This window comes from Acanthochromis polyacanthus, chromosome 14, assembly GCF_021347895.1.
Source record: "Acanthochromis polyacanthus isolate Apoly-LR-REF ecotype Palm Island chromosome 14, KAUST_Apoly_ChrSc, whole genome shotgun sequence".
Taxonomy (NCBI): Eukaryota; Metazoa; Chordata; class Actinopteri; family Pomacentridae; genus Acanthochromis; species Acanthochromis polyacanthus.
In genome coordinates this window covers 15,907,475-15,979,563 of record NC_067126.1, presented here as the reverse complement: position 1 = coordinate 15,979,563, position 72,089 = coordinate 15,907,475, and the positions used below count along the sequence as shown (strand labels likewise).

At 40.5% G+C, this 72,089-nt stretch overlaps 1 protein-coding gene across 2 annotated transcripts; it reads right to left on the bottom strand.

Annotated features, from left to right (window-relative positions):
- Nucleotides 1-34,778: 34,778 nt before the first annotated feature.
- Nucleotides 34,779-42,670, bottom strand: LOC127537118 (uncharacterized). 2 transcript variants are annotated; one of them, XR_007946602.1, is made up of 3 exons: nucleotides 42,325-42,670; nucleotides 35,029-42,169; nucleotides 34,779-34,873 (listed from the first exon to the last, which is right to left on the bottom strand). XR_007946602.1 is itself a non-coding variant. In XM_051958884.1 (2 exons), the coding sequence occupies exon 2, from the start codon at nucleotides 41,475-41,477 to the stop codon at nucleotides 35,472-35,474; it is 6,006 nt and encodes a 2,001-aa protein (XP_051814844.1). In that variant the 5' UTR covers nucleotides 41,478-42,169; nucleotides 42,325-42,670; the 3' UTR covers nucleotides 34,884-35,471. The 2 variants fall into 2 exon arrangements, 1 of the variants encoding a protein (XP_051814844.1); XM_051958884.1 differs by lacking the exon at nucleotides 34,779-34,873 and having other exon boundaries at nucleotides 34,884-42,169.
- Between the last annotated feature and the right edge of the window lie 29,419 nt (nucleotides 42,671-72,089).

Here is a 72,089-nt window from a genome sequence, read left to right as displayed (position 1 = left end):
AAATGTTAAAGCAAAGAAGCAGAGAGCCTAATCAATTATGTCACAGTGCTGCTCCAGTGACAATGAGTAACAGATTGGCTGTCAAGTAGCGTTCTGTCCATTTTACAGCATGCAACAAATACAAGTGGTTGAACTAATGTCTCAGGGGCCTGCAGGCTTCGTCTCCAGGCTGTCATAAAAACATTTGCAAATTTATTGGTTGGCGGATTTAATAAGGGACAGGACTAAAGGCAAGTTGTAGACAATTTCATTCCACTTACACTATTTTTATGGCAGCTCATTTGTATGTACAAAAAATGTGCCTGGACAAAAATGGATGTAATGACTTATTTTTCTGTCATTTTGTATGGTGCATTCAGACACATGTTAGCTTAAACATACAGTATATTGTTAGTATTACTAGGAGTGACAGTTTGTGGCATTGTGCCAAAAATCTTTCTTGTTCTTAATTTTTACAACTGTCATCATATTAAATTATACGGTCACATTGTATTTCTGTCTGTTTAAAGTATTAAAATAAATACATACAAAACCAAAGAAAAACAAAAGAAATGAATTCATGTACCCTGCAATTGTCAAGCCCTTATCACAAACCAAAAACCCAAGCTGAAGTACAAATACTTACCTGACTTAACTATATAGCTATGCAGTACAACAAAAACAATCATACATTTCAAATCTTTAATTTTCTTTTTCTTTTTTTATTCTGTCAGAAATATGACAAAATCTGCTTGGTCAACAATATACATGCATCAATGCTAACATTTGATTAAATATTTCTTTTTTTTCATTTTCACCTCAATTATTCACTTTATGGAAGCCATCCACCGTTTATGGTTGTATCTTTGGCCACTCCTGTTGAACCCAATTGCTATAATTCAACTACATTTTTTGTCTTCCCGACACAGAATTGTTTCTGCAGCACTGTCCTGTTCTTGATGTGGTTTAGGTCAGGACTTTGGTAATGCTTAGCCTTTATTATAACTGGTTTAAATATTTCTCAACCATTTTTGATCCTAGTTTAGGGTCATTGCCTTGTTGGTACACCAAATGTATTGGCTGTTGATTTCAGGTTGTCCTGAAGAATGTTGAGGTAATCCTCTGTCCATTATTCCTTCTATTGTGTTTTTAAAAAACAGTTGCATTGGCAGGAAAACAGCTCCAGAGCATAATACTACCACCACCATGCTTGCGGGTAGGTTTAGTGTTCATGGTGTCATCTTTATTCCTCCAAACATATTTCTGGTCATTGTGGCAAAATAGTTTAATTTTTACTTCATCGACCACAGAACTTTTCTCCAGAAGACTTTTTCTTGTGCTCAACAGCTAACTTCAGTCGAGCCTTACGATGTCATTTCTGGAGAAATTACTTCCTTTTTACGCGCCTTGGTGGAGTAAAATTAAGAATCCTAGGAATGATTGGAAACTCTCTACTGCCATGTTAAATATGGTCTTCGCATGTGTATGTAAACTTGCATTCACAGTTGTATTTACTATGCTGTATATAGTGTTTTAAATGAAATGAACACAAAACAACATGATACTTGGCCTCATCTGACAGGATGAGTCACAGCACATAAGAAAGTTTTGAAATTGCTGGTGTTCTGCATTCCTAGTACCTGTTCCAATATAACATGTACCTTAAAAAACAACCTTCAAATCACTGTGCAAATACAAAGTAGAGATGTAAGAAAAAATGTGTTTCATTAGATATTTTTCACCAAGTGAGATATGGAAGCCATGCGCAGTACATTGGCTACCCGATGGGTTTCTGCACCAAGAAGCCAATATTTGATCTAACAGAGCTGAAGAATTGTTGCTGGATGGTCAACAGCCTCAGCAGCAATCGATCAGACCTCCGTGGTATGGAAGCTAGAAGGAAACCTCACGCTACTAAAGACATATGAGAGCTTGCTTGGAGTTAATCAATAGCATTTAAAGGATTCCTAGAGCATAATAACTGATCGTCTGGCTAATACCATTCCTAACGACAATCATGGCGCTGGCTGGTAAGCATGAATCTAGTCAAAGAGGTCAATGAAGAAGTCCTCTTCAAAAGTGGAGACAACTTGAGACGGAGTGCTTAGTTTACCGGTCAGCACAATAGTGACCCAAGGCACAGCCAAGACAACACTGGAGTGCCTCCAGGATAAATCTGTGACTGTCCTTAGGTGGTTCAGCCAAAGCCCAGTTTAAACCTGACGGAACATCTGTGGAGAAATGATGATGATGATGATGATTGATGTCCACAGATGTTTCCCACCCAATCTTGTATAAACTGCCCAAATCCAGATGTGCAAAGCCTGTAGAGACTTGCTCAAGAAGACTCTAAGCCGTAACTGCTGTCAATGGGGCCTTCTACGAAGCACCAAATTAAGAGTCTGATGAATTAATATTGAATAAAGCTAAACACAAACACATTATGGGTTATTGGGTATGGAGTAATAGACAAACATTCAGATTTAATCCATTTAAAATCAAACAACACAATAAAGTATCTGCAAAGAAGTCTGAATACTTACTGACTCTACTGTTTGTCTATTAACTGAGCATCTTTCTTCATGCTTTTAATTTGTATCAATAAAAATTCCTTTTGTTCTGGATATAAAAATATAATTTTGCCAACTCAATTTAAAGACAGTTTTCCTTCTGAGCAGCAGTGAAGGCATAGAAACTAATGACATGTTTCTGTGTGAAATATTTTAGTGTTTATAAACATACAAGAAACAATCAACTCAATAGAACCACATAGTGAGGAATAATTTGCTTCTGAAACTGGCAATTCGCTGTCAGATACAGATTCCCATCTCAATAAAGTAAGGCAAAAGCAGAGCCTTAATTGACTCTGAACTTTATACTTGCCAGCATTGTGTAGAGCTACTGTTGAATGAACCACCATGCATAACAGCAGATTGTTGTTGTTGTTGTTGTACTGTAGTGCAAGAAATGTTCTGGCTGACAATGTGTTGTGTTTCCTTTTATTTTTAAAAAGAAAACAAGCAGCTGGGGGAAAAAATGGATGCTTAACAGTTTCAGACAGAACTACTGCACCACAACATGAAGTCCCGTAACTCATGATTATGAGTTACAGCATGTTCAAATTATTATTTAGTTAATATAGAACAAAAATACAACACTGTCTACAAACACAAGAGGTGTTTGATTCCTTACTATGAGCCCTTGGACTGGTATGAGTTTGGTATGTCTCTGCCCAGCTCTGCCTCTGTGGTTACTGTTTGAAAGATGGCTACTAGAACTTCGACACATTAAAGCCTTAAATGCTACTTTCCAGGAGATTTAGTCATATGAACTGAGAAAGAAGCATTAAAAGGAGTGAAGGACATGTGGAGCAAGACTACAATCACACGGGCATCTCAGAAGCTCTGTACTAACTGAGCTAAATACTGTCAACAAGCAAACATGCTGATGTTACTATGTTCAAAAGAATTTTGCAAAGTATAGCTGAGCCTGATGGTAATGTCATTCCCAAAATTTGGGGCAAATCAGATTTCTGAACTGGTGAAATGTGAAAGTCAGTTAGGATATATGACCATGGAATTATCAATGGTGGAACCAAATTTAGGGCTTATCCAAATTAAAGTTGTTTTCTTTCATTATTAAGGAAAAATGTCAACCTCACAGTGACACAATAGGTCAAGTGTGGTTTCACCAGACTCTATTTACTGTAAATTGCATCTCCATAATGTCGAGCTGAGCAAGCTATTTGGTTTCAGTCATAGTTTGCAATTGAGTAGTAGTTTGACGTATTAAATATTGTTTATGGCTTTAAGTGGCAATGGATCATTTATGAGGAACACTGAAGTGGCATCATCCTCATAGCCCCACCCATGATGACTGTGATTGGTTTAAATAAGAAAAACATATTACAGCATGTTTCTCCTATAGTTTGGTGCAGCCAGACCATAGTTTACTATAGAATGGGCTAGCAAAGCTTGACTAAACATACACTACTAGTCAAAAGTTTGGACACACCTTCTCAGTCAATGCGTTTTATTTATTTTGTATTCTTTTCTACATTGTAAATTAATAATAATATAGTTTTGATAGCTTGAGTATTAATCTACAATGTAAACAGTCATGAGAAAGTCCGTCCAAACTTTTGACTGGTCATGTACACACACACACACACACACACACACACACACACACACACACACACACGTATATACACTCAACAAAAATATAAATACAGCACTTTTGGTATTGCTCCCATTTTTTATGAGGTGAACTCAAAGATCTAAAACTTTTTCCACATACACAATATCGCCATTTCTCTCAAATATTGTTCACAAATCTGTCTAAATCTGTGATAGTGAGCACTTCTCCCTTGCTGAGATAATCCATCCCACCTCACAGGTGTGCTATATCAGGATGCTGATTAGACACCATCATTAGTGCACAGGTGTGTCTTAGACTGTCCACAATAAAAGACCGCTCTTAAAATTGAGTAGGCACCGTCAAGAAACATGACTTGTTTGGCAGGAAAATTGGAAACTGACTTCTTGAACCTGGTCTGAAGTCACACAGGGCACGGAAGAAGCCCTTCATCAGCGAAAGGCAGAGAAAAGCCTGTCTACTGTTTGGTGGTGATCACAAGAATTGGACTGTTGATGAATGGGCTGAGGTTCTTTTCAGTGAATCCAATTTTCAGTTGATGCCCACTCCAGCCAACTTACTGGTTAGGAGGAAGCCTGGAGAAGCCTACAAAGCAGACTGTCTTGCCCCTACAGTAAAACATGGGTGTGCATCAAACCCGGTCTCACGGGGATTCGTGAAACTGTCACGTAAATTTTTGTTTCGGTTTCGTGCGCACCAACACGATTTCGTCATGTTTTTCGTGCCGCTCACCACGAAATGTTTTTCGTGTTGCTCACAACGAAACCCGCTGTGGTAATCACATCTGAAAGTGGTTTATACCGGCGGATTCATGACGATCTAAGCTGTCCATCGGCGTATACTGCTTGTGTAATCGCGTTTGTGGCCGTCGGACATTCTTTAAATTCCTATGCAAATTGGTAAGTGTACCACCGGGTTATGGTTAGGGTTATGGTTAGGTTATGGTTAGGGTTATGGTTAGGGATGATGCAATGCAAAATATAGCGTTGGATTCGCAACGCTTTTACATTAAAAATATAATACACCCATTCGTTTGAAATACGTTCTGAGTGGCACGAAAAGTCCGCCGTTTAAAATACACTGGTGTGCATTTCGTGGTGAGCGGCACGAAAAACACGACGAAATCGTGTTGGTGCGCTCGAAACCGAAACAAAAATTTACGTGACAGTTTCACGAATCCTCGTGAGATCAGGCTGGATGATCTGGGGTTGGTTTGGTATGGGTGGAACAGGGTCAATGAACCAGGTCATGTACAGGGCTACTCTTAAAAACAGTCTTCTTCTATCAGCTGGAAAACTATTTCCTGCCTTGAATGACTGGATTTTCCAACAAGACAATGCCTGTTGCCACATGGCAAGGTCAGTTAAAGCCTGGATGGAGAGTCAGAATGTTTAAGCCATGCCTTGACCTGCTCAATCAGCAGATCTAAATCCAATTGAAAACTTATGGAAAATCATCAAATGCAAAATGGAGAACCACAAGCCCAAAAACAAAGCAAGTTTGTTTGAATTTGTGCACCAGCAATGAGCTGTTGTGACAGCAGAACAATGTCAGAAACTGGTGGAGAGCATGCCAAGATGCATGACTGCCGTCATCAAAAACAATGGTTATGCAATCAAGTTCTAACTCCTGTGTGTATCATGTGACTAAAACAGACAGAAAGGAAACATGGGAAGCATAAAAGCACTGTTTTTGGCAGTACAATGCCATAGCTCAGTGGTTCCCAAACTTTTTCTCTCTAAATATTTTCTGCAGGGCCCCACTTTGGAAGAAAAAAAATATTTTCTGGCTCCCCCTACCTGCATACAGCTATGTCAACACACTCTCAGACACATATTTTGCTTGCAAACTCCTGTAGAATTTCTAAGAAGTTTAGTTTGCGACATCTTCCTGAAAACTCTTAAAAGGAACACATCATTTTTCAGAGTGGAAGCATTAAAAGTGACTTAGCAGCAAACATCTCTCAATTTTGCATTTTATCTAAACGCAAGTGTGTAATCTTCCCCCCAAAAAATAAATGAATAAATCACTGGAGTGGAAGCAGTGACTCTGTAACATGAATTTTATATTTTTACTATCAGTATTAATTCCTTTCTACAGACTCAAAATTTACCCTCTGCACAAAAATGGTATGTTAACAATTCTTGGGTAATAAACAAAAACTTGCCCCCCAGTTTGGAACCACTGTCAAAGATATCGATGTAAGAACATAAGTGATTTTGGTTATTATCAAGAAAACCATGGAAAATGACTAGATATCAGCTCTTCAATTAAACTATTTTGAGCTATTTTTGTTGTTACCATTATATTTGTCCAAACAATTGTACCTTTAGTTGTACTAGGTATTATACTGAAGAAGGCCTTGAAGAAAATAAGGGTGGTCAAATCATTTTTTCCATGACTCTATATCATTAACAGCTCTCGCACAATGTCTTGATTTAGTGTTAGTTGCTTGTCTGATTCTCTGCCAGAGGAAACCTATTCTTCAAATAAAAATTCACTTTAAATTAAAATTTAACATGAGTTTGAATAAATGTGGGCTTAAATGTAGTAGTGGATGAAAATGGGCATTTATCTGCATTTTGTGTTGCAATTTTTTTAGACAGCTGGTTAAAATTCTTGCGGCATTTGGATTGAAACCTAGCTATTAATACATGTGAAGGTGTCAACGAAGCTTTTATGTCTGTGTGTATTTATTAAATGCCGTACTTTGGCATTTAAAGATGTAAATGTCTTGCTTGTTAACACTTCTAGGTGCTACATGCCTAATGTGCTTGAAAACTGCATAGTGACAAGGGTCAAATGATGTCAGCTCTGTCACCTTCTCATATTTGTGACATTGTAGAGTTCCAGGTCGCCTAAACTGCATGACTGTACACACCTGCCACGTGTCAAACACAGTCACATATTCACCCAGTGAATACAGAGCTGCTGTTGGTGGACAGTCAGATATACGTTGCTACAATGGCAAAAAAAAAAAAAAATGTTCCAAATATTGGAGAAAAAAGAAAAACAAAAAAACAACAACATTAAGACAGTGACGTACATGAAAGGAGGCTTGCTGTTGTATTATTCACAGTTTAGTGGCAGGATGACTGTGTCAAATCACTGCTTTCAGTGACAAACTGAAGAACCCATCTCCAGCACTCTTGCAAATTCTAGTTTAGAGCTGAGTCACGCAACTGTAGTGTGATCTCACAGGACAGGGTAGAAAGCAAATTTAGACTTCTGACCTTCTGGAAACAAACATTTTCACTAGAGGAAGCTACACTTTTCTAAAGCACAGTAATTGCGTAGTAAAAAGCCCCAATTCTGCAATGCTCTTGTCTGATGGAGATTTAGTCAACAGATAGAAAAGCTCTTGCTGACAGAGCTCGCTGTGTTGAATATAAAGTGAAAACAAACATCTGATTTCTGCCCTGACTGAAGTACGGTAGTATAGTTGTAGTTTAAAGACATCAGATATCATTCTCACCGATTGAAAATAGGAGAAGAAAACCCTTATCTGTACCTCTGTAATTCTTCAAGACGGGAGTGATCCAGCAGAGATAACAAGGATGGAGTCATTATGAGTTTGACACATGAATAAAAAATAAAAGCTTTTTAATTCAGAGGTGGAAGGAAACAGTATGGCTTCTCATTAGTGAGTGTCAAAAAGTCCTTGTACTAGTCTGTCTGTAATGCTACTGCTGCATAAATTCAAATGGCATTGAAGGTCAAATTGTCTTGACAGTGTTTCTTGTGAGCTTTCATGAGTTTCTAGAAAATGGAAAGTGGTCCAAAAACACATGCTAGATACTGTATCATGCATTTTAGCAGACATTAAATGGTAGTATTGACTTGTTTAAGACGATCTATGCATGTTTCAGTATGAATGATTTAAAAACAAACTATTATTGAAACTATTCAACACATTTGTATTATGAAATATGACAGAAAACATTCATATTAATGTAGGTTATATGACAAGAGCACTACTAAGAAGAAACGTTTTCTTTTTTATAGATCCCTCCAGACAGTGCTATGTACACTTCTGTTAATAAAATAAACAGTTAATGCTATGGATCAGCATTGTCATCTTGAAATTGTAATGTACCACTGACTTATCGATGTACAAGGTCTTGAAAACATGGAATCAGTCTTCCAAGATTTGCTGGTTTGCTATCTATAGTTTGCACACACAAGACTAATGCTTCAATCACATGAGAACCTACACAGACATCATATCAAAGTTACTGTTCCCTACAAAATTACAGAGAGTGAAACTCAATTTATTGTTTGAGGTGAGCAGCCCATTACTGTGGTAGAAAAAAAAATATTTTCTGTCTTTCTGTGCATTTGTAGCCATTTTTAGCCACAGTACATCCTGTCCTTATCGTACTATGTTTCAGATAGTGTCCTACCGGAACTTAACAAAGTTTGCGACCACCTGTATAACAGTTTGAATGCAGAAATGATCATTTTCTCAATGCATTGCAGAGCTATTTTGTTGTCACACATATAGATTGGATGGATTTTTATAGTGTTAATATCCATATGTATTACCAAGAAAACTGTCTCAGATTGGGATTTGGTATTGGCAGAAAAATAAATAAATAAATAAACAAACCACTAAAAAAAAAAAAAAAAAAAAAAAAACTTGATTGTGAAATCCCGACTGATGACTGATTAAACTCACTGCTGATGACTCAATAGAATAATCACACAGCTACATGTTTGTTTTTTTAAGTTTGGTATCTTTAAAAAAATGTGGTGGGCTGCACAGTGTCTTGTTGGATAGCACTTCCCCCTTGCACCTAGAAGATCCCCGTTTTGCATCCCGGCCTTCCTGAGATCTTTCTGCATGGAGTTTATATGTTCTCCCTGTGCATGCATGGGTTTTCTCCAGGTTCTTGGCTTCCTCCCACAGTCAAAAAATATGCTGTGGTTAATCGATGATTCGAAATTGTCCTTAGGTGTGAGTGTGACTGTTTGTCTCTGTCTGTAGCCCTGTGATAGACTGGTGACCTGTCCAGGGTGTCCACTGCCTTCACTCTAAGTCAGCTGGGATAGACTCCGGCCCCCTTGTAACCCTAATGAGGATTAAGCGGTGTACAGATAATGGATGGATGGATCTTGGTCACTTTTATATTTTAACTGAAAAGAAGGATGCCACCTTACTTGAGCAAGTATGAAGTTCTCTTGCAGTTTGCTAGATTGTAAATTAACAAATATGACATCAAACCACCACAAAATTCTTAATGAGCTCCACTGTCATGAATGCCGTTTTGTGTTTATGACAATCAGCATTATTAGCCAAACAGGTAAATAGGTATAAGGAATTGGCTCTTTTTTTGGTCTGTTTGTAAACTTACACAAAGTAAAGCTTTCACCAAGTATATTGTATGAGTGTGGACAGACATTAATGAGAACTGTGACTTGACTGGCTGATGGAAGCACACATCTGCCAAGCAGTAATTCTAGTTTAAGACATTTCATTATGTTGACCAAAGGAATATGTGATCTAATTCTGGAAATAGCAAATTATTGAGATGACGTCTAGAGGGAACAGTTTGTAATGTCAGGGGAAACTATGTGAATGTACAGGAACAATAGCATAATTCACCTCAGAAATGAGCGTCTTCAAAGATAGCAGATAGCAATTTGCTCAAGGCTTTCATGAAGACAGTCCATGGAATCTCCTTCTGTTCTCTCTGTCTCTATTTACAGATATGACCAAGTGAGGCCAAGAAAACACACAACCTAACAAGAGGAAAAATAATCATAACTTTCTTGAGCTGTGCGTTTTAGTTTTTCCACGAAATGAAATACATTTATTGTTGGCCAGCCAATGTAAACATCTAGCGTATGTTTCATTTTCGTTGCTCTGTCATTGTGGCCTGTCAACAGACTGCACAAAGGAAAAACAAACAAACAAAAAAAAAACTGTTTTCGAAGGTTTTATGAAGTCTGGTTTCTGTCTAGAACTTGGCCCTAAGGACGCTTGTCTCACTTCCTGGGTTTGATCTCACTCACAAACATTTGGGATTGACTGCTATTGAACACTGATGTAGAAAAAAAAAACAGCAGCAGTTTCATGGTACAATCATCTTTCTTGTCAAACATCTCCAAACAAGAGTTTCATGTCTAAAAAAGGCAGGATCTTTAAACGACCCCAGTCAGCCCATACAGGTGATATTTGGTGGTTTGACAAAATACAAATTGATTGGGAACATGCACTAGCATGCAGAAATTATAAGGCCTCACCTTGTAGATCGACATTAAATCACAATCTGGTGTAAGCATCTTAATTCATAATTCATTCATCTTAAATGTGTTCTTTCTGTTGCTTTTCTTAAGATGTTTGAGCTTCATGGGACAAAATTATGTACCATGAAGTTTGACACTAGAAGGCTGCTTCCACATTACTCTCCTGAAAGGGGAACGTTTCACTGAGCTCAAACAAAATATGACTTAAACACATGAACATATACAGTTTGTGTTATGGCAAGTATTTGGGAAATTATTTGTTGTCCAATTTACAACTTATTTAGAACTGTCAAGCCTCTCGCTCATGAAATATCTAAGTATGGCCTTGTTTAATAGGTGAAAGGGTTGGTTTACTGGATAGATAGAGAGGATAGAGAAGAGACAATGCCTGATATAAATACTATTTTATTTTGATATTTATGGCACCAGACATTAGTTCACACTTCCAAGCAAAAACTGATGAAGTGATTAAAATGTTACACAACGTAGATTTGCTTCAGTGCCAACACAAAAGTTGTTTGGAGCTGAGAAACTAGCTTGTTATTAAAGAAAAGAAAAATAAAATCATGGAAAAGATTTACCACACAGTCTGAATGCTGTACATGTTGCCTGCTGCAGCCATGGTGGATGGCAAGTTATGTTTTTTAAAAGAAGTGGGGGACAAAGAAAAATGTTTCATTTTGTGCTTTCTGCATTTAAAGACCAAACAAACAAAAACGTGTGAATATAGCTTCTGTTCAGTTATTTTCCATCAAGTGAAAGTAACACTATATTGAGGAGTGGTCCCAATGTTTGCATTAATAGAAGCTTATATGAGGATTCAGCCGCATATAGTTGCCAAAATCTAGTGAGAAAGTTACATAGCTTGAACAATGCTGAGTTGCTCAGGAAGGATACAACCTCCAGATTCATTAAATTTGCTTTGGGGAGTAGAGCAGACTATGTGGATGAGTAGCTTACCATCACAGGTTATTGAGGTAGTAGTAATTTTTGAGTCATTTGGGTGATGTGACCTTTCAAATAATCCAGAAGAAGAGGTGCTGTGGTGTTTTTGAAGGGAAAGGTTCATCTTTGACATCTTAGTGTGTCCTGTTCATAAGTGTTCTTGTAATCCTATCTGTGCTGGATTTCTGACCATCACTATGTGCTCCTGCAAAATGCATGTTCACTCCCGCCTACACTCAAAAACATTCATGTCAATAGCCAATATAAAATTCAATTGGATTTAAGTCTTCTCCCATCACACAGGAAAACACACTATTTGACTGTGTTGTAATAAAAACGAGATGCATACATTTTACCAAGAGCTCATAAACATTACAATTAAATTCATTTGAATGTGTTCTTGTACGTGCACTTTAAGTATACTTTTTCATGCATTTCTTGATGGTATATATTATTTAATATATGCAGTGAGAAGAGTTCTGTCTTTGAAGGAGAGCTTACTTTGACCAGAGAGAACAAAGCAGATGTCACCTCAACTCAGAGGTGGCAGCTTTGTGCCTGTTGTGCATCAACACTTTTGTCATGTTGCAACAAAGCCAAGTTCTTCTTCCATTCTACAGCTGAGAAGACGAGACTTGATTTTTTTAACCTGTCTTTTAATGAAAATGCAATACTAAATAATAGTACCCTTTAAACAATCTTAACCATATATTGCCTAAAACACATAGTAAAAATGAACGGCAGGGATAATGATGGCAATTACAGCAATGTTTATACAGCAGCTCTTGTTTCTATAAAATTGAATGGTTCCACTTCATTGAACAGTGTCTTGGATGAAAATAAATCCGCTATTTAGACATACCGAGTTGAAAAATATTTGAAGAATGTGCATTTTAGAGATTTTAAATTGCACTATAAAAAAGCTCAGTTTCATTTTATCTAAACATTTTCGTCTTCTACGTACGCATTCATGATGGCTGTTCTGCAAATAGAGATGCCACTGTGAAAAACCAGGCAGCATGTTTGCTTGTCACTGCTCTTGGAGCAGTTGCACACAAACCCAGCAAGCTCACTGACTACATGCCTACATTGTAACTATAGCAACAGTTGGAAACCAGTGATTACACTGTCTAAACAGAAGATAATTCTGAGATGGTGACGAATCTGGTCACTTGTGAATTACAAGGTAGTAATTCATGCAGATAAAATTAGTTAGAAAACAGACTGGTCCGATCTACATGTGCTTTATATTGTGTAATATTTGACATAAAATAAAATGAATTATCTCATTTCTTTGCTTTTCCTCAGGACAATTTTTCCCACATGCAGTAACACAAAAATGCATGTTTCCACTTTAGCCCTAAGATCCCTTTAAGCAATTTATTGCAGCATCCTGTGTTTCATTACTGGTGAAAGATTTATAACCCATGTCTGTAACTTCTCCCAAATTTCAAGATATTCTTAGTTAGCCACATAAAAGAAAGCATACCATCAGCTTTATTTCCAATGGAGGTCCTTTCTTCAGAGGCTTGCCCCGCTGTCCGACAGACTCTCTAAACTTTTACAGCACTGTGAATTACAGAAGCAGCTCATTGTAGATGTCCATCACACTTTTGCAGCCCTGAAAGTGCCGCTTTGAGGCATTCGTGGTTTGTGTTCTTAAAAAGAGTGGATTACAATTATAGGTCCTGGCACTGAGACAGTGTTTATTTCTATATCACTTTTACACATTTAAATGAAGTCAGATTTATTCCTTATGAGTCTAAATGTAGCACTTCATTAGGGGGTTGCCATCAAAATAGGTCTTTGAACTTGACAGTATTGGCTATTCAAATTAAACTTCAAATAAAGAGATCACATTTTCCCTGGCTCCCAAAATAATGCTCCCGTAAAACAAGACTGCATCTATGTTGACCTTCTGAGGGCTGCAACCTTTAAAAAAAAAAAAAAAAAGCGTGGTTCCAGACTATAAGGCGCATCACTGGCAAAATCTAATCAACTGGTTGTTGTGTCGCTTCTTCCCTTCCTTGAAAATTTCATTCAAATCGGTGAATCCATTTTTGAGTAATGTTGCTAACATACAAACAGACAGACATATAGACAGACAGACCAACACCGATCGTCACATAACTCCACCAAGGATCTGCCTTCTTGGCAGAGTAAAAATATATACACTACCGTTCATGTCCTTATTTTCCAAAAAGCATTTTTTTTCAAAATGAAGATAACATTAAATGAATTAGAATTACAGTCTTGATATTGTTATTGTGGTAAATGACTACAGGATGTCCTAGATTTAAGTTGGAGTTCCGTTCCTAGAGTGCGATGTAAGTCGATTTTCACCATAAGTCACAACTCTGGCAAAAATACAAATGAAGCCACAACGTTATGATCAGTTCTTCGGAAAACTCCTGAATACCAATGACTTTCAGGCATGTCTGAATCATTTCACAAGAAGATAACAGAATATTGTAATGGACTGATATTGTTGTTGATGCTGAGGTTTTAATGTTAATTGTTCAGTTTGAAATTTATCTAATTCCATGTTTAGTTAGCTGACTGCTGATTGGCTGAGAGTCAGCAGTAGTGCGTTTGTTGCTCCATGCCATGCCAGCCAGTGTGTGCGTGTGTGTTGCTCTGCGCCGGCGTGTGTGTGTTGGTCTGCGCAGTGCCAGTGTGTGTTGAGCAAGAGAGAGCTGGGAACGGCAGATAATGCTGGAGCTAAGTTCTAGGGTTTTTGTATTTATTGTGACGTTCGCCACGGCCCACATTAGCCTATGTGAAGGTTCAATAAACGACCAGAGAACGAGATAAAGTCTCACTTATTCATCACAAAGGTCGCCACAATATGTTGCGCTGTTTCTATAGCTTGACCAATGCTAGTGTTTCGCCCTGTTTTGAGCGTCTTATATCTTTTCTTTCACTTCCGTGGAGATGCCATCAGAAGAGTCTGATTTATGCTTGGGAGCCATAATGAAAGGCAAAAAGTTAGCAAATGCAGTACAATCCAAGGTGGCGTACAACCGGTGAATGTTAACAAATCTGTCTAACAGCGCCACGTATTCGTGTGCTCTGCTCGTCAACCAGTTCCCCATAACCAGTTTCGAAGTAACGACAAAGCGCCTTAGGTCGATGAGGTCGTAAACCGAGGACCTTCTGTACTCTAAAAATTGCTGATTTTTATTGGAATATCCACATAGAGGTACAGAGGACCATCACTCCTGTGTTCAAATATTAGAAAACCTGTCTGCAATTATGTTAGCTTATGAATAAAAATAAGAATTTTCATGGAAAACATGTTTTTAAGCCTACTATCTTGTTTATTTTTCAACAAACCCCCCATCAACAAGGATTACATTAACCTGCTGAAAGAAATTTACACCAACTCAACAGCATATATCAAAACAGATCTTAGAACTACACATTGTATTGACATCTTGAAGGGAGTTAAACAAAGAGATGTATTATCAGCACGTATTTTCTGTATTGTCATAGCAGCTCTGTTATATCAAACTGACAATGAATGCTCCTCTACTTCTACCAAATAAGTCATATTCTTTCAAACCTTAGCTATGCAGATGAGCTTGCCATCATCAGTAACTCTAGAACTGATCAACAAAACTTTTTGAATGTACCTGTCAAACATGCACTAGAGATTGGCTTAAAAATCAGCATCTCAAAAACAAAATGCATGACAACTGATAAAAATAATGCCAATCTCCAACTCAGAATATACAACCAGCAAATCACTCAAGGAACTGAATTTGTATATTTCAGTCACAAACTAGCATCAAACAACAATAGTATGGTCACTGTACAGCATCACATTGCTCTAGGTTGGGTAGCTTTCAACAAAAACAAACAAGTCCCAACATCAAAACGAGTTCCTTATCATCTGAAATCCAACATCTTTGACACATCATGCCAACTTTGTTTTATGGTCTTGATTATGTTAACTGAACAACAAAATCACTACAAAAAATTTCACTGTATCTCAGAACCACATCATGAAACTTATGACTAAGAAACACCTCAATGACCATATTGCTATCAATGAACTACTCAGCACTACCAAACTGAAGCCAGTCACATCAATTATTAAATTAAGACTACTTAAACCATATGGTCATATCAAAAGATTAACCCATGTTGTGAATAAGATATGTCTCCAAGGAAAGTTAGCCTGTAAGAGGAACAAAGGTCCACAACCCAAACGCTGGCTCGACAATGTCCACTCATGGACTGCACTCGACCTTTCTTCTCTCACTCATCTGCTGATGATCGCACTTTGTGGAGACAAATACAGTGGGTACGGAAAGTATTCAGAACCCTTGGAATTTTTCACTCTGTGTCATTGCAGCCATTTGCCAAAATCAAAAAATTCATTTTATTATTCATTATTCATTATCCCCATCTTGACAGAAAAAAACAGAAATGTAGAAATTTTTGCAAATTTATTAATAAAGAAAAACTGAAATATTACATGGTCATAAGTATTCAGACCTTGTGCTCAGTATTGAGTAGAAGCACCCTTTTCAGCTAGTACAGCCATGAGTCTTCTTGGGAATGACGCAACAAGTTTTTCACACCTGGATTTGGGGATCTGCCATTCTTCCTTGCAGATCCTCTCCAGTTCTGTCAGGTTGGATGGTGAACGTTGGTGGACAGCCATTTTGAGGTCTCCAGAGATGCTCAATTGGGTTAAGGTAAGGGCTCTAGGTTAAGGTAAGGGCTTTAGTTTTGGCGCGAGCTATCGCGTGATTTCGGAATGAGATTTGCTTTCTAGCATCCTGAGCTTTGGATACAGACCACAACAAAGAGCGATCGCCATAATGTGGAGGTTTTCGTTCACTTCTCATCTCGAGTATGTTGTGGGACACTCGTTGAGACTATCTGAGACGGTCAGTGTGGGGGAAAAAAAGCACGTTAGGGCGGAGTTTGACGCAGGGGGCCCACTTAAAGCCTAAAGTTTAAAATTATTACTTTTTTATGTTTGAGTACACTCAAAAGTTATTTATTAATAATTTACTGCTTAGGGAAATTGCACAAGCAAAGGAACATGTGTGTCTTGCTTTCAAGTCCAACATGTAATCAGTTAAATGACTGTTGACACCACACTGACATTATTAAAATCTGAAATGTGACATTTCAAGTGCTCACCTCCCTGTTTTCTGTTGCACTTTTAAAAAAATCCTGACTTACACAAATGTATGTTTTTCCTGGTTTTGAACAGGGTGAAGGACATTGTGTTTGTTATTTCAGTGGACAGTTGCATGCCGGACAGCAGTCGATGAATTGGGGCGGCATCTGGAGAAGAGGCTGTGAGCAGTCCATTAACACGGAGGTTGGGGCTGCCAGAAACACTCGCTTAGAACCCACAGATGAAAGCCAAGCCAGTAATGACAAACAAATTAAGCCGGGCTGCACAGAGATGGAACCTGCAGATGTGGTCCCTGTCTGCTTCCAAAACATAAAAGCTGGCGTGGCGTCTAGATTGAATTACATTACTCATTTACACGGCAGCGCCAGAGCTCTCTTTTCATTGGGGCAAACCACAGCCGTTGGACAAAAGATCCACTTTATAAGCTCTGTGCTGTACATGGAGAACAGATGCTAGGCAAGGTGAGTTTTACATGCCTCCTTAATTCCTTAAGTCCTCTATCAGAGAGCAAACTGCTCAGATTTCCACGTCTACTGTAGCCTGCACTGCACCTTTCCATGATGAATTTTATGGTGTTAAAATGGTGCTTGAATTACCCTGCAACTGTCCAAAACCATACAATAAGCCTAAGTGACCTTAGTGCTAGTGTCAGTCTCATCTGCTACCTAAAGTTCCCAAAAGAAACTATGCATGTACAGCTCTGAACAAAAATTTACATACAGACCATGTGAAACAGGGCGGAGAGTTTTAGAATATGACTGAAGCTCATTTGTCTTTGCCACTAAAAACAATCATGCATTTTGGTTTGTTGATAAATTTATTATAGGGCTTTTGGAAATAGCATCTGCTGGGTCAAATACAGGGTGACACAAAAAATGGGAACTTTTTAACAATCCAATAAAACCAAGAGTGCTGGAAGAAAAATATTTTATTCATAGTAATTGAAACCTTAAAACATGCCATTTAAGAAACAATGATGGAATTTTCATTTTTAAAAAATTACTTCCTGTAGATGGCGTCCTCCTGTATGAATGCATTCTTGAAATCCACCTGGGGCTATCTCAAGAGTAAAGTGTACACGACTCGACCAAGAACTCTGGATGAGTTAAAACAGAGAATTCAGGATGAAATTCACAGTATCCAAGCTGAGATGTTGCAGCGGTCAATGAGGAATCTCAACAGCAGATTTCAATAATGCATTCATATCAGGCGTGAACTAACCGTGACATCACCCGTTGGTCGCCATTTTGGATTTTTTGGAGCCAGTGACGTAAAAAGCGTCATCAAACAGGCTGGACCGGAGAGCAACTTGGGGCAGGACTAGTCTATGGGACTGTCAATCAAGTACAGCCACGCCCCCTGGCTCCGCCAACTTTAACGATGTATTTAAAATTCAGTATTGATTTATTTTAAGATCGGCCACCTGATCTCTCATTTTGACCATGAAAACTAACGGGAAAAAAATCCTGAGCTGCAGAAAATCAGTCTATCAAATTTTATTTTTTTCCAAAAATGAATTGGGGTCTATGGAGCAAAAGCTTTTTGGAGCCAACCCGAGCAGACGGCGTGATATTGCAAGTTTTTGACACTTCTGGGTGGGCTTCAATTTTGGAGCCAGATGCTACGTCCATCTTTATATACAGTCTATGATTCATACAGGAAGACGCCATCTACAGGAAGTAATTTTTAAAAAAATGGAAATTCCATCGTTTCTTCAATGGCATGTTTTAAGGTTTCAATTACTATGAATAAAATATTTTTCTTCCATCACTCTTGATTTTATTGCATTGTTAAAAAGTTCTCGTTTTTTTTGTATCACCCTGTATATAGTGGCAAGATTCTTCTATCTTTGACCCTCTTGACAGAATTGGTACAATTCAACTGCATTTTCTGGCTTTCTGACACAGACTTATTTCTTCAGCACAGTCTACAGATTTTTGAGGTAGAAGTCAGGACTTTGGGAAGACCAGTTCTGGTTTTCCTGTAGAATGTGGAGGTAATCCCCCTTTTCTACTATTCCCACTGACAGCAAAACAGCCCTAGAGCATAACACTGCCACCACCATTCTTGAAGGTAGGTTTTGGTGTTCTTGGAGTTAAAAGCATATCCTCCTTTCCTCTAAACATGTTTCTGGTCATTGTGGCCAGAAAGCTCAATTTTTGTTTCTGACCACCAAACTTTTCTCCAGAAGGTGCAATCAATCATAATCACTCACACGAAGGTAAGAGGTCATGTCACTAAGAAAATGTAATACACACAAATTTACACGTCACCAAAACTGAGGATTTAAGTTGCTCTATGTATATTTTTGACAGTTCTATTGCCTGTGGCGACTTTGAGCAACAATAACAACAACTCTATGGGCAGACAATGAGTCCTGACAGAGTGAAAGTATTCTTCGGGGGAAAAAAGGGTGACATTGGATGTGACACTTGGAGGTCACATATCACAAGTTTCTGAATTTCTTTTCTGCCGGTACCACTGCACCTTATTAGGAGAAAAAAATGTAAAATGTGAAGCAGCCAGCCACAACCTGGAGCTGACGACAGGAGACGTCTGGAGAAATTAATGAGGTCAGCCATTTTGATCGGTTAACAATATTATTTCGCAGTGGGTGGGCCAGACTGTTGTCTGCCGGATTTCAGGAACACATGGCATTTGCCTAATTAACTTGTGCCGTTGGTGAAGAATCAGACTTTTACCATCATGAAGAGGACCTGCTGAAGATGTTGGCTGCTTGATCTGGTGGTAAACCCATCATTAGAGGAAAAGCCTTGGGCTAGTTTTATGCCCCTGCCTCTCATATAATGATTTCTTATCTGTTCTTTTTTCTTTCAGCTGTGAATCTTGTGGCAGAAGATCTGACAAGGTTCAGGGTGAGGGCAGCAGAAGATTATCAGGTTGCTGTGTTTTTCCCCATTGAAAAGAGCTGTAACACTTGTGCTTTGTGGTGCATAAGAGATCTCAGGGAAGAGCTTGTGCTTTGGATGTAAAGGCTGACTACAACCAGGTGAAAAGTGAATGATTATCTTCACCATTCTGTGCATGTCTTTATTTTGACAGAGTTTGCAGATCCAATAATGAAAAAATCTATTCAAAATGTCACTGCAATGCTCTGAAAATCAACTATATGCCTAAAAAGAAAGAAAAATCAAATAAATGTGCTGACTGGCCATATCAAGTCAAGTTGCCTAAATTAATACCTTTAACATTTAGACAAATTCAAAACCACACTTATAATAAAGACATTTGTTTGAGATCATACATGTTTGCGTTCATTTTGACACATATTGCAAGCTTTTACACACATTTTTATACAGACTAGGGACAATATATTTTGAATAGTAGTAGAAAAGTTTAAAAAAAAAAACTTTGTTAAAAAAAGCAACTCCTAAGAACTTCTCTTCATTTGTCTCATATATGTCCAACATATTGTGTGCCTCTTCTTCTTCTTCTTCTTTTGCAATATTTCCAAACCTTCCTGTAATTTTTCTTGACAATTTTATGACACGACTATGTTTTAAGTTTGTGCTTAAAATGTATACAAATTTCAGATGTCTGGCTATTACAATAAGCTTACAGAGTGTATATATTTTTATGATGTTTGATTACATAAAAACAAAAGAGACAAACACATCTACATGAGCACGTTCAGCCAGTAATTAGGATGTTCCATTATCAGTGACATGAATATGAGCAATTTTACAGAGATGGAGAGGTAGATGGCACCATCAAAAATAACTGATAGGCAGAGCCTTGAGGCAATTTTGTCACCAGTCTTTTCCTTACAATTGTCCAATATTGTTTCTATAAATATACAAACAGGCTGTGTCATTGGCATAGGATGAATTCATTTTCAACCTGTTCCTCTTCATCAGTGTGGTTAGAACTTGTGAAAAGCAGTTATAGGCAGTGTTGAACTTATTGGTCATTTCATTTTCATTAATCTCATCTGACTGTTGAAAACATTTGGAACTGGCTGCATTTTTTAGTTTATATGTCAGTCCCTGCGGGTTTTGTGGTTTCTACTGTTGTCAGTGCGCAACTTCAAAGTTTCATACTAAAACTTTGTTGACCCTAGTAACAAGGTTAAACTTGTCTGCAATGGATAGGCCACATTTCTCACAATATACATACAACATTGGAGTTGAGAGTCGCTGGCTCAGCTCTTCCTGTCTGCACTTTCATCATCAGTGGCATCTAAGTTGGAATCTCTCACGAGCTCGCCCTACCCAGCAGCCTCATCTGTCTTCTCCAGATTTTTCTAATATGCTTTAGACTTATTCCTTTTGGAACATGGAAACAGCTGAATGGAACATTTCTGTTTGACAGATTTGCTAGCGTTTTAGATAGGCAGTAGTGTGCTTCCAAGGATTTCTCTAAGTTTATTTAGGATTTTTGAGACAAATAAGAAATTTTGAAGATATGACGTAATCTGCTGGGTCAAAAATACACATTTAACAATGCTAATATTTGAGTCGACGTTCCTGTAACTTTGACCACACCTCTTGATGGCATAGCAAAGTCTACAGATTTTGATGAGATTTAGTGATGAGGCTGGTCTAAACAACAAGACCAAAGACCAAACCTTCTGACTAATGACTTTAGGGTTTCCTGGAAAATGTAGAGGTACTTCCTCATGATTTTACTTACTTTGTGTAAAGCACCAGTTTCAGTGGCAGCAAAACAGCCCCAGCCTCACAACACAATACTGTATATTCACAAATTTCAGTGTGTACCTGAAGAAACAGGAAGTTGTTGGTTCTAAAATGTTTAGTTCATGTAACTTAGCAGTAATAGGTTTAGAAAAATGTAAAATCTGATCACACAAATATATGCCCTTTAAATGTTAATAAATAAAGAATACTGCATTCACGGATGTCCCCATCAAGTTTGTTAAACAGAGGATTTTTACTGATGATCACATGGTTCATCCCGCATATGAAGCAATAAGCGCATGCCTGGTGGAAGGGGCTTAGAACAGAGAGGAGGGTGGGAGCAGTGGAACAAGACAAGAGCAGATTTTGTCTGTCCACTTCTTGTAGCTCTGGATTTAACACTTTCACAGCCACAGGTTGGAGACGGGGCTCGCTTTGATAAGTGGAGCTGAGACATCAAGACACGGAAAGCAACACACTTTCCAGATCTGGCACAAAGTACCAAATCAGCAGGAGGCGAGCACAAGACCAGATTTTAAAGGATTCCCCTACATAGACCTCCAGGATGTATATCAAGCCTGTTTCAGCCAAAAGACTGGTTTAAACTACCAGTCACTATCAGACCTACAAGGGACCAAACAGCTACCAATGCACATTCGGACTAATTCCTGAGCCACTGAAGAGGAGCTCAGGAACCTTGATGACAACTGCAAAGACATTCCACTCACTGACAAAGGAACTTTGAACAAAGACAATTTATCCATAACCCTGGATTTAATCATTCTTTATGTGGATTTATTTAAGGGAACCATTGAGCATCAACTTCGAGAACTTCATCATGGCCCATCTTTATCTGGCCTTCTCTTTAATCTAATATTCTATTTGTTTTGGTACCAACATCCTCATTTTGGCATGTCTGCCAGTCACATATGTTCATGTTTTGTATCATTCTAATCAGCTAGCTGTCAGTAATGCACTCAGGTAAATCATGTACACCTAATTACAGTATTTTTGGAGGTACAGACACCACAAAAATGACCTGAAAATGTAACTCTGCGAGCGACATCTGGACATCAGCCCTCCCTGATGGGGGATGTACCAGACCCCTACTTAGTTAATGATATAAAAAAGTCCACTTTAAAAGACGACATCTGAAAGCACCATTTTGAGTCCTCCCTTCTAAGAGTCCTACCAGAGAGTCCTCCATTACCATCGAGTTCTCCAATCCCAAAGTTCTGCCGACTCCAAGGCTCTACTCTATCCACCGCTGTTCTGACCCACATCAACAAAGGCCGACCAGACCATCCACCAAGGCATCATCATCATCATCATCATCATCATCATCATCATCATCATCATCATCACACGCAAATACCTTTCAGTCACTGGAACTTGGTGCAACTTTCCCAAATTTTCTTTTCAAAGATAGAATTTACAGGCTGACAAATTAGCCTACTATCAAATTGACGGCTGCTTTCAGGTGTAGCCTCATCATGCCTTTCCCTCAGAACACCATAAGCGTAATACTAATCCCAATGTTATGTTAAAGTATTGTGTTCTCTTCCTTCCCTTGTCCATCATTCAAATTTCATCATCTTTTTTGTTTTGTGTTTTTGTTTGTCTGAATGTGTGTTATTGTTGTTGTTATTGTTTAGTTTAATAAACGTACAAAAATATAAGTTCAGTGCCTCAATTGTTTTGTTGTTCACATTTTAGTCCCTAACTTGCATAGATTCCAGCTACCCAAATTGGATACATAACCTGTCAAGCTAAATAATTCTTCTTCCAATTCCTGAAGCACAACAGCGCAACAACAGGTACTTCATATGCTGAATTACTATATTTGTCTAATCTAAATACTTCGCTGGAAGAATATCAGGTAGACTATGTAATAATTCAGCATAAAAATCTAAACCGCACTTGAGCAGAAATTTACCCTACATTTTATATATTGGTGGAGAAACATTATTTAATAATTGTACAGTCCTAATCAATGGAGAAACAATTTAAACCTTACAAACATAATTTAAAAAGTCTTACACTGACTTGTTGTCAGAAGAAACTGCCCAAATTGTACAAAAAGTAAACCAAAGGAGAAAAAAAGTTCTCCAACTGGAGGAAAAATACAATCTTTCACCACGTGGTTACACTCCCAAATTATCATTACTATTGTTGATGGCAGTTGTATTTGACAAAATCAGCAAAGTAAGACAATTCTTCCATTGAAGTTATCAGATTTATCGTATTACTTCTCATATAGTTTTTCACATCTTATATGAACAAAAACAAAAATCTCAAAATACAAAAAAACAGAGTACGTAATGGGTTGAGTGAATTTTACAAATGCCACTGCCAGAGTAAGACACATCCTTTTTAAGAAAAGTTGCTTTTTTTGTTTGTTTTTTTCAAGTTAAAACTGTTGTTTGACTACAGAGTAAAAAGTGCTCTCGCAAATACAGACAATTAATATTGGCATTTGTAATTCCCAGAATACTCATCACATTGGATTTAATACTCAGTAAATTCTGTTCTTTGACAATACTGGATGTTTTCATAGCTGTGTGACACTGCATCCTCCATCCTTCATTGATTGGCTCAATGAAAGAACAGATCATCCTTCCTCTCCTCTACACATTATGTCCCACTGCCTGGCCCCTGCTTATCTGACAGGCCCCAGCATCATAAAGCTGATTGGAGTGGCAGACCTGCGCTCCTCAGCACCAGAGATGGCCCCTTTAGTGGCCATAAATGACAAGCTGACTGACAGCCTGGGATTTAACCCTAATTACACCTGGCTAACCAGAGCCAAAACATAGCATTTATAAGGAAAGCCTTTCAGCCAGCAGAGCCCAATAGTTGCATTCAGTCCCCTGGAAGCTTCTCTATTTCTCCTTCATTTTATTTCCAACCTCTAGGGTCTGACAAGCATCAAGGAAAAAAAAAACAAAACAAAAAAGAAAGAAAAAAAAACTTTATGCTTGCCATCGAAATTCAATAAACAGGTTTATGGGGGCAGAGCAAGCACAAACCCCTGCAGATTTTGTGACAGCTCTGGGAACAGATATTGAGCTGAGCCTGGTGTTAGTGCTGTCAGTCTGGTTGAGCTACTGATGACCACAACCAAATCCCTCCCTCCACTTATCATATAAAGATGTAAAATGAATTCGGTAGAGCTTAATCTGTCATAGGTGTCTCCTGCTACAAGAGGTCTGGAAAGATGATAGTGATCCAGGGCCTGAGTTGTAATTCTCTGCCTCTTTTCCCGCATGTATAGGATCTCTTCTGTCTTTCTCTATCCATATTGCAAACCACTCACTGCCACACTTGTGTTCTATTCACCTTTTTCTCCATGCAATCACTCTTTTCTCTTGCTGTCTTTCATCTCACATGTCCATACCTCCTTCTCTCTCTCTCTCTCTCTCTCTTCATTCATCTCTGGCAATCTGTGGGGAGATAGTAGCCTGGCAGGACCCGGCGGCTTTATTGAACAGCATCTCCTCATCTTTCATTTCATCGAGCGGCCCAGCCGTCGGCACGACCTGCCAGCCTGGTCCTATTGCACCCCATTTGTCTTCATGTTTGGGCAGCCATTCTCAGCTAGTTTCTGAATGCACGTTAGACCAAACCCCCTTGTGCCAGTGCAAACCAGTGCAGACACTTTGTTCATGTGTAGACACATACCTGTACATGCACACATATGTACTGCACCACATGTCATGTTGTATACGATATAAGGGCAGATGAGCTCTGGCAATGCATAGATGTTATTGTTGTGAAGGACGGAGAAAGTAATCTCGCCCCAGCCACATACAGTTCAACTTCGAAACCCCTCCCATGCTATGATGTTGCAGTGTTGAAGATGGGTTATTTCTGCTGATGTGATTTCAGAGAAACACATTTTTCCACAGAAAAGGCAACAGTGAGCTACATGTGAAAAAAAAACAACCACAAAAGTGGTAGGAATAAGCTCTTGTTTCACTGCCAAGACATACAGTTCACACTGCTACAAACATACAGACTCCCACAGAGAGGCTTGTGTTAAGTCCCCTGCAAAGTTATGAATGAAGCTCTAACGGCAAAGTAAATCGTCCGAGGAGAAAATCAATTTAGAAAATTGCTCGAATTCTTGTAGGCTTGTTCCATTGTCATTAAGAGATCACACAGAAAGAGGGGATGAGACGAATGCTTCCTTGTGCTTAGGGGGCAAGTGCATAGCTTATAGATCGACCTCTGACGACTTATTAATTTTGTCTGCATTCCCCCAACCTCTATTCATTCTTTTGTCTACCTTTTCAAGGTACTGGCCAACACTGAATAAAAGCGAAACATGAGTTACTGATCAGAATCTCAAGAGAAATGTATTCAATCTCTTCGGCTGATTTTCACAATACTGAGAAAGTGCGTCTGTTGTTGGTTTTTCACCGAATACTGGACGTTTGTAGAAAGTATGTGGCTGCCACAACATTTGATGTTATCCTTAACAATTCCAAATAGCAATTCTTTGGTGTTCACTGATGACACATGAATGCAACACGCAGTGATAGTGAGACAGTGAACAGATGTTGTCATTATCTTTTGCCAAGCTGTGCGCAATCCATGAATTAGGCTTCCAGTCACTTTCTTTGGCTGTCTTTGTTTCCTCCAGGCTTTTGTTACCCAACAACAGCCTAAATTAGATCACTGTCCAGTGTTTTGCTCTGATGATTAGCTCATAAGCTACTGCAGGCTCCCGTGATCACTGAGGCGTGAGTAGAACAAGATACAGCGGAGAGAGTGACTAGTTGTCATGCACAAGTCCTCCAATAGCCATCTGTTCCTGCGTGTAAAATCACACTGTGTGAGAGCCTACAACATATCCCAGGGGCACCACACATGCAGCCACTGAGGAAACAGAAAACTCTCTAACAGCTTATTTAGGCCAGCAATACCGGCATAGCTACAGTTCTGAATTATATAAGAAAGTTAAATGATAAAGGTTCCCTTTGAGAATTTAAATGTTGCTGTTGTGCTTGAGTCATAACGTAAAGTACTTCAAGTTCAAATTATAAAGATGTGATAAACTTTTCAATCAGAAGGATCCTGGATATGAAACCACACTGAAAGGTCCTTAGTGTTTTTCCTGCAATGACATTAACATTGAAGTCACAATTTTGGCAGGGCATTATTCCACTTCCCACCACAGAAACCTTGTCAAAGCATAAGGTGACACATACGTTTACAGGGCACATTAGACGTATGTTCAAGATGGTGAGATTAGAGAGAAAATTGCTACTCAACAAGGACATCAAGAAGGTAGAGATTCAAATCCAAGACTAAGATCACAGTTCTGCGAATTAAAAGTTCATAACGGAAAGAATAAAAGTCAACCCTGTTTTTGGTTAGAGGTGTCTTGTTAACAATACATTTGGCCAGAAGAATTGCCAGCGAGTCTGAGTGCCAGTAGTGTATTCAACTCTGTTAGTGCTGCAGTAATCAGTAATTTTTGACCTCAGTGGGCAAAAAATCTATAAGAACCTTTCAGCATGTTGTGACTCAAACTGACTGAGAAAAAAAAAAGATTGGCTGGATGGAAGAATCTTGCTGTGGAGAACATATTTTGAATTCTGTAGGAAGCAAAAATACAATTCTTACTTTTAGCATGATTTTTTTTTTCTAATTAGACTCGCTGATCAGTGGTTTTCTTAGAGCTACACAGCTGTTCAGTCCCAATCCCTTGAGTTCCCTTCACATTGCACATGTGGTAATGCTCTTACTTTCACTATTAAACATTGCCATGAGTTCTACTGTTGATTTCCTATGATCATCTAAGAGTTTGTTCTGACCACATTTGTTCCTCGAAGATGATAGTTCACCATTATCTTTCAGGTTTTAATAATGCGTAGCACAGTTCTTAGCCCGGTTTTAGTATTTTCAACAATCTCCTTAGTGATTGTTTTTGCTTGATGAAGGTGTAACCCAGGTAAACTGAGACCCTCTGAAACTGTTGTTTTTTTTTTGTTTGTTTTTTTTTGGGGGGGGGGCATCAAGCTGCTCTGTTTATATTGGATAGTTCAGCTGTCAGTCAATGAGAACAAACCAATGGTATTACACCTTGGCCCCACCCTACACCTGGTGCAGCTAAATTACTGCATGTATACACTCAGTCAGGGAAAGCTCTGAAAGACTGCACACTCAAGCTGCACTTCATTTTCTAGTGATGTTGAGATGAAGCCTCATGAGGCATTGAACCACTTGAGCCAACTGGTTTGAGAAAGGGTTCATTTCTTGAAGCTTCATGTCTTCCTACATGGTTATTTAGGAAATGAGACGCTGCTCATTGCATCAGCTAGGGTTAAATAAGTTGTTGCCTGCTGAAACATATTCATCACTGCGGTAATTATCCAATGGACAGCTCTTACCTATTTGCTTAGTTAAATCCAAGTGGTCAGTTTTTTTTTTTTTTGGACTGACAGTATGTCTGTACTTCTGTGGCAGAAGGAGATTACAAAGGAGACAGAGGGAAGAGCGTCAGGGAGAGGGCTGTACTTTTGAATTGCTTTCTTTTTTCTTTTTCCAGAGTTCTGCTTATCACAACTTTAATAATTCAGTGTTTGTTTTCCCATTTCAGGAAGTCTCAGAATTCTGGTCTCTGTTAGTTAAGGCCAATTCGTGGATTTTAAATGACCAATGCAGACTTTGAAAGAGGATGAGCACATGGTTCACTTGTACGACAATAGATGTGCACTGGTCTGCTGCAATCATCACTCTAGCCTTCATATCAAACAGAAAAATACACAGGGCACCCATGGGTGTTTCTGAAAGGCTGTGACTTTGCACCTTTTACAGGATATAGCAGCGGATTACAGTTCCAGTGGTTGGGCTGTAGCATCGAGTCAGTGGTTATTCCCAAGGTGTGGATTTAGTGCAGACACTTGCAGACTTGAATAGATGACACATTTCTCATGTACCTTTGCAGATCCTCATGGACACGCTGGTGTGGAAAGCATGAATTGATGGTGATGCCACAAAGGAGAGAGCCAAGAACCAAGGACCAGAGCTAGAAGTTTGTATGAGTTAGTGTAAATGAATTTACAAAAATAGTAAAATTTTACACAAGTTAGCATATGTTAACACAAGTGAAATAAGCTGAACAAATGAAAATGCTGATACTTGACTACTGAAGTTTCCATTAGGACTTAAAATACCGTTGCGTTGCAAGATGTGGAAATCTCAGCTGCTGACATGTTTTACTGTATGGTAGAGTTTGTTTTTTTTCTTCACTTATTTCCATCTTCACTCATGGTCTATATTAATTCATGACTGTATTTTGTATGTTTTGTCATGTATTTTTATACTGAGTCAAATCCACTCAACTTCAGTTTGATTGACATTATCTCAAGTAAACAATAAAAGAAAAAGTTTTCTGAAAATTTGTCAAAATGGAGTTATCTGATTGCAAACAAACTCTTCATATGGATTTGTCATCTTTACATCAGTGCCAGTAACAGGATTCTGTTTTCCCACCTTGCCAAACACTCAAGTGGCAGTTTTTTTGCCCTCTACTAAATGCAGAAAACTAATGATAAAGTGTCAGATGATGCGCTTTAGATGCAGTCATCAGAGTTTCACAGGTTTTCATGGTGACATGTTTTTGCAGTCAGTGGTGTATCCCATCAGCAGTGAGTGTGAATGTTGCAACTGTGTGACAGAGTAAGATGTAGTTAAGAGGTGTTTGAGTTCACATGTTATATGAGCTTTCAGTGACTGCATACTGTGTGTGTGTGTGTGTGTGTGTGTGTGTGTGTGTGTGTGTGTGTGTGTGTGTGTGTGTGTGTGTGTGTGTGTGTGTGTGTGTGTGTGTGTGTGTGTGTGTGTGTGGGTTCTCTGTGCATGAGCCTTGTGTAAACAACTGCACATGAGCTCTGTATTTGTTTTTCTTCCAGAATCCACTGTGACTGCTTGGTGCTGTGATGGCCCAATTTCTTAGCAGTGATCATTTAAATTTTATGTTAAGCAATTACTTGAGGTCAGTCTACTTTTGCAGTAGCCCATCTGTAATCAAGTGTTTTCAGAGATTCTTGGAGGTGTTTGCTTTGGGTAAATTTGATGTGGTAAATGTTAACACGAGACTCTCTGTGAAGGCCAAAATACTTGCTGAAGAGACTGAAATAAAAATAATGAATAGTTTTAAAAGAAAATGCTGGATTAAGAGACCTGTTAGGCAATTATTTCCTTTTTTTATGTTGCCTTGTAGATAAGCAAGACTCCATCAACATTTTCTTTGAGTTCACAATTGTTGCATTTCCTTGTTTGACTGTCAATTTGAGCAGTTCTACCTTGACATAACAGAACATTCAAAAGAGCTGATTTAACCCATTCAAAGCAGCCTGTCATACTAAAACCTTACACTGCAGAGAAAATAAAGCAAGCAGTATTTGGTTGAAAAGGTGCATACATCAAAGAAAGCAATACTAACTTTGAATTCTTAACAAAAAGCATTGTTAAGTTTAACAATGAAGTGTTTCTCAGATTGTGAAGTACACTTGAAGATGCATCCACTGGCACTTTTCCCGTATTGGAACTGGAGATGCTACATCTGGTTTTTCCAAATTGACAACCTAAAAAGCACACCTGGTGATGTGTGATGGGCTAGCTGTGTAGGGGTGAGAATGTGTACCAAGAGTGCAATGCAATGAATGTCTTTAAGAAGAACTGTCCAAAATTGTGTGCTGTGCAGCCCATTTGTACCATTTGTATCAATACAGTGATACAAAGATACCGATGCAAATTGTATTCACAAATGTGAAATAATAAAATAAAAAAGGAACCTTATGTGGTTATAATGACTCACCATTTCATACTACAAGATCTGAATGCTATACCTGAGAGGTCACTATTTGCAGCAAGTATGCTGTGATGAATGCCGTGAGTACACAATAGACTGTATACAACAGTCACTTAAAATTGGTTACAGTATGAACTAGAAAAGCATTCAGAGAGAGCAGTACTCTGCAAAGGCTGTTCCTTCCCCTGTCTGACATTTCAGAAATGCAGCATTTGTTTATTAGTTATTGGTGATCAGAAATCACAGCACCATAAAATGTGGCTATTTAATATAAATGTACCCACAAACAAAACGACCTTGTGTTGAGCATAGGTGTGTGTTACACATGTGTATGTGATGTACGGACACCGAATCTCTCGACCTAAATGACAGGCAGTGGGAACTGATGGGACTCTAAAACACCCCACAATTTAATGAATTGTTCTTGTATCATTTCTTGTGTCATCTCGGATAAGTCCCGATAAGTCCACAGCAGTCGATTTGTAGTAGGATTGTAATCATGGGATCATCAGTAGGCAGCTGATGTAATGTTCACTTCTCATAGGTACAGTGATGCTGTGTCGCTATCTCGCAATGACACATAAATCTTTAACAAATCTGTGGATCCAGACTATAAGCCACATCAGTGCCAAAATCTAATCACTTGGTCTTTGTGTCATTTTTCACCTTCCCTGAACATTTCATCCAAATCCGTTTTTGAATCATGTTGCGAATAGACAGACAGACGGACAAAAATATGCCTGTCGTCACATAACTCTGCCACGTTTCTTGATGGAGTAACAATGGTTTATGCAGAAGTAACTACTAACCACTGGATATACTGACAACTCTCACTGGGCTTTATGTATATATATGTGTATGTGTATATATGTGTATATATTGGAGATTAAGTGAAATAATTATGCTGCTAGCACTTGTAAATATGCAGTCCCCATCACTAATTAACACTTTATCTTGAAGGTTCTGTGAAAATGTATTTAAAATGCATATCTGATTTGGATGGAAACTACTGAAAAAGCAATAGACTTCGAGCACTTGGCATTTAGTTTTCCACCCAGGACAGCACACTCTTAAGGTAACCACATGTTGTACTACACAAATGTCATCGCATCCATAGCTGCGCTTCAATAATCATCATTTTAGGACAACTTGTCTATTTTCGTCTACTCTAGTGATGAATGACTATTTTCCAAGGCGAAAAGTAGTACAGTTTTTGTCATTTTGAAATTGAGGGGACATTTTCAACCTTAAATCATTGGCTTTTCTCCTGCATGAGGCCATTTGGAACAGTTCTGTACTCTCTGTACTGTAGATGTCATGTGTTCAGTCCTATACACTTTGTACTTTAGATGTAGCGTGTTCTGTTCTATCCACTTTGTACTTCAGATGCAGTGTGTTCTGTTCAAGCACACTGCACCCTTGACACTTTATCAAAGGCAATGCCACCGCAGTCCAAAATACACAACCGTCCTTTCAGAAGTTTACAGCTGCATGAGCCCAAAGTGAAGGTGAGCGTTACATAGGGGGTGACCGATCCCACCACGACTGTAACATGCTCATATATAACAATGCGCTATCCTGTCTAGGTGTAGTAGCTCTGTATAGAAGCAACCCAGTGATAGTGATCAATAACAGTTCGGCCAGCAGAGTCGCCCCCACACCTCACAGACCACTTAGAAATACATCAGCCTACCTACTAACAACTCCCCAGCTTGTTATTCCCTCCCTTGGGCCTGAATGCAGTAAGGAGGGCTAAGGGCAGCAATAGTCCCATATATATCTGTGGTGGGAAGTGGAGTTTGAAGGTGACAGACAAAGTCTTCGTCTCTCCAAAGTGGCTCAAGGTTGCAGCTCACCCCAGGAGGCTTCTCACTGGGGGGAGGGAAAGGACAGAATGACAGCTGTGAAATGAATCGACCCTTACCTAAAGTACTATGAAAGAGAGGCAAAGAGCTCTGTGTTGGATGCTTTTGTCCACTATTTTTTTTTTTTTTTTACAAATTTTGTTGTTTTTGTTTGACATCAAAGACAGTGGTTGAGCGAGCTTTAATGTCTTCATGGCATTCTAGAAAATTATGTGTCTGTCATTGTCGCACATAAGTTCTATTGTACTGTTGTGGGTCTCTTCCTGTGTGACCAGTCATTTGTCATAATTGAACAAAATCTGAGTCTTTCATTCATCTTTTTAGTGAAATTGGAGGAATATTTTGCCCTGGTGACTGATGAAGTTCCCAGAAGAAAATCTGAGGCAGCCATTAGGTAAGTTGTGAATGATGTCAAGTCAGCCGAACTCTACTGCAGAGCCCCACAGAGCCAGCGACTGCGGGTAGTTGTTCATCCTGTGGCAAGTAAAATCATTCATCACGGGTTGGTTAGCGGGCTGTTCATGTACTGGGAGATGCTCACCAAGGTTCGGATCATATGTGCACTTACTGCAAGAGAGTTTAGTCTTATTGGAACAAATGGCGTGGTTTGGGGTGTCACGAGGGAGCTTTTTTCATTGTTTGCTGGTTGTTGTTGTTTTGTTTTTTTTACCTGCTCAGACCAGTTAAACAGAAAGACTGATCTCACAACAAATATTACAGTTTTCTCATTTCTTGAAATGCCTTAAACAAGTTGACAAGTTCCCAATTTATGGTTGCAATGGAACACCACATAAGCTGAAGTGACAACCTGCCATCATAAACAGACATATTTATAACACAATTCACTTGGCATTTTGTCAAAATGATTTTTTTTTTTTTTGCATTTTGGTGTGCAAATTCCACCTGACTTTTACTTCAACCTTGATTTAGATTTTTCCTGTAATGGAAGAAATGGAAGAATCAAAGCTTAATTAAGCTTTGGAAGCTTTTTGTTTGCTGGACTTTCAACAAACCTTTAGTTGGTTGGACTTTCAATGGTGTATTCCTACAGGTGACAGAAAAGGTTTGTAACTATTTTCTTGTGTACTAACTATTATTATCAAGTAAAGAAAAGTTATTAGTGTTGTATTGGAATCCTAAAATGATTTACACTTTTGAATCATGAGGCTTTCTGCTTTCAAACAATTTCTAATGTGGGACTAATGTCATTTAAGCTTTAATGGCTGGGACTGGGGTTAGTGTGTGTCATACTGCCGTGTCTGCCGTGTCTCAGCACCGTGTTGTGTGTATGTGTGTGTGTGTTTTGTGAGTGGGTGTGTGAGCGCATGTGTATATATATTGTATATTGTGTATGTGTATGTGTATATATATATATATATATATATATAGTTGGTTATACTATGTTTTTTACTCTCTCCGTTGTTTTATTCTTTTATTTTGTGAAGCACTTTGTGTTGCATTTTAAATGGATGAAAGGTGCTATATAAATAAAGTTTGATTTGATTTGATTTGATACAAAAAAAACCACAAAACATTAACAAATATTTAAAGCAGTTGCTTAAAACCGTTTAGTAAACCATACTGCCAGATGTTCCATTGATAGTTTTTAAGGCATGGAAAATATTGATATTTGGGTTAATTTTTAGAACTATTTCAGTTGTGTTCACAGACAAAACAAAGTAATTTAAAAAACATTCTGTTTCTTTACAAAAATAAATAATAAAAAGTTTAGTTTAAATTGATGGAATCTTTTGTTTTTCGCTTATAAAGTCCTTATTAGGACAATTTTGATAAAAGACTTGAGAACGTCATAATCTTTTCATGTGCTTTAATCTGGTCCCCTGTTTTATCAAAGTGAATAAATTGTTTATTTGTCCATTTTGCACATTTCTACATTTGCTTCTTTATTTTGTGGTTTTTTTTTAAACATTGTAGAACAATTCCATGGAAACTATAATGTATCATACTTTAAAACATGAAGGTTAGTCAGTCCAGAAAATTCAAAGAACTTTGAAAATTTCTTTAGGCATTCACATGGTGATAAAACTCACTCTCATGGGTACTGGGACCAGGGAAGAAAGACCAGAGTTCACTCTGCTGCATAGAGGTTCATTAGAGTTAGCAGCCTCAGAAATCACCAATTACCAGCAACTCAGACGAGAGTCCATATCAATGCTTCCCACAGTTCAAGTAGCAGGCACATCTCAATGTCAGCTCTTAGGGGCTGTGAGAATCAGACCTTCATGGTGGAACTGGTACAAAGAAATCACTACTTGGGGAGACTAAGCAAGTGCTTGAATCAAGAAACAATGGACAATAAACTAAACAACATTTAATCAATATGTTTACCACAGCCTTCTGCAGAGACAAGTCAACCTATCTGATCTGAGCTCAGTGGACCAAGTTTCTTTCTTTCTTCTTCTTCTTTTTTTTTTAAACAGGACAATAAGGTGAGGCTGTACAGTGGATTAGTGGTGAGCACTTTCGCCTTGTAGCTAGAAAATCTCTGGTTCGCGTCCCAGCCTTCCCGGGATTCTTCTGCATGGAGTTTGCATGTTCACCCCTTGCATGTCTGGGTTTTTTCTGGGTACTCTGGCTTCCTCCCAGAATCCAAAAATATGCTGAGGTTAATTGGTGATTCTAAATTGTCTGTAGGTGTGAGTGTGACTGTTTGTCCGTATGTGTAGTCCTGTGATAGACTAGTGATCTGTGTTAGACTTTGGCAGGCTTTATTAATCCCCAGGCTAGATAATGGATGGATGGATTGGAAGACAATAAGCCAGAACACACCCACAGACTTCTGTAAGAACTATCTGATCAAGAGACACAATAATGAACTGCTTAGTGCACAAATCTGACTGACAGAATGAAGAAAAGAAGCAAACCTAAGCAAATCAAAAGCTAATTTAAAGAATGGAACACTGAAAATAGATATTGTATAACTACTCAGGTCTGATGTTTATGAAGGCCACGAATCATACAGATGTCTTTTAACTTTTTATTATCCCTCTCCAGTCAGCAGACACCGTGAAAACTACAAAATAAAAGACACAGAAACCTTTAAATTACACAAACTCACATGAAAACTATCTCATCACATACACCTGCTATAAAAACTGTTTACACAAAAGACTTTTACAAAAACATGAAACAAATATGAATAACATGAAATAAATAAGTCACAGTTACCGTGTGCGCCTCTCAGACCATCGGAATAGTTCGCTTGTTAGTTTGTCTTCTTCTCTGTAGCACGTTGTAATGGTGTATGACTCTGCCGCCATGTTGCATTTCCCACAATCCTTCACATTGAACCCTGAACTAAACCGTGGTCATGTGACTTATTTATATCTATCAAACATTTAAAAACAGTATTGCATTTTTAACATTAAACATATAAACCTTATTTATTTTACCTTTAAATCAATTTTTATAATTTTACGTATTATTTATAAAAACAATAACAATAAATTGACACCACAATTAAATTACTGTCCCCTGGACAGTTACACTCCCACCAAATTACTGTAATTTATAAAACCTTTACACAATCATTGAATAAATCCAGTAATTTCATCAATTAAACATCTGGTATTTGGGAAGTGGTTTAATTTTTGGTTCCTGTGGAACATACTTTACTTGTTTTCTACAAGCACAACTAATTTATGAATAGGACGTTCAAGTATGGATGAAGTAGTGTTTTGTTGACTCTTGTCCCCACATTTTCGACTTCCCATTTGTACAGTAGCCTTTCGTACCAGTCCATCCTCATCTTTACAAACATCTCGTACTCTCCCAAGCCTCCACTCATTACGGGGAATTTCCTTCTCTGTCACAATGACAATATCTCCAACCCTCACATTTCTCTTTGAAGAATGCCAGCATTGTCTGAGGGTGATGTTTGCTAGGTACTCTTTCCTCCATCTACTCCAAAATTGTTCCACCAGATACTGGACTCTGCGCCACCTTTTCCTAACATATACATCCTCTGCTACAAATTCTCCTGGAGGAGGCAGCGGGACAGAACTTTTCATGGTAAGCAAATGGTTAGGCGTGAGTGGCTCTAAACTTTTGGGATCACTGATACTGTCAGTGGTGAGTGGGCGGCTGTTTACGACTGACATGGCTTCATAGAAAAATGTTCTTAGAGAAGCATCATCTAATCTTCCTGCACTCTTAGAGAGAACCCAGCTAAGGACGCTCCTAACTGTTCTGATCTGCCGCTCCCAAACTCCACCCATGTGACTGGCATCAGGAACATTCATAATAAAATCACATTGTTTCTCTGCCAGGTAAACCTTTAACCTGTCTGTGTCGACTTCTTTCAAAGATTTTGTGAGCTCATTTTTAGCTCCAACAAAATTTGTCCCTTGATCTGACCTAAGCTGTCTCACAGCTCCACGAATGGCTATGAAGCACCGCAATGCGTTTATGAAGGCATCCGTTGTTAAGTCTTCCAGCATTTCAATATGGATTGCCCTGGATGATAGACAGGTGAATATGAGACCGTACCTCTTAGTCTCTTTACGACCTTGCTTGGTCATAAAAGGCCCAAAACAATCCATCCCACAGAAGGAGAATGGTGGTGAGGGATCCACGCGGTCAGCAGGTAGGTCAGCCATTTTTTGCGTTTCTGTTGGTCTTCGAGCTCTCCTGCATGTGACACATTGTTTGATGTAGTTTGCTACAACTTTACTGCCACTAACTATCCAGTAACCATTTGCTCTGAGCTCATTGAGAGTCTGTCCTCTACCTTGGTGATGAGTTTTATCATGACAGTAGCCTAATATCAGACGAGTGACCACACTGTCTCTTGGTAAGATAACAGGATGCTTCTCATCCAGAGGTAAGGAGGCCTTCTTCAATCTCCCACCCACCCTGAGGATCCCATCCTGCACTACAGGGTCAAGCTGAAACAGCTGATGGCTGCGTGGCAGATTACCGTGACTTAACATTTGCACTTCCTCTTTGAATGCACCTTTCTGTGCTAACTTCACAAGTACAAGACTAGCTTTTCTTCTGTCCTCGACATTTACAGGCTCTGTCATTTTGGTCCCCTTTGCTAATTTCTGAATTCGAGCAACAACATTCAGTGCTGTATGCCATTTTGAGAACCGCTCAAATCTCTGCAAAAAACTGTCCTCTTCAACTACTTTTACTTGTAGTATGTGTGTTGTTTTTACTTCTGGATCTCCAATCATAAGCTGTGGAGTAAGTTTTTGTGTCACAATCTCTCTTTCCCACAGGAATTTTGGTCCTATAAACCAGGTTGAATTCATCAACTCTGACACCTTCAGGCCTCTGGAAGCGTGATCCGCTGGATTTTGGTCACTGTCGACATAGTTCCACTGTGTTGGGTCTGTCGTTTCTTTGATTCTTTGCACTCTGTTTGCAACAAAGACGTGAAACCTTCGAGCGTCATTGTTGATGTAGCCCAAAACTACCTGAGAATCTGTCCAGAAGTACTCTTGGTTGATTTTGAGCTCCAGCTCCTCCTTCAATACACTACTGACTGCTGAAGAGACCACTGCAGCTGTCAACTCTAGTCTAGGTATGGTGACAACCTTTGTAGGTGCGACCCTCGCCTTACCTATGACTAAGGAACAATGCACTTTATCCTCTGTCACTACTCTAATGTAGGAACACTGGCCATATCCATGGCTACTGGCATCAGAAAAGTGATGCAGTTCCATCCTCTGTACCTTCCCAAGGTTTTCAGGAGTGAAGCATCTTGGGATCCGGAGTTTCTGCAGATTTTCTAGGTCATTTAACCAGCTCTGCCATCGTGGTTTTAATTCTGTGGGTAGTTGTTCATCCCATCCTATGCCCTTTTGGCACATTTCTTGTAGTATTTTCTTTCCCAGTAACAGGAAAGGAGCTAGGAAACCTAGCGGGTCAAACACTGAGGCAACCGTGGAGAGAATTCCCCGCCGTGTTGCAGGCTTCACCTCCAGGTCGACCTTAAAGGAGAAGGTGTCACTATCCACAATCCATTTTACTCCCAACACAGTCTGAACTGGAAGTTCAGCGTGACTGAGATCCACATCATGAACTCCAATAGCACGTTCACTGTCAGGAATAGATTCCAAAACTTGTCTGTTGTTTGAGATGAACTTGTGCAGGTGTAATCTCCCCTTTGCACACACATTTTGTGCTTCTCTGACCAGTTTGATGGCTGTGCCCACGGACTCTACACTGACAAGGCCATCATCCACATAAAAATTCTTTCTGATAAAGTCAGCTGCTGCGGGATAGTCCTTTTCATTTTTTGTTGCGAGATACTTCATTCCATAATTTGCACAACCAGGAGAAGATGTTGCTCCAAAGAGATGGACCCGCATGCGATACTCGACTGGCTCAGATGTTGCGTCGCCATTTTCCCACCACAGGAAACGTAAGTAGTCTCTATCCTCTGGGTTTACATGAAATCTGTGAAACATTTTTTCCACGTCACATATCACTGCAATTGGGTGATTGCGGAACCTGCAGAGCACTCCTGTCAGTCCGTTTGTGAGGTCAGGTCCGGCAAGCAAGTGATCATTTAGAGCTGTGCCCTCATACTTGGCGGAGCAGTCAAAAACAACCCTGATTTTCTCTGGCTTCCTGGGGTGATACACACCCTGGTGGGGAATATACCACACATTTCCTGGCATGGGTTGGTTCTCAGCCCTCTCTGCATCTCCATCCCTGAAGACTCCTTCCATAAACTTAATGTAGTCATGCTTGAATTTGTGATTTCTCTCAAATTTTCTTTGCAGTTGCTTCAACCTCACCAGAGCCAGCCGCTTGTTTTCTGGCAACTGTGGACGAGCCTTAAAGGGGAGTGGCATTTCCAAGTGCCCATCAGCATTCTGGTGTATCTTTTCATTAAGAAACTGCATAAACAGAATGTCATCTTGTGAGATGCTCTTTTCCCCACAGTTGGCATCTTTGAAATCAGCTTCGAGTGCTCTGATGACAGTAGCTGGTGTCAAGGTTGGACATTCCTTGACTGACACACGATGACACAAACCTGTTACTTCAGTTGACCTTGCTACACCTGCTGAGCTTCCAACAATGCTCCAACCGAGGTCAGTTTTAATGCCATAAGGCTCATCATCACCTCCTGTTATAAACTGACGTGGAGCCAAGGCTCTTGGGCAGTCATAGCCTATGAGTAGGCCAACGTCACATTCCATCAGTTCTGGTATTTCAGGTGCTATTCGCTTGAGATGTTTCCATTCTTTAGCTGTTTCGGTGGTGGGAATATGAGAACGTTCAAGGGGGATGAAGTCTCTGGTATAAGCAGGTGGCAGGTTGACAAAACATTGTGAGGAAAACCCTCTAACTCTAAGCCCACTAACTCTCTCACTCTGTACAACAGAATCTCTTCCCATCATAGTAGTGAGCTTTAGCTTAACTGGCTCTAAACCTGCTCCCAGCTTCTTACATATCTGTTGATCTACAAAGGTGTTGCTACTTTGTGTATCTAACAGTGCATACACTAATGTCTCTGTTTCAGAGGTGGTGGCTAAAGAAACCCACACAGGCACTATCATAGACGTACTCCCACCCTCGCCTCTGTCCACACAGCAGGACAGGGAGGATGTGTTTTCTTCTGCTTGTAAGACGTGAGAGGATGTGTCTGCAGCAGGTCGGTCCACATGAAGTGGTGTGGGATGAGGTTTCTTACATATGCTACAAGTAGCCTTGTTCTTACAGTTCTTTGAATTGTGTCCTCTTCTAAGACAGCCAAAACACAAGTTGTTGTCCATTATAAACCTTTTCTTTTCCTCTACAGGCTTACTGGAGAACTTGTGGCATTTGTGGATAGAGTGACTTTCTTCACAAAACATGCAGGGGACAGGGTTTGTAGATAAGAATGAAGTACTCACTTTCTTTGTTTCACTTTGATTTTTAAAGCTGTTCTCTACAGCACTGTGTGTTTTTGCTGATGACAATGTTTTATCTGATGCTCTCACATTTGTAACGTACACATTGGCCTTTGGTCGCTTTGCATCTCTTGATGGCTTTTCTTCAGTAGACTTCAAGGCTTGAAAGGATGTCACAGGATTGCATGCAATGTCTGCTTCTTTTGCCACAAAGTCAGCAAACTTCTTAAAATTGGGGTATTCTTCTGTTTCTCGCAGCTGTTTTGTAACATGTCGATTCCAGCGAGAGGTCAACCAGTCAGGGAGTTTTTGAAGCATCTTTTGATTCTCCTCACAGTCATTTAACACCTGAAGCCCTTTGATGTGTGGCATGGCATTGCTACAGGCTATCAGAAAATCACTGAATTGTCTTAGCTTGCCTGACTCTCTTGAACCAACCCTTGGCCAGTTGTTCAGTTTTTCTCTAAAGGCACATTGGATTACGAAAGGGTGTCTATACCGGGCATTCAGTGCTTCCCATGCTTGGCTGTAAGCTTCATCATCTTTCCTGAAGAAGCTTCCTTCAACTACAGATTGGGCCTCTCCACTGATATATCTCTGGAGATAGAACAACCTTTCTGCTGGATTTGTGCAGTGACGTTCTATCAGTGTCTTGAAGCTTGTGCTCCACTCTAAGAACTTAAGTGGATCTCCTGAGAAGACTTGAGGTTCTGGAGCAGGAAGTCTGGTAAGAACCATTGTGTCATGCAGTGCTTGAACTAATGAGGCTTCAGAGGAATTGACATTAGTTTGCTCGTCAATTTTGTTCTGGCATGTTTGTTCCTTTTTAATTTTCTTAATAGGTGCAGGAGGACAACTAGTCATCTTACTACACTCTGCTTCATTTTTGTCATAAGCCTCACCAGAGTCAGCTTCAGAGTACACCTTAAGCTTGGCAGCCAGCACATTTAGATCTCTCTGATTTTCTAGTCTTTTAAGTTCTTGCTTTTGTGAAGCTATTGCCTCCTCCATGTTAATTTCAGCCTTCTTTGCAGCCAATTGTGCTGCACAGTCTGCTCTTTTTGCTGCAATGCTTTCCTCTGATAAACTTGACCGGCCTGAGTGATGGCTCTGAACAGCAGATTTAGCCATTATAGACCCAAATATTGACTGAGCATACTCTTTGTGAAGTACTAAACGAAGCCTTACGCTTTCTGCCTGAGCATCAAATTCTTCTTGTCCCACTTCACTCATGCGAACCTTCATGAGTTCCATCAAATCTCTTGTTACAGCTGTGCAGGAGTCCATTTTTCTTCTAACCTCAGTAGAAGGTGCTGATTGAGATCGTATACTTTCATACGCATCTTTCACATATTTCTCCAGTTCTTCAACAGCATCCATCATGTCACCTAAGTCTTGATCTGAGCACTCATCCTTAAGTGTGTTACGTGCAATTTTAACCTGCTCTTTCCATTTTTCATAGAGCTTGATAAATTTACCTTCCTTCTGAAGAGCCTCTTGTTGCTTGTATTCTAGCATTTTGGGGGTTAACTTTCTTTCTCGTGTAGATTTCCTGAGTTCAACTGTGTGGGATGCAGTGGAAGAAGGCTCGACCGCTGCCATTTTGAGTATTTCTATTTTAGCAAGAACATCACCTATAAGCGATTCTAACTTCTCCTTTTCAGCATCATTTGTTTGTGATTGTAATTGTTCACTTAATCGGTTCAGTTCGTCTTGAAGGAGCTTAAGCTGTATTTCACTACCTTGTGAATTTTCCTCATGAACTGACATTTTACCGGCTGAAGAAAAGCACTATGTAACATCAACTTATTCTAAATGCTTAAATGACAACATACTACCACCAGCTATGCCAATGCAATGCAAGTGCAACTTCTGTTCACCTCAATATCTCCTCTGAATGTGCATTTAAACCCTCAAATAAAGAACATCATTCAAATATTGACAACAATTACAATGGTAAACCAGGAGCATAAGTCTATGAATATATGTCTCTTTAATAAACCAGTATGTGGTCGTTTTCCTTCTAAACCAGTTTCTTCAAAGTACGTTATGGTCCGTGGGGAAGTGTATGGTTGCACCGACAAACCTGCCGCCGTCCGTAGAGCCGCTTCTCTGTTGACAGCGCTTGGATGAACAGTCACTGCACGCTGATGCCTGAACAGGATGTCTGCAGAGCTGTGGTCCACGCGGCCGCGATATACGGTATTCTTCACCCGGTGACGGCTTTCCCTCTCTCCTCTTGATCGGCGTCTCTCCGGTCACCCGCTGCTCCCTCGATCGGCTTCCCTCTCTCTCTTTCGCGGACCGCTCGCTGCTCCTCACTCCGGACTCTCGGCCTTACCGACGTTGGGCGTTACGTTTTCACTATAACTACTCAGGTCTGATGTTTATGAAGGCCACGAATCATACAGATGTCTTTTAACTTTTTATTATCCCTCTCCAGTCAGCAGACACCGTGAAAACTACAAAATAAAAGACACAGAAACCTTTAAATTACACAAACTCACATGAAAACTATCTCATCACATACACCTGCTATAAAAACTGTTTACACAAAAGACTTTTACAAAAACATGAAACAAATATGAATAACATGAAATAAATAAGTCACAGTTACCGTGTGCGCCTCTCAGACCATCGGAATAGTTCGCTTGTTAGTTTGTCTTCTTCTCTGTAGCACGTTGTAATGGTGTATGACTCTGCCGCCATGTTGCATTTCCCACAATCCTTCACATTGAACCCTGAACTAAACCGTGGTCATGTGACTTATTTATATCTATCAAACATTTAAAAACAGTATTGCATTTTTAACATTAAACATATAAACCTTATTTATTTTACCTTTAAATCAATTTTTATAATTTTACGTATTATTTATAAAAACAATAACAATAAATTGACACCACAATTAAATTACTGTCCCCTGGACAGTTACATATTGCTTTTACGTGTGTTTTTTTCTGATTATACAAAACCACATGTTTTCTGTATAGTGTCTTCTTTTTTGATCTACAAAATCTTGTGAATTTGATAGGAAACAGCACGCCTTCAAACAACACTTGAACTTCATTAGAGAAATCATAATTGCATACTGTGCACTACATTCATGGCCTGGCAGTTCAGTGATGTCTCCTTTTCTTGGGAAAAAAATGTTTCTGTTCAGTCTGCCGAGCTTGTTTCAGTACACCAAGTGCATTATAAAAGTAGACCTGAGTGGTGAGCCCTTGCTATTAATTGAGAGGCGAAAGGAAACAAAGAGATTTCTGCTACACAGTTACACACAAACACACTCTAATACATATCGACTCACAGTGCACATCTATGTTGTAAATAGAACTCATTTAGTTACAACAAATCAGGAATAAATGTGCCTCACTGGGCATGGTTTATGACATTGACATTAGGAAATATTTTGATTTGAATTATTCTCTAATGTCCCAGGTTTTGTCAGAGAGCATTGCAGACTTTACATCATTAGCAAAGCAAAACAAATAAACTCACACAATCATGTTCCTTCAGGGAATGCTCTGCTTCACAAATGTCTCAGTTTATCGAGGATATTTAGTGTTTCTGTGAATAATCCTCCAACAAATGTTGCATCAACATCTTTAATGTTACAAACAAACTGCATTGCTTGTGTGTCTGTTTTTTTTTTTTTTTTTTTTTAATAATCTGGAGCTTTCTTTAACAAAGAAAGGGGGCTGGAGTCTAACCTGTCTGATTTAGGGTGAAGGCAGGGGACACCCTGGACACAAAGTGCCACAGTTCCTGCCTGGCCTCCCTTCATTTCTTCTTCTCTCCCCTCTTCTCCTTCTTTTCCTCCCTCTCTACCTCCTTTTCTCCTTGCTTCTCTTTTCTCTTTTCCCTCTCCACCTCCTCTCCCTCACTTCCGCCTGCCTCTCCTCCTCTGCCTCTGTCCCTCCTCCCTCAGTGCTGCACACCTGACTGGGGAGGTAGTCAGAGCTCATTGGAAACAGCTGCAAGAGGAGCACAGCTGCATGGCATTATTCTGCACTGGATAAAGCCCAGCTCACTCCTGCACTCCTGGCCAGATCGTAGCGATGACTACACATGCCTGCCGGTCCGTCTGCTGTCTATTGAGCCATCAGAATCGGCTCCTCTTTGTTCTAGCCTGCCTTCCCCTTTTCTAGTTACCTGCGTCTGTGAGTCTGGCCGATTTGGTTTAGTTTGTGTATTTGGGGATTTTAGGGTTCTGTCTGTGATTGATTTGTTGAGCTTATTATTAGTTTTGCTGAGTCCTTGGTTTTGTTAGCATAGTTTGGCTTCTCAGTCCCCCTTAGCTCCTGATTGCCTCGCCTGTGTTCGGCTCTGCTTCATTGTTAATAAAGGAGTCTTTAGAACCTGACAGACTTTGCCTGTTACTGAATGCTTGCACCCTGGGTTCAAACCCCCGTCCTGTGACACAAAGGGTATCGCAGGGCTACACATACAGACAGAGGTGGGTAGAGTAGCCAAAAATTGTACTCAAGTAAGAGTAATGTTACTTCGAAATAATATCAGTCAAGTAGAAGTAAAAAAATTGTCATCCCAAAAATGACTCAAGTGAGAGTAAAAAAAAAAAAAAAGTATTTGGTGAAAAGACTACTCACGTACTGAATAATTGATTGTAATGTCTGATTTTTTTTTTTTTTTAGATGTTATCAGACAGACAAAAATGTAAAATAACGCGCAAATTCTGGTATTTCTAAATAATAAAATAAAGAAAAGCAAAAATAAGCAACATCTTTACAAAATCACAAGTTAAGGCACAAGAAACACAAATTTCGAATTATCAGTTTTTAGCAACATAAAACTTTTGAAACAAATACCTGTAGTAAGGTAACATTTGTATGTTTGAACAGTGCAAAATACTTCCAGTGACAAGATATACTGTATTTCACTTCCCTCCAAATTGCTCAGGCTCGGTATATAGAAAATAACAATACAACTAGGGCTTTATTTGAATATTCGGAACCCATCTCCCCTACCCCCCGATGTATCACGCAGACCTACCAAGCGTGACGTCATGCTTCACTTTGCCTATGTCAGTGAACAGATGACAAAAGCCGAACACATATCCATGCTAGTGCTATGCTAATGTTGTCGGACTCCAAACCAAGATCAAATTTCTCGAAAATGCCCCCGATTTCTTCGTTCCCTGTCTGCTATGTGTGTAGAGTTTGTGCCGCTATGCCACCACAGTTCGTATGTGGTCATGTGACTGCAGGGCGACGTCTGGTGAAACGCAGTCATGTGGTAGAGCCACTGGGGCATCTCTCTGGCAAAATAAAGCAGCTAATGTGGTAAATAAGTAATGAGTGGAGTGTAGCCCAGTGTAACGGAGTAAGAGCATCATTTTTTCTTCACAAATCTACTAGGTAAAAGTAAAAATTATGGCAGAGTAAAAGTAATCAGTACATTTTTTTCAAAAAGTTATTTAAGTAAATGGAATGGAGTAAATGTTACTTGTTACTATCCACCTCTGTATACAGACAGTCACACTCAGATTCACACCTATGGAAAATTGGAGTTACCAGTTAACCTCAGTGGGAGGAAGATGGAATACTGGGAGAAAACCCACGCTGCACAGTGAGAACATGTATTCAGAAGGAGCCCATGCCCAGGCCGGGGGATGCAAAGCGGGGATCCTCCATCTAGCTGTGAGGCAAAAGTGCGAACCAAAATGCCACTGTGCAGCCTGCTTCAAATACATCATCTTTTGTTTGCTAGATCTGCCTTTTGCTGATGCATATTGTTGCATTTTGCTTTATATACAAATGTTTCTTCTTCAAGAGTAAGTGTTTTGGCATAGTGAAGACTTTTAGACAGTCCCTCCAGGATTTCGCGGGCGTCTTTCGTGATTGTTGCGGCTGAAAATGCCTGAATTCGCGGCAGCTTTTCTAAAAAATTGCGATAAAAGTTGATGTTTTAAGCTTGTTTGATGTGATGAAATTGCGGGAGACAGTGACAATTGCTAAAAAGCTGCATTTTTTTTCCAGCTTGTAGAACATGTTTCAACCCTGTAATTGACAATATTTATTCCGAAATTAATTATCATTCCAACCCATTTCCACAAGCTGGCACACCACAGTGGGAAATTAGCAGCAGCCAGATACTGGTTTAACATGAAGTGGTTGGTAGATTTGCGGCACAAAATGATGATTTACTATTGAATGAATCATATTTGGACATATCTGTCAGTGGCTTAAAAAGTTAATTTCACTTCCTGGCACACACTTGTTCACACACACACGCTCGTGGCTTGTCTCGTCAACAAGAACAGCACTGATAGAGCGTAGTACTCCACCTAGACTGTTCATTACCTGACCTTGCGCTGAACACAGGTGTTTGTTCTGCATGTGTACATACCAAATCGTGTGACCTAAATATGTAGCGGGTGACGGGAATTGATAGGACTCAAAAACACCCTCACAATTTAATCAGTTGTTCCTTGTGTCATTTGCGATACGTCCATAGTGGTAGATTTGTAGTAGGGTCACAATGATGTGATAGTCACCAGGCCGCTGAGGTAGCGTTCACTTGTTGCCATGGTTACCGTGCTGCCATCAGATGCTGTGCCTACCTCAATGGGAAATCCTTAACAAATCCGTGGATCCAGACTTTATGCCATATCACTGCCGAAGTCTAATCACTTGATCCTTGTGTCATTTCTGACCGACCCTGAAAATTTCATTGAAATCCCTGAGTCCGTTTTTGAGTAATGTTAGTAACAGAGGAAGGATTCACACAGGCTGATTGTCATAACTCCGCCGTGTTCTTTGGTGGAATAATTAATCTAATTTACCTCATTCTTACAGTGCTCTGACGGATCTGGATGCAACAGCTTCCATCATGGTGATTTGTCTGGTCTGTTGTCCGCTCATTTCAGCCGTTCTAATATGTTTCATGTTTTTAAAAAAAAGTGTGTATCAATGGATGATTTTTTTTCTTGTTTTTGTATTCCACCACAATATTGGGTGTAAAACAGTTTAGCTCCGCTTTGGTGATGAACATCAGTGAATTAGTTGTTTTTCACTGTCTTCAGCAGTAATTTTTGTTGGTAAATGAGAGATATTAGTATGGTCCGTATCCGTAGCCCACAGGCTACGGGTACGGCACTTTCCATTTGCCAGACAGATATGGACCCGTACGCGAGTCAAGAAGCTGCTAACCACTGCAAACTGTTGAAAGGTAAGCAAAGGTTAAGGTTAGGGTTAGTGTTAGGGTCAGGTTTAGGGTCCGTACCTGTTGTACCGATGCTACGGGTCCGTACAGCTCGCGTCTACCGGGAGTCACGTGACCAGATCTCGCGTATCTGATTGGCAAATGGCAAGTGCCGTATCCGTAGTCCACAGGCTACGGGTACGGGTTCGTACCTCTAGCAACAACCTATTAGTATCGCACATGTCTGCATCTTCAAACCAGAAACAAGGAAGTGAATTCGGTGACATACGCGCATTATGTTTGGCTGGGAGCTGCTATCATTGGTGGAATTCACGGAAGGTGGGCCAAAATTGCGGGAAAGTTGCGGTGATTGGACAAAATTGCAAGGCCGCGCAAAATTTGCGGAAATTGGTTGATTTCGTGTGAATTCGCGCCATCGCAACATTGCGAATTCCTGGAGGGACTGTTTAGAGAACTGTTGATGTTTCCACTCAAGGTTTTTTATTTGTTTGTGTATTTTTGCTTTTTTTTAGTGTGTGTGTGTGTGTGTATATATATATATATATATGCACTGTCCCTACAAAATAAAGAAATACAGAAAATGAATATATACATATGTACTAGGTATATTCAGATCAAACACATGGTCCTATTAAACAGTCCTGCATTACATGTTGTCCTCAGCAAGGTTTAGCAATTATTCAGTAATTAGTTACTGTTAAGCTGTGATAGCTCCACTTATATAACTGGGGATAAGACTGTACAGTTCAGTACAATTATTATATCCGATTCTGTTTCGCTGTTTTTCATGGTAAAGATAATCAGTAGATGTTAGGATTCTGGTCAGAGCTCAAGTGCATGGAGTGAACAGGAACAACAGTGACTGCGTTTTAAAAGGGGTTTTAATGCCAGGAACGTATTTACAACAGACAAGATTAGCTGAAGGCAGGCTAACAGCTCGACAGCAACAACTGTTCTACGGTGGCCGGGACTACTTCTACTGACGGAGCTTCTAACAGAAAGCGAAGCCAAAAGGGCTTGGAATAACTAACTCAGCAGTTTAACAAAAAGCGAAGCCAAAAGGGCTTGGAATAACTAACTCAGTGGTTAAACAAAAAGTGAAGTCAAAAGGGCTGAGGAGCTTACTCTAAACCGTGTACACTGAGTGCAGACAGGGGCTTGAAACTTAACTCCTCCGTGCCGGGGAATCCTTCTCGTTACTAACAGGTGATCAGAGTCTTTCTACATTGGGGACGCTCGGACCGGGGCACCGGCTGGCGAATTCTCTGAAAGGGGGACGCGGGAAGGAGGGAGGCGGTGTCCGTCGTTGGATGTGCTGGGCTGGCGTGCAGCGATCCTCTCTGTGGGTTTTGGCAGGGGTATGCTGGTGAGGGTTGAGGTGTCCAGGCAGCAGGCAGCAGGTGCAGGAACAGGAACTGTAGCATAGGAGAAACGGTGTTACTGAGAGCATACAAAGGCAGAAACTATAGACTATAACAGCTGAGTGATTACTGAGGTAGTGTCACGATCCAGCACCGGAGTGTGTGTGGCATCTACTCTTGTAGGACGGGAAGGCAGCACTGATTGGTTAGAAACACCTGTCGTCAGAGATCCAATCAGCTGATTGCAAGTGTCCACAGCTGAGCGTTGCCACTACACAGAGCACCACCTAGACACAGAGGAGGGAAGGAAGGGGCGGAGGCACTAGGCAGAGCCGCCGGTGGCTGGCCTGACAATAGATGAGCTGAGGTAGTGACAACATCAAGTACACTTAACTGAGATGTGTTCTTCTGTTCTTACTTTCTGTACTTAGCGTGGAGAAACAGCCAATCTTTGGTGGCCAAAGATAAAATCAAACTTAGCCTGTTTCAAGGTCCCAGGAAAAGTCAATGTCAAGTCAAAGATTTTCCTCACTAAACCAGATTGCTGACACAAGGTTGGAGTTAAGTTCAGGATGTAAAGTAATTGTTGTATGTCGTGTCATCTTAATAAAGTATGTGTGACATGTCAGAATTACCTCAGTGACAATACCATCACATCCTTCCCCCTGGAAGAAGAGTCTGACAGAGGGGAGGAAGAGGGGGCAGAATTAATGGAGATCAAGTTAGAGTGATTAATAGAATAAGCATTAACTCAAAGTTATCTCAGTCATAGAAAAAATAATTTATGTAAAATATCAGTAAAACTAGGACAATAATAAGAAGTTCTGATCAATTGGAGGAAATACGCACCTCGGTCAAAACCTAACAAAATAATATGATGCAACATGATTGAATCCAGTATGTGAACAACAGGAGACTTTTGGAGCTCGGGATCCTCTTCAAAGTTCTGCATCTGTAATTAAAAAGTCAAGAAATACCAATGTCATAGAGGTGATGTCTGTGTGAAGTCATGAAAACTGTTCAGAAAGTTTTTAAATACCCAACTGCAGGTCAGAAGACACAACCAAACACCTCTATAATGGAATTTGGAGCACTTTTCTGGAGTAAAGATGGATCACAGGAGAAGGACAACAGATGCAATCACCACCAACCTTTCAATTGTCAGTGTGCTGATCTTAAGAGAGCAACTGAACAAGGTCAGCAAAGAAAATGACATCCAAAGTTATCAGCTGTAGACCTCCCAAAGGAAATAGAGGGAGCTGAAAAGAAATATAGTGACTTGGAAGTTCATCTTGAGCTGGAAGGGAAAACAATTATTGGAAAAATCGAGCTCCCAGAGGTTTAGGTTAACAAATTTGGAAGCTCAGATCCTCACGAAAGTTCTGTCTGTAGTTAAAAAGTTAAGTGGTAACAATGACATAAAGGTGCAAAAATGTGATGTCATGAGGAATGTTGAGAAAATTTTGAATCCCAACTACAGGTCAGAAGACGCGACCAAACACTGCTGTCACAGAAATGGAGCGCTTTTCTGAAGTAAAGATGCAGCCCTTTCGTGTGTTGAGTTCCTGTTACTAATTTGGTCTTTGGTTTGGGTGAGTTTGCTGAATTGGATGCTATGGGCATGCGAAAGTGCAAGATCTGATATTGATCAAATACCAAGTAAACACAGGGCCAGTATTACCGATACTTTTTGATAATTAAAGCAGATGCATCATCAGATTGCTAAATCTGTATGAATTTCCATGACCTTTAAGTGTTTTTGTTATTTTCCTTTAGATAATTACTAAACTCTTGGCTGGCACTGAGGTTACAACCACTCCCATTTGCTTCTTGGCAAGTCTGGGAGTTTTCCACCAAAGTAGTGGATCCTGATCCCCAGGATTTTGTTGAATACCACTTCAACCGGAGAATCAGTACAGTAGACTGATGCAGCTGAGATGCAAGCACTTGACATCTCAGCCTACCACTACTGGATGTACAGTTTTGAAAAACCTAAACCAGAGAATGACAAACTGGTCAAAAAGGTAGAAAATGAAAAGTTTTACCCGGCAGAGAGAGTAAAATAATTTGACAACCTGGTTGAGCATGAGCTCCTCTAAAGGTATGATCTAGGGAACTTTGGGGAGGGTCTTTAAAGCACGAACAGGATGGTATTTTTGCCATGCATTTATGTATGTTTTTTGGTATGTCTATCTTCGTGGATCACGCTTCAGGGTGCAACTTAGGGTTCAGGTATTGCCCAAGGACACTATAGCATGCAGAGGAACCGGAGATGGAAACTCCCAACCTTGTGATCAGTAGACAACAACCTGCTCTACCACCTGAGCCACAGCTGCCCCAGTAATAGTAGGAACATGTGTACACATTTCCAAAACCACTTCAATTTCAAATAAACTCCCCTCAGCTCACTGCTGGGTCATTGCCTGCAGTTCCCCGTCGTGTACATACCTCTGTTGGAACTCTGTCTCTCTCCCCTGGCCCTTGGACTTCCTCGCTTGCTCCGTCTTTCCCCGCTTCACCCTGGAACCCCCCATCTGCTCATCTCCCCCCTCCGCTCCGCACGCTAGCCGTCTGCTCTGGGCTCCTCCACCCCACCGTCCCTGCCACGTCCCCACCATCGGTCCCTGTCTGCTCCGCTCTGCCCGGCCCCGTTCCTCTGCCCCTGCCTCGTCTCCCGACCCCCGGACAAACGTGAGTCATCCTCTATCCAGTTTAGTTTAAGTTTGCCCCCACCACGGCCGTAGAGCCGTCACCTTTAGTTCAGTTTAGTTTCCCTGTCTGTTTATTTCCCTGTGCCTCCCACATGGAGTGTTTTTGGTTTATTTAACTTATTAAAATTCCTATTTAATTCACCCACCTGCCTGTTTGCCTGCTGCCTGGGTTCACACACCACCCGTTTCCTAACAAACACACAGTACTCCGAAAGAATGACTGGAGTTCTGGCGGATCCGTAAGTTTTGTGGAAACAAGGTGCCAAACCAGGGACACTAAAACAAGACTACATTAAGAAAAAAAAAAGAAAAAAATAATGACTGAATTAAAAATGTGAAACGACATGAAACATTTATTATTATCATTGTTATTATTATTAAGTCAAGGAGCAGGTTTTGAACCCAAAGTGCAGGTACTCAGTAACAGGCAGGACAGGTTCAATGAACAAAGGATTTATTAGAACATCAGAGATACAAACAAAACTGACAGACAAAGGAGAAAACTAGGCAACCAAGCTCCAGGTAAAGCTAAGGGAATTTAACTATGAACTAAGCATCACTCTAAACTAACAGATAATTAAACAAACCCACAACACAATCTGGAACTAGAACTCAACAAAACAGCTCAATTCTCAACAAGAACCTCTGACAGGGAGGTTGGGGGGCAGGCAGGGTCAGAGCTCATTCAAGTTGATCAGAAAAAAATAGAGAAAATGATATACTGTTTGTTTGCGTTAGCAGAGCGCGAAATGCAAACTTTGTCTGTATATATGCTAAGAATAGATGTGCAGTTTTGTCATATGTGGGGGGAGTATTTACAACAATGTAGATATAACTGTTTGTAGGTATTTAAGTGTTCCCAAGTCTTTGAATGTCTGCATTAACACAGTGTTTTGAGCATACATATTACCTTTTATGATGAAGTAATGGATGCAGATCTGCTTATGTGTGTGGAGTTTGAATAATTGAAAATTCAAGGTGTATGCATGTGTGGGATTTTGTAAGAGTGTGGTACAGTTATACAGTGAAATAAAGACAGGTAGGGTCAAAAACAGTAATTTATTTATCATTTTGTGGTGGGGTGGAGGCTGATGCTGTCTCACTGCTTCCTTGGAGTTCTGCCACATCTGTGTGGACATAAAGAAGATGCAATTGTAAACGTAATAGTGCATTCATATTTGTGTCATGCATATTGCAAGTGTATTGGTGATGTTATAGTCTATATATAGAACCAGTACTGACCTATATTGTCTGTGTAAAAGTTCAACTCCTCTTCCAACTGAGAGAGTTGAGCTTCCAGGCCTCCTTCTCCTCCTCCAACCATTTCTACAGTAGCTTTGGTTTGCAGCCCTGGTCCTCCAGCTGAATTACATTTCTCATACAGGGGGAAAAACACAAATAAAAAAAAGACCGGACTGATGAATCTCTTCCTAGAAACAGATTCAAAGGGTAAGTCAGTACATGACCAACTGTCACATATCAAAATGCTGCTTATCCAAGATCAGTAGCATTTTAATATGTGACAGTTGCTCATCATGTAAATTGTATAGAAATTGTTTCATACTATAAATGTATGATGAGTCAGTTTTGGGCAAGTCCTAAATACACACCTGAACAAGTATGGTTTATTAAAAAGTTAAACGATAAAGCGGTATTACATGTGTAATCATGGTCGACTGTGAATCCATCTTAGTGAGGACCACGTTCTGGCTTACCCTTTGAATCCATTTCTAGGAAGAGATTCATCAGTCGGGTTTTTTTTTTGTTTGTTTGTTTTTTCCCCCTGTATGAGAATTGTAAGGTGTCAAAATGGGAAGACAGTCAGCACCTGAGGGGTGATAGAAATCATTCGTTTTTCTTGGGCCTATTGCTACAAGTACAACATATGATTGGCTATTTTAGTGAGCCTTTTAAAATCTTTACAGAAAAGTCCAGTATGCATGTTGATGTGCACAAAGAGAACAAAAGCATAACAGTCAAGAGCAAGGCATACCCAGCCATGAGATATTGTAATTGCAATGTCAAGCATATAGCAGGATAATATACGGTCGTACTTCGACATTCCGTGAGCGTGACATGCTTTATTTACAAGATGTCATGGCAGTGGGAGATAAACAGATTTATCATTGTGTGGGGGGATGTCAAGGGTACAAGAATGTCTCCTTGCGTCACGAGATCGGATGATGCATTTCAAAAGCAATAACGAGCTCGATGTTGGCTGTTTAGTCATTCTCTATGGCTTCTACATATGATTCATGTGATTGTGAAGTGACAGGAGTAAAACAGGACTATACTGTAAAGCTGCAGGGATCAGACCCTCCTGGAGAGGCAGAGGCTGTACTGTCATAATGACATGGTGTTCTGTCCCATGAGAGCCGCATCAACTTGTAGTTTGTCGGCCACAGAGGACTGAAGGCTGGACTTTGAACTTAAGAAGGCAAGAGACAAACTGTTTCTCCCTTTTCTCATGCTGTGCATGTGTTTCTCCCCTCATCTGTTTTGAAAACATCGATTTACACTTCATATCCTTTACTGCTGACCAAAGAAATAATTACAGTTATTACTTGTTTCTCTTCTTCTAGATGTCCTGCTCACATTTATGTGAATTCAACTGGCATTGAAATTAATTGCTGTCTCTATGTGATATCAGATAGCCGAAAGCTGTTTTATCCCGAAAGTGCCAACAACAACAACAACAACAAAAAAACTAAATCTAGAAATCAGACTGATCCTCTCTGGCTCATTGACAGGCCTATTGGACACCAAACCTGTTAGAACATTCCTGCAGGCTCTATTCTGCAGCTTCTCACACTGCAGAGAAGCATGCTGGGATTATTATTATTATTATTGTTGTTGTTGTTATTGTTGTTGATGATATTATTTTTACTTCTTTAAATATACAGTCATGAACAAAGCTTACATCCACTTGTGAAGAACGTTTATATCACGGCAGTCTTGAATTTCCAGTGAATCCTACAAGTCTGAATTTCTACAATGGAATAATTAAAACACATGAATCTCTATCACAAAAAATATGCATTTTGTTATGTTAGAGATTTATTACAGGTCTTGTTTCAGTCATCTAACAAAACCTCAGAGAAGTCGGCAGCTGTAGTCAATTATAAACACAAGATGTTAAGAGGTCATACTACGAAGAAAACTTGATTAACACAACCTTCTACATCACCAAAACTGATAAATTAGGATTTTTAGGAGTCACTCAAGTCTGCCTCAACATATGTAATGTTTACCAGTGTATGTAAACTCTTCTTCAGTTTGACTATGCTGTTTGCATTATAATTGATATGTACTAATATATATATATATATATATATATATATATATATATATATATATATATACATTTTCAGTACCATCTTTGTACATTGTTGGGTTTGGAAATGTACATGGCAGCAGAGGAAATAATATAATTTGTTTGTTTGTTTTTCCAGCAGAACACATAATCAAGAAAATGTCAGAAATTCTATTTTTTTAATTAGCAAAAAATATTCTGCACTGTTTTTTACGGTGGCCCTGAAGTGCAAACCACAACAACAAATAACTAAACACTTTGGCAACTGACTAAACACAACAGCAAATTAAAAAACACATTGGCAAATAACTAAACACAACAGCAAATTAAAAAACACAACGGCAAATAACTAAACACAACAGCAAATTAAAAAACACATTGGCAAATAACTAAACACAACAGCAAATTAAAAAACACAACGGCAAATAACTAAACACAACAGCAAATTAAAAAACACACTGGCAAATAACTAAACACAACAGCAAATTAAAAAACACAACGGCAAATAACTAAACACAACAGCAAATTAAAAAACACATTGGCAAATAACTAAACACAACTGTAAATAGCTCTGTATACCGGAAGAGGTAGGTACTTGTGGCGGTATTAATCGTCCGTGATTGGACGAGAGAGAGAGAAGGAGAACTTGCTTGATTGCTTGATCGATGCCTGGCCAAGGACCTGGACGCTTACGCCATGAACACGGACATGACAATGGACGGCATCGGCAGCCTCCACGTCGGGGTGGCGGTGAGCTCCATGGCCCCTGACACGGAGCTGATGAGCGGCGACAGCCCGCATCATGGCTGCGGCGGCTCGTCGGGGGGACACGGGGCTGCTGCGGTGGCTTCAGATACAGTGCCTGGTGAAAGTATTCGGCCCCCTTGAACTTTTCAACCTTTCGCCACATTTCAGGCTTCAAACATAAAGATATAAAATTTTAATTTTTTGTCAAGAATCTACAACAATTGGGACACAATCGTGAAGTGGAATGAAATTTATTGGATATTTTATACTTTTTTTAACAAATAAAAACCTGAAAAGTGGGGTGTGCAATATTATTCGGCCCCTTTACTTTCAGTGCAGCAAACTCACTCCAGAAGTTCAGTGAGGATCTCTGAATGATCCAGTGTTGTCCTAAATGACTGATGATGATAAATAGAATCCACCTGTGTGTAATCAAGTCTCCGTATAAATGCACCTGCTCTGTGATAGTCTCAGGGTTCTGTTTAAAGTGCAGAGAGCATCATGAAGACCAAGGAACACACCGGGCAGGTCCGAGATACTGTTGTGGAGAAGTTTAAAGCCGGATTTGGATACAAAAAGATTTCCCAAGCTTTAAACATCTCAAGGAGCACTGTGCAAGCAATCATATTGAAATGGAAGGAGTATCAGACCACTGCAAATCTACCAAGACCCGGCCGTCCCTCTAAACTTTCACCTGGAACAAGGAGAAGACTGATCAGAGATGCAGCCAAGAGGCCCATGATCACTCTGGATGAACTGCAGAGATCTACAGCTGAGGTGGGAGAGTCTGTCCATAGGACAACAATCAGTCGTACACTGCACAAATCTGGCCTTTATGGAAGAGTGGCAAGAAGAAAGCCATTTCTCAAAGATATCCATAAAAGTCTCGTTTAAAGTTTGCCACAAGCCACCTGGGAGACACACCAAACATGTAGAAGAAGGTGCTCTGCTCAGATGAAACCAAAATCGAACTTTTTGGCCACAATGCAAAACGATATGTTTGGCGTAAAAGCAACACAGCTCATCACCCTGAACACACCATCCCCACTGTCAAACATGGTGGTGGCAGCCTCATGATTTGGGCCTGCTTTTCTTCAGCAGGGACAGGGAAGATGGTTAAAATTGATGGGAAGATGAATGGAGCCAAATACAGGACCATTCTGGAAGAAAACCTGTTGGAGTCTGCAAAAGACCTGAGACTGGGACGGAGATTTATCTTCCAACAGGACAATGATCCAAAACATAAAGCCAAATCTACAATGGAATGGTTCACAAATAAACGTATCCAGGTGTTAGAATGGCCAAGTCAAAGTCCAGACCTGAATCCAATGGAGAATCTGTGGGCAGAGCTGAAGACTGCTGTTTACAAACGCTCTCCATCCAACCTCACTGAGCTCCAGCTGTTTTGCAAGGAAGAATGGGCAAGAATTTCAGTCTCTCGATGTGCAAAACTGATAGAGACATACCCCAAGCGACTTGCAGCTGTAATTGCAGCAAAAGGTGGTGCTACAAAGTATTAATGCAAGGGGGCCGAATAATATTGCACGCCCCACTTTTCAGTTTTTTATTTTTTAAAAAGTTTAAAATATCCAATAAATTTCATTCCACTTCACAATTGTGTCCCAATTGTTGTTGATTCTTGACAAAAAATTAAAATTTTATATCTTTATGTTTGAAGCCTGAAATGTGGCGAAAGGTTGAAAAGTTCAAGGGGGCCGAATACTTTCACAAGGCACTGTATTACAAAACAGGGAGAAAGAGGAGTGCTCCTCACTGTCTTGCCCACTGTGTGCAGGAGAACATGTCACTAGGTGGAACACACTAGTTTAGCTGTGTTTAATTCATTAAAGGTTTGTTTATTTTAATGCACTGTTATTAATATGTTGTGTAAAATGTTTGTTAAAGCTTTATTAGAACAGGGTCACGTGAATAAAAAGTTTTGCTATTTGTAATAGTAGTGCTGATTTCAACCCCCAAATCGTTAGGCATCGATAGACGTGATGCCTGGCCAATCAAGCAAGTTCTCCTTCTCTCTCTCTTGTCCAATCATGGACGATTAATACCGCCACAAGTACCTACCTCTTCCGGTATACAGAGCTATTTGCCGTTGTGTTTAGTTATTTGCAGTTGTGTTTAGTTATTTGCCAATGTGTTTAGTTATTTGCCGTTGTGTTTAGTTATTTGCTGTTGTGTTTAGTTATTTGCCAACGTGTTTAGTTATTTGCCAACGTGTTTAGTTATTTGCCAACATGTTTAGTTATTTGCCAATGCGTTTTTTAATTTGCTGTTGTGTTTAGTTATTTGCCAATGCGTTTTTTAATTTGCTGTTGTGTTTAGTTATTTGCCAATGCGTTTTTTAATTTGCTGTTGTGTTTAGTTATTTTCCAATGTGTTTAGTTATTTGCCGTTGTGTTCAGTTATTTGCTGTTGTGTTTAGTTATTTGCCAATGCGTTTTTTAATTTGCTGTTGTGTTTAGTTATTTGCCAATGTGTTTTTTAATTTGCTGTTGTGTTTAGTCATTTGCCAATGTGTTTAGTTATTTGCTGTTGTGGTTTGCACTTCAGGGCCACCGTAGTTTTTCCCTTATATAAAGTAATAATAAAGTAAAATGATTAAACACTCAATAAATAAATAAAATAATATAAAAAAATTAATAAAGTAGCTGATAGCTGTCAGTACATCCAACTTACATTTAGTTAGGCGGATAAGACCAAAATTTGGGGTCGATAGTTCACTTTTTCAGGAAAGCACCAAATTTGGTAGAGACATACTATATGACCATACAATTGATTTAAGAGGAGTACCCCAAAAATCTAAGCCCCCTGGTGGCCGCCATCTTGAATTCAAATATGGCCGCCTTGCTAAACCTATTTATGTAATATCTCCCTTAAGGCCCGGTCACACCGCCCGAACTTTGCTGGAGCGTTCCTGGAGGGGTGAAAAAAATTCATCACCGCTTGTAACTGTTCACCACAGTTTAACAGAAGTTGGCCCCCATTAAAGCAACGCCGTATACACTCGGCCACCGCTGATGTTTCTGGAGGGGCCCTCCTACCGCTCCGAAAGTTTTGAGCTGCACAAAATATTGCGAGCGGTGAGGAGGGGGCAATTTTCCGCCCTGGCAAAGTTCACCCCCGCTCCACCAACGCCCAGTCAAAGTTTGGCATTGCTAGATGCAAGTTCGTAGACGCTTGGGTCCGCTAGGCCAACGCAGAAATCTTTAACGCTGGACACCACCACTGCTTCGCCAGCGTTGCCCGGGCGGCGATTAAACGTTGCACAAACTTCGGTGGAGCGGTTGTAAGCGTTTTACGAGCGGACACGGGGTTGCTGGAACGGTGTCGGGCGTTGAAGCAGCAATCCATGGCGGCGATGAACTTTGGTTTGGCCTTGGTATAGAGGTGTCGGCGCAGGACCAGAATTTGGCTATAAATACGGGGAGAAATGGACCAGGAGCTCATTTGGAATCGAGCTGCCGTTGAGTTCAGACCTCATCTATATCGAATTTGCTCAAAGTTGCAGTAAAACTGTATCACCATGGATGCTGAGAGACTTGCTATGATTGGTGCACTAGTCCAGCAGCAGAATCAGAACCTCCTCAGATTGCAACAAGCTGTTGACAGAAGGAGAAGAGAGAGAAGGAGAGACAGAGTTGCATGATGAACTTCAACTATCGACTTCTATCAAAAATCTATCAGAACTTGTATCAAAACGATCTGTTCAGCTCCGTAGTCACAAGCGGTATGCCGCTAAACCAACTTTATACCTCCACCGAGCCAACGCCCGCATGCGCAGAACGCTGCTATACCAACGCTCGCGTCACCGCTAAACCAATGCTCGCTACTGCTAAACCAACGCTAAAGCAACACCGGCTTCATCGGTGCACCGCTAAGCCAACGCCCGTGTTTTCGATTTTTTTCCCATTTTGTGCGCGGTGACGAGCATTGTCGAAATTCGGCCCCCCCTCCCTACCGTTCAAGGAACGCTCCAGCAAAGTTCGGGCGTTGTGACTGGGCCTTAACATCGTGCAAACAGTCTTAGGTGCAACCAGTAGCAGCTGCTAGTATGAAAGTGTACAGAATGCCCCAGAAGGAACCCTGGCTGTTGTATATTCAGTGAGATTCCGTGCAGAGCAAATTGTCTTCTGGATATGCAATATGATGATGATGATGATAGTGTCAAATGCGGTTGCTATGAGATTTGAAATGCAAGCCTCTATTTTGTGTGTACTCCCCACAGTGGAAATCCATTAGGATCCAAAATGAGGCTAAACTGAGGCCTTATGATTTCTAAAAAGGTTCCATGACTACATCTGTGAACCCAGTGCGCTTCAAATCTTTGACTTAAAGTTGAAGAGCTTTATTTACCTACATTGTGTGTTTTGTTCTTTGATAACTGAAGGTAAACTTTTGGTCTAATAAAGGTAAGTACTTCACAGTCAAAGCCATGTAAAGTGAAAAAAAAAAGTGTGGTTGAATAGAGAAGAGATGCTTGAAATGTGTGATGCACAATATCCACACCAAATGTTACACACACACACACCACAGTGTCATATCCTCTGACAGCAGTGGCCATAAATGCTTGATGTTATGTGCAAGTGAGAACATGAAGATTAGCTTTTAGCAGAGGTGCTGCCAAATCTGACAAGACAGGAGGAGGCAGAGAGAAGCTGACAGCATGACTACAGGCTGGGGAGTGCAGCCATGAAGTGCTCTGGTCTGATGAATACAATGGCGATGTCATGCAAAGATTCAATTGCACAAACAGGCATGTGCACATGCACCAGTGTTATTAACTAATTAGCTACTTAAATGAGTTCATGACTCACGAGGTGAAAAAGCACGAGGTGACAGCAATCTCAGTTATGAAATCTTAAACTTAAAGATAGCTCATGCAACATGGCCAACAATCAAACCACTAGCAGGTTTTCTCAAGAGAAGGAAGCACTGGTGGTCCACAGCTCACAGCAATCAAGGTCTCCCATACAATATGCATCACTTCCCTGTATATGACAATTCCAACTTTAGATTCTATGTTGTAACTAGATCATTTTTAGTCATGCAATCAGCTGCGGAAGACAGTGCTGGTTGTGTTTTGATCCAGACTGAAATGTCTCACCTGCTAATGAATGGATTGCTGTGAAATGTTCACACTCTGTCCCCTATCAGGATGACTTAATAACTTGTAACAAGGGATGGACTGGTTGAAGTACCTACAAATTTTTCATTTGATCAGCCTCTAATAACCTTTGTTTTCAGGACTGATCAGGCTGAAAATTATCCTGCAACATACTAAACTACAATGGCACATACTGTAAACATTAAATAATGTCAGGATGCTAGTACTGGCAGCAAGCTGAAGTTTGCAATCAGCTCAAAGCACTGCTGTGCCTAAGTGGTCTGTTTTGGCAAGGAATAAAATGATGAACCAGGGGTTCTTGTTATGTTTTGTAGGTGTCAATGAGTTGTGTGCTCAACTCAAATTGCTATGGACTTCCTGATGAATGATCTTCAAGCAAACTGTGACACTGTGGATGTATGTACAAATTGCTGCTTGCTGTACTTGGGTCACATAGGTTGATCTGGCCAAAAAATTCCATTATATGTCTACATTTTATAAAGAGAAGCATAGCATAGTTTACTATAGTTTCATTCAATCAAAATATACTTTCTACGCTGAATTAAGCTATGATGTGTTAGCTGCTTCTGTCAATATCTTAGGTAAAACAAATGCAGGACAACAAGGTATTGTTGATTCAGTCTTGATGTTGTGATGCCCTGTTGTACCTCTAACATGGCAATGCACTGTATCTAAAAATGGCACGGTTGGCAGGTGGTCACTAGCAGACCACAACATTGTCACGTGACTGAGCTTTCAGCTTGACAGTCCGGCAGATGAGTCGGATAAACACAGCGGCTCGGCCGCAAACTTTTCCTTTTATTTCGAAAAAAGTAATGGGTTGCCATGTGTGCGCAGATACAGCTGTTATAAGCTTCTCCTCCATGGCGAACTGTGTTCATCATCTTCTTCAAGCACCTTGCCTGCCCCTGATTGGACAAACGACTCGGGGGCTGGTCTACTCCTGGATTTCAAGCTGGACCAATATGGCAGCTCGGCTGCAAATTTTGTCTAATATTACAAAAACATTTAAGCGAAGTATTTCTGAAAGCATTTGAGGCAAGAAATAAGTTGTGCAGTAGTTGAATCTGTCCTCGTTTTATTTCAGCAACGGCTAGTTTAGATATTTGAGGACAGTTTCGCCATGTGTGGAATCTCTGCACGCCGGAGTTGAGTCTACTCCATGCAAATGAGCTGTGGCCTGCTCCGGGTAAACACACAGGATCGCAGCTGGAAACACCCCGCATGTGGCATGCTGGTCCAGTTGCGGTGCGTGTCCAGCTGCGATCCGGTGTGTTTACCCGGAGTGGGCCGCAGCTCATTTGCATAAAGTAGACTGACTTCTACTTTATGCAAATTCGATGTGGGGTGCGGAGATTCCACGCATTGTGAAATTGTCCTTAAACTTCTAAACTAGCCTTCAGTGGACTAAAACGAGGACAGATTCAGCTGCTGCACAGCTTATTTCTTGCCTGAAATGCTTTCAGAAATAGTTTTTGCTGAAGTGTTTTCGAAATAAAAGGGAAAGTTTGCCGTCGAGCCGCTGTGTTTATTCGACATGCCTGTCAGACTGTCAAGCTAAAAGCCTGGTCACGTGACCACATAGCGGCCCTCTGTTGCTCAAGCGCTGTCATGTGACAATGTTGTGGTCTGCTGGCCATCTGTGTGATTATCAGATGCGGTGTGTTGCTGTACGGGAAAATCGCATGAAGTGTGTTATAATGTGGTATAATGTTATTATATTCAATATACCATATACATTTAAGTGTGTGTTACTATAGGGTGGTATAATGTTCAGTTATATGTTAAGTGGAATATGCATGATATGTAATCAGGCAATTAGGTGGCCCTGGAGGCACATATGAGGCAGGTGGGGGCAAGGAAGATAAGGAACAATTAGCGGGAACAGAGCTAGAGTTGTACTCGGTTGTGAGTTTGTGGAAGACCAAAAATAAAAGCCCAAGACTGGATGAGGATGTCTCTGACTATTACAGTGGCGACGAGGATAAAAACCAAGAAGAATGGCGACATATGGAAAACTTGTCGAGTTTGACCCGGATTCAGCTGACTGGCAGCAATATGTGGAGCGGCAGGAGTTCTACTTCGTTTCTAATTTTATTGAAGAGGAGGACCAGAAGCGGGCAGTCTTCTTAAGTTCATGTGGTAAGAAAGCCTATGCCCTGCTACGGGATTTGTGTCAGCCTGGCAAACCAGGAGAATTACCTTTGAGTGAACTACTGAAGAAATTGAGTGATCACTTTACACCAAAACCCAGCGTTATCGTGGAACGTTTTAAATTTCACTCAAAAGTGACACAGCCAGGCCAGTCAGTGCTGTCATTTTTAGCAGAGCTAAGAAGGCTGACTGAACACTGCGGTTTTGGGGCAGCCATGGATGACATGATCAGAGACCGCCTAGTTTGTGGCATAAACGATGATTGTATGCAGAGGAGGATACTGGCAGAGCCTGATGATAAACTGACCCTGGCTAGGGCAGTTAGCAACATCACTGGAAATGGCAGCTAAGGATGTAGCTAAACTGCAGGGAGCAGGAGTGGAGGAAACGGTGAACAAAGTACAGCCTGTAGCTACAGAGAAACAGACACCTGCGACTGCGGGGTGTTACAGATGTGGCAGGAATCACCCGTCTGCAGGGTGCCGCTTCATAGATGCAGTGTGCCACAACTGCCAGAAGAGGGGGCACATAGCAAGGAAATGCAGAAGCGCTAGACAGCCTAGACAGAGCCGGGGACAGTTGCGTGGTCTGGAAAAGGGGTGTGCAACTAGCATGCTGGAGGAAGGAGAGAACGAGGATGTTTACACAATGTACAACCTGGAGAATGAAGAAAAAGTCGAACCATACAAAGAGACAATGGCAGTGAATGGATGCAACATTGAGTTTGAAGTAGACACTGGAGCTATCCTGACTATAATAAATGAGAAAACCTACAGAAAGATGGGAAGGGGAAAACTCCACCACACGAAGACAAAGCTGTACACATACACAAGAGACAGTGTAGGGGTGTTAGGCAAGATGTACGCTCAAGTCAGCTACAAAGGGCAGACCAGAAAACTGCCACTGCTGGTCGTAAGAGGGGAGGGGCCAAATCTCTTGGGGACAAATTGGCTAGAGGCCATTAGACTAGACTGGGCCATTTTCAGACTAGATTCTGGTCAGAAGCAGGTGTTGAGTGAGCTACTCTCACAACATGGAGAGGTGTTCAAAAGTGAGCTCGGCAGTTTAGTTGGAGCCACAGCCAGGATCTATGTGGACCCAGAGGCCAAGCCACGGTACTTCAAAGCCAGACCTCTGCCATATGTGCTCAAAGAGAAAGTGGAGACAGAGCTAGTTAGATTAGAGAAGGAAGGCATCCTAGAGCCTGTGAGTTTTTCAGAGTGGGCCGCTCCCATAGTCTTAAACCAGACAAAACAACTAGAATATGTGGGGACTACAAAGTAACAGTAAATCCAGTGTCTAAGTTAGACAACTACACGATTCCAAAAACAGAGGACTTGTTTGCGGTATTGGGAGGGGGACAGAAATTCACAAAGCGAGACATGTCCCAGGCATATCAGCAGCTGCCACTGGATAAAGAATCAAAGACGTTCACCACAATAAACACTCAGAGGTTTATACCAGTACACCAGGCTACCCTACAGCGTGTCATCAGCGCCGGGGATATTCCAGCACACCATGGATAACCTGCTACAAGGACTTCCTCAAGTGGTGGTGAGAGTGGATGACATTCTGGTGACTAGGAATAATGACGTCAGCCACCTGCAGAACCTCGGGGCTGGACTGGACAGACTCCAAGCTGCTGGACTAAGGCTAAAAAAGAGAAGTGTGTCTTCATGGTACCAGAGTTGGTATACCTGGGATACAGAATTAATGAAAAAGGAATCCATCCTGTGGCAGACAAGGTAAATACCATCGCAAACGCTCCACAGCCGACTGATCAAACACAACTGAAGTCCTTCCTGGGCATGCTCAACTATTACCACAGGTTCCTGCCAAACATCTCCACGGTACTGGAGCCACTGCATGAGCTCCTGAGGAAGAGCACACCATGGAAATGGGGAAAGCGTCAGAGCCAGGCATTTGAAGCAGCAAAAAGGTGCTTACAGTCAGAGCAGCTACTGGTACATTTCAATGACAAAGAATCACTGTACCTATCTTGTGACGCATCACCATACGGCGTGGGAGCGGTTTTATCCCACCGCAGTTCAGATGGCACAGACCGACCGATCGGATACATGTCAAGATCACTTTCCACAGCGGAGCGAGGGTATTCTCAGTTGGAAAAAGAGGCACTGGCCGTCATTTTTGTACTGAAGAAATTCCACCAGTACCTGTTTGGAAAACACTGCACCATTGCAACAGACCACAAACCACTGTTGGGCCTCCTAGGAGAGAGCAAAGCCATCCCACACCTCGCTGCAGCCAGGATGCAGAGATGGGCACTCATTTTGGCAGCATACGAATACACCTTGGAATATAAGGAAGGCAGCAAACATGGGAATGCAGATGCCATGAGAAGAAAAGGTGGTAGGACTCATGGAGCACATGAATGGCACGCCACTGCAAGTGAAACAGATATGAGAATGGACTCGCCGTGACCCCATCTTGGCCCGAGTACATCAGGCACTGTTGCAGGGCTCTTGGCCCTCCGAGTACCAAAACGATCAACAAATGCAACCCTATGTGAGACGGAAACAAGAGTTGACTGTAGAGGAGGGGTGCGTGCTGTGGGGAAACAGAGTGATAATCCCACCGCAAGGAAGACAGATCATGATGGAGGAGCTTCATGAAGCTCATCCGGGGGCCTCACGAATGAAGTCTTCGGCCCGCAGTTATGTGTGGTGGCCAAAAATGGATGCGGATTTAGAGTCCATGGTGCGGGAATGTCACTCATGTCAGGTCAACCAATCCACTCCAACCATGGCTCCACTGCACCCGTGGGAGTGGCCTAACCGACTATGGATGAGGCTTCATCTGGACTTCTGTGGGCCAGTCTTAGGGAAAATGCTCCTCATCATCGTGGACACCTACTCAAAGTGGATAGAGGCTCACCCAATGCAATCCATCACTTCACCCATGACCATGAAAAAACTAAGATGCATTTTTGCTACTCACGGGATCCCTGCAGTGATCGTCAGCGACAATGGGCCAAGTCTCGTGAGTGCTGAATTCAAGCACTTCCTGCAGAAAAATGGCATACGGCATGTCACAACAGCACCATACCACCCATCCTCAAATGGCTGTGCAGAGAGGGCAGTGCAGGTGGTCAAGGAAGGACTCAAGAAGATGGGGGAGGGAAGTCTGGAGACAAAGCAATCCAGGTTCCTGTTCTACTAAAAGTCAACACCTCAGACAACAACAGGAGCTACACCAGCTGAGCTGCTTATGAATCGCAGGATCAGGACTCAGCTGGATCAAGTGCGGCCTTCACTAGCAGGCAAAGTGGGACTGAATCAGGACAAGCAAAAACAACATCATGACAAGTATGCTAGAGACCGGAGGTTCTCAGAGTCAGATTCCGTCTATGTGAGAGGATATGCAGGTCAGAAGTGGATTCCTGCAACACTCTCAGAAAGAACCAGCCCAGTCTCTTGGAGAGTGAGGACATTGGGTGGAAAAGTGGTGAGACGACATCAGGATCAGATGAGGCCCCGTCATGATAAAACCCCTGCTGATGAAGAGAGATGTGTGCAGGTTGACCCAGTCGACCAAGAACCCGAAAACCAGGCACAGGAGACAGTGGGGCAGGCACCACCACAAGAGGCACCCACATATCTCAAGGACTATGTGGTAACGGGGGCAGAATAATCCCCCTGGGTGTCTCGAGGTGGGGTAGTGAGTTTGTGGAAGACCAAAAATAAAAGCCCAAGACTGGATGAGGATGTCTCTGTGACTTTATTACAAAGTGGACACGTGGTTTAACTTTCCTACTTTCACCAACTTCCCATTTGAAACAATCACAAAGTCTGTTGTAGCTATGTGTGCACATTTTTTCTCTCTCTGCTTTTCTCCAAATGGCTGCACAGTGGAGTAGTGGTTAGCACTTTTGCCTTGCAGCAAGAAGATCCCCAGTTCAAATCCTGGGGTGGGCCTGGGATCTTTCGGCATGGAGTTTGCATGTTCTCCCTGTGCATGCGTGGGTTTTCTCCGCTCCCTCCGGCTTCCTCCCACAGTCCAAAAATATTCTGAGGTTAATTGATTACTCTAAATTGCCCGTAGTAGTGAATGTGAGTGTGATTGTTTGTCTGTATATGTGGCCCTGCGACAAACTGGCGACCTGTCCAGGGTGTCCCCTGCCTTCGCCCGAGTCAGCTGGGATAGGCTCCAGCACCCCCCGCGACCCTAGTGAGGATAAAGCAGTGTATAGAGAATGGCTGGATGGCCGTTAGAAAGTATTGGAGTTCTGGGCAAAGCTCGGCATTTTTTGCCATATAGAGCAATGTACATATTATACTCTGCATTGGTAATGCCATATCTAAATTATTGTTTAAAAGTATGGGGTAACACTTACTAGACAAATTTACAACCTTTGTTTATACTTCAGAAAAAAGCACTAAGAATTATGCATAATGCTGGATATAAAGAACATACAAATGAACTGTTTTTAAAATCACAAGAAATGAAATTTTTCGATTTGGTTCAATATAAAACTGTAATAATTGTGTATAAGGCAAGGAAAAATGAACTACCAAGTGAAGTTCAAAAACTGTTTCATGATAGAGAGGGGGGTTATTATTTGAGAGTGGAACTTAATTTTAAAGAAATGTATGCTGACAAAGCTAAAAAGAGACAGTGTCTTTCTGTTTGCAGGGTTAAAATGTGGAACAAGTTAAGTGATGAAATAAAAAGAAGTACAAATATTCAGTTATTTAAAAGAAATTATAAAACATTTGTCCTTTGTAAGTATGCTAGAAATGAAATATAAAAAGGTATTTCATTTTCAATATTAATGTTGCATATGTTTTGCTGTAAATGTTCATTATGCCTTTACTGCAGATTGCCGAGAATAAGTAATTCAGTTGTATGCTGCTAAAACTGTATGTCAATTTAATTTCATGAATATAAGATTGTAAAGGGGGTAGGTTTCTATAAGTTTAACTTCAACCTACTCCTTTTCGAATAATATGTTTTGTAATCAGTTTAATTTCTGAATTGTTTTTTATTTGTTTTATTCGAAATAAACATTTCAATCAATCAATCAATCAATCAAATGTTCAAAAATTCTTTACGGAAGTGATTTTTTTTTAGGAAGGTTTACTGCATCAACAAATCAAGGAACACAATCTGAATCAGCCAGAGGCGATGCCCCCTGCTGGCTCTTAGACAGAATGCAGGTTTAAGACATGTTGCATTGGTTTCATTTTTCAGGTCCAGAGATTAAATTTATCTTTTATGTACAGTATTTGGGTTATGCCAACAGTATAAGGATCCGATGGTGTTACAAGATTTAGTCATACACTCTTGCTAAGACATTTTATCAATGAAATGGTTGTAAAACCCACAGACAGACATACATGTTGAACAGCAGCACTGATTTATGAGTGAAAAATAGCAATTGCTGCAATGCAGAGACACAACTTTTCTGCTTGACAGCAATGATTTGCCACAAAACGTATATTACCTTATGTAGTTGATTTGGGACACTGGTAGTTGGATTTGATTGGCTAGAATATGGGCATAGCCTGGGTATACATTGGGTACGGAAAGTATTCAGACCCCTTGAAATTTTTCACTGTCTGTGTCATTGCAGCCATTTTCCAAAATCAAAAAAGTTCATTTTATTTCTCATTAATGTACACTCAGCACCCCATCTTGACAGAAAAAACAGAAATGTAGAAATTGTTGCAAATTTTTAAAAAAAAAACAAAAACTGATATATCACACGGTCATAAGTATTCAGACCATTGGCAGCGGCATTCATATTTAACTCACATGCTGTCCATTTCTTCTGATCCTCCTCGAGATGGTTCTGCTTCTTTATTGGAGTCCAGCTGTGTTTAATTCAACTGATTGGACTTGATTAGGAAAGGCACACACCTGTCTATATAAGACCTTACAGCTCACAGTGCATGTCAGAGCAAATGAGAATCATGAGGTGGAAGAAACTGCCCAAGGAGCTCAGAGACAGAATTGTGGCAAGGCACAGATCTGGCCAAGGTTACAAAAGAATTTCTGCAGCACTCAAGGTTCCTAAGAGCACAGTGGCCTCCATAATCCTCAAATGGAAGAACTTTGGGACGACCACAACTCTTCCTAGACCTGGCCGTCCAGCCAAACTAAGCAATTGTGAGAGAAGAGCCTTGGTGAGAGAGGTAAAGAAGAACCCAAAGATCACTGTGGCTGAGCTCCAGAGATGCAGTGGGGAGATAGGAGAAAATTCCACAAAGTCAACTATCACTGCAGCCCTCCACCAGTCTGGACTTTATGGCAGAGTGGCCCGACGGAAGCCTCTCCTCAGTGCAAGACACATGAAAGCCCGCATAGAGTTTGCCAAAAAACACATGAAGGACTCCCAAACTATGAGAAATAAGATTCTCTGGTCTGATGAGACCAAGATTGAACTTTTTGGTGTTAATTCTAAGCGGTATGTGTGGAGAAAACCAGGCACTGCTCATCACCTGCCCAATACAATCCCTACAGTGAAACATGGTGGTGGGAGCATCATGTTGTGGGGGTGTTTTTCAGCTGCAGGGACAGGACGACTGGTTGCAATTGAAGGAAGGATGAATGCGGCCAAGTACAGAGAGATCCTGGAGGAAAACCTCTTCCAGAGCGCTCAGGACCTCAGACTGGGCTGAAGGTTCACCTTTCAACAGGACAATGACCCTAAGCACACAGCTAAAATAACAAAGGAGTGGCTTCAGAACAACTCTGTGACCGTTCTTGACAGGCCCAGCCAGAGCCCTGGCCTAAACCCAATTGAGCATCTCTGGAGAGACCTCAAAATGGCTGTCCACCAACGTTCACCATCCAACCTGACAGAACTGGAGAGGATCTGCAAGGAAGAATGGCAGAGGATCCCCAAATCCAGGTGTGAAAAACTTGTTGCGTCATTCCCAAGAAGACTCATGGCTGTACTAGCTGAAAAGGGTGCTTCTACTCAATACTGAGCACAGGATCTGAGCACTTATGACCATGTGATATTTCAGTTTTTCTTTTTTAATGAATTTGCAAAAATTTCGACATGAACTTTTTTGATTTTGGCAAATGACTGCAATGACAGAGAGTGAAAAATTTCAAGGGGTCTGAATACACATTAAAACACAAAACTTATTTTGCATCACTATCAGACTGGATGCATTCAGCCACTTTACTGCTGTGCAAGCAGATGCATTTTAGCAGTATACATAGCCAAATATAGAATTTAGGTAGTTTTGAGTATAAAAGAAAAAGTCTTATGGCGGAGGTAGCTTGTAAGTGTGCCTTGTATAGACAGGCCGCAAAGGTGAAGTTAACTGACAGACTGGCAGTAGCAAATAACAGTTTGCTAAACTGTGTTTTATTCGAGCACTTGCTGCGGATGAACTCGGTTCTGTTTGTACCAACAGTTTGACAAGTCTGCCGCCTCTTTAAATGCACTAAGTGACTGTGTGTAATGAACTAAACAGCAACACATCCTTCATTTTGAGATGAGAATGACACTGGCATGCACAGTTCTCTGAACCTCTGGCGTTTATCGACTAATTGTTTCTACAGTACATACACTCATACACAGTTTCATGGCTGCTTTGCTGAACTTTTCAAACACATTTAAATTTCCACCACTGTGATATGCCTTGAGTTTGAAAAGCCATCTGTCACTCTGACAATACAGCTCAGTATTAAAAGCAAACCTGTCATATAAATGTCAGTAACTGGCCAGTATCTCAATTTAGATTTTTCTCTCACATGTGACACTAGCCAAATTCTGAGCCTCATTCCAGGGCCACATGTCAATGACACTTATGGCATTTACCCGAGACAAGTAATCACACATTGCTTAGCCAGCAAAAGTACAAAAATATATACGCTCAGAATGGAAAAGAAGCCAAATTGCTGGCTTGACAGGTATTTGGGAAGACAACAGAGTACAGGCAAACCTCCAGAGGCACGTACTTTAACTGAAATGTGTTCCAAACAAGTGGGAGAGGTGTGGGTGCTAGAACAAATCAGACATGTTAGGTTTTTGTGACACTGTTTTCCACATTGCTGTTTGTTCATATTTGTATCAAAATAGTGAGATTGTAGATACATTAAAGCCTAATGTGTGAAAGTAGAGTCAAGTCACTATAGTAATGAAAATATCTGTTAATATGGCAGGGACTGCATCTTCTGTTCCCAGGTCAGAGTCAGTGTGCGTCCATGTGCTCTTTAACAGCTTTTTGAGGCAAAGCAGCCATGTAGCCTGGAGGGCAGCAGCCATATCCTGCAGAGATTAGACAAATTAAAGCAGCACTTAAAGTATATGGACCTGATTAGCCCCGGTAATGAAATCAAGGCTGACACCACAGTTCCCCTTTTTTACACACACACACACACACACACACACACACACACACACACACACACACACACACACACACACACACACACACACACACACACACACACACACACTTGTGCACGCTCAGTTCCCTCTGCCTCTGATCTCCCTTTGCTCTCCATCCACCCTATACAGCCTGATACCAAGCTACACACACAGCTTCTCTCTCTCACACTCTTTCTCTCTTCTTTCATTCTCTCTCCCTGCAGCCTGTACACCACCTTCTTCTATCTGACCCCCTCTGTTCTCTCTTTGGCTTTCTCTCTGGCTCTCTCTCACTTTCTTTTTCTGTCTTCCTCTCATTTCTGGAGTAAGTGTGCTCCCTAGCGTTGTCTCCATCAGTGGGATTCAGAGACGGTAGAGGACAGGAGAAGCTGCCACTGTACTTAGCCACAAAAAATATTCCATGGAGAAAATAGTATATCCACAATATGAAATAGAGGATTTGGATTTGCTATGTCAGTGCAATATTTACGGGTTGTAATGATTGTTAAAAGACCTATTAGTCACATAAACCATCACTTTAGGCCATTATGTCAAGCTGATAAGCAATCCCTTTTTAAAAGTGGCTGTGTCATTATACAGGGAGGATGAAATCTATAGGATTTTTTTTCAGTAGAAATATGTTCAAATGCATAGCTGAATCTGAATCAGCTAAATTTTAGGCTTCGCCAGCCTGATTTATGATCAGATCAGACTGCATAGTATATCACTCTGTCTGACAAAGGCAGTAATAGAGTAAAAAATAGTTTTTTCTTTCTCTTGCTGAAAACCATCAGCAATATTTTTTTCTTTCCCACATCAATGTGTTTACAGTTGTGTAGGCAGAAGATGTAACGTGTTAGTTTGCATAACAGTGTCATTGCGATTGAACTACTGTTTACATACACCTAAAAAAATAATGAAAGTTTCAAAAATTTAAATCACATTTAATGTAACTGATGAAATGGAGCTTAGTCATTGAAATACCAGAAAGTCATCTGAACACCTGTGTAGACTGTTGTACAGGCTGTGGAAATATCACAAAGAGATACCTGGAACAAGCGTGGATGAACTCTTTGTATCCTACAGAACTAAAACTTGACATGAATTTGATTTTAGGTTAATTTAGCTGCAGCTTTAAGTTAGCTACAGCTGAAGTTTGGAATCAATTTTTCAAAGAAATCAAAAGTGTGGATCGGCTGTAGTAAGGCTGGACAGTGTTTCAGTTTTTTGTACCAGTGTGGTGGTTTCCACCATGCAAATTTAGACTACAGTCTAATGGTCAGCTTTCTCTTTAAACCACCTGGGATGAGTGAAACTGACAGGGTACAGTGTTAGATATGGGAAAGTCGCACGACTTAAACAAAGACGGGAAATATTTACAGTGACAAAAAACTATTCCAATAAACATTTGAACATATTAG

Excerpts from the sequence above, each read along its gene's own strand:
- LOC127537118 (XM_051958884.1), bottom strand. The coding sequence starts at position 41,477 with ATGTCAGTTCATGAGGAAAATTCACAAGGTAGTGAAATACAGCTTAAG.